Genomic DNA, 71,807 nt, shown 5'->3' with positions numbered 1-71,807 from the left:
CAACTTCACTGGCATAATGTATGTGATGAGTATAGTGAAGCACAAAACCGCGACTCTGGTCAGCTGGGAGAACAGAGGAATGAAATGAGAGCAGTCACTACAAAGTGCATTAAAAAAAAGCAAACACGCGCCCGTGGCAGGGCATGTTTAAAGAAATCAATCGCTGAAACGATTCACTAGTCACTAATTAAGCTTGAGAAACACTTTTAACATGTCAATACGCATTAAAGAGCCCATCACAGCAAATCCCTTCCTCGTTAATGGAAACACCATTGAGATTGAGCAGGAAGGTCTTGAATCGGTCATGTGAATCGTTGAAGAGCAAAAAGCCGATCCCACGTGTCCCACACTGGGCCCTCTGTGGTGCGGTCCCATCACCTCACCTCTGCACATGCTCAGATTAGCCTAATTGGGGAATAACAGGAAGTGGTCTTTTGCATGATGACATTGCATGGGAACTCAAAACAAAAAACAAACAGCTGTCAAAATCAGTGTTCGACAATTTCCTTGCAGCAGTTCTCTTGATAATTCTAAAACAAAAACGCATTTGGCAAAATGCTGTGTGGTTTCATGATTGCTTGCCAGGTTTTGACAGCTATCTATTCTCCTTGAGCTGCCAAACCACTGCTGAATATGACATCACACTGGTCGGATGAATTGGTTGGTCGGCTGTGGACCAGATCTGGGCCAGATCACGCCCAGCCTCCGTAGCTGTCAGAGAGGGACAGAGTCCTATTGGTTGACATGTTGAGGGGCATTAGCATTCCCTCCTGTAAAAACATTAAAGTCATGCTAAGCCAGATGCTTCAAATCCACAGCTAATCCCCATAGATCCTGTTTAGCATTGACTTTGAAACTTCTACCTCTTCAAAGACATCCTGGGTTGTTACTTAAGCTTCCCCCATACAATGTCCCAGTCCTTAACACTACCCAAATATCACCAGGAAACACAAATACTCCCCTAAACAATTCAATTTTGAGTACAAAGAAGTGGATTCAGTATTCTCATGTATCAGCATACAGTAAGTAAACAGGCAAATCACATTCACTGTCATGGCAATTTCATCCCATAAATCCAGGTGAAGACTGTTTGTAGCTAAGGCCAAATACCCAGATAAACCGCTGTTACAGGGTTTTAGTACTTTGAACTCATAGTGCTTACAGACAACAGACCAAAAAGTGCATGTCATTGGCAAGTGTCATGGAAATTGCATTTACACCATAATCTAATAAACAAAAGGACAGTCATCATCTCAGAACAACCTTCCCACTTGAGGTTTGAAACAGAATGGTTGTAGCAATTTTCTTGAAACGGTGACAGCCAGTACTCTAGCGGATAAAACTAAATTCCAATCTGTTGACAGCTATGAAGAAAACACGCTGATAACATCGAGAGTCAATCTCACTTTGAATCCCATCTCTTATTACATGGCCACGTGAACTTGGGCATTTTCTGCTGAGAGGCTACAGGGAAATCTGACAGACCTCCACTCTGCTGTGGAAAAACCATCATTAAGTCATAGACCTCAACACCAGTGATGCATGACTCCACCAGTACCCTGCATTAGACCCCATAATTAGAGCGAGACTGGGAGGCAGAGGTAGGATTACTGATGTATGGAGAAGCAGTGAACACAAAACACACACACACACACACACACACACACAAATATACACACAGTGATTCACCGGTGTGTATACAGTACACAGTGTGTGTGTGTGTGTGTGTGTGTGTGTGTGTGTGTGTGTGTGTGTGTGTGTGTGTGTGCGTATATTCATGAAAGTGTATGGGTGTACCATTAATTCCCTGTGCTTGTGTGTATTCATTCATGACAGTATGTGAGGATACCATTCATTCTGTGTTCTGTGTGTGTGTGTGTGTGTGTGTGTGTGTGTGTGTGTGTCCATCAGCAATCACAAGAATAGGATCTGTGGTGTGATCTGCTCTCTGGCTGTGATTCGGGTTATTCTGCGTCTGAATGGATGACCAAAAGGGGCTGATGAGTAGGCAGCATAATGGCAGCTCTACAGATGCCCAAGCAGGACCTGAGCCTCCTCTTTTCAGCACACACACGCACACGCACACGTACACGCACGCACACACACACACACACACACACACACACACACACACACACACACACACACACACACACACACACACACACACACACACACACACACACACACACACACACACACACACACACACACACACACACACACACACACACACACACACACACACACACACACACACACTGACAGCATATCCAGCCCTGAGCCTGAGCCAGACAGCGTAATGTGGCAAAGAGTGGGAGTCTCTGTCAGCACATTCTCTGAAGAATATGTGTGTGTGTGTGTGTGTGTGTGTGTGTGTGTGTGTGTGTTTCCAAAGAGAGAGAAAAGGACAGACAGAACATGGCCAAAGGAGTATGAATCTCAGAGGAAGAAGAAAGGACAGAGAGAGAGATGAAGAAGGTGGTGGAAGGGGACATGGGTTACAGAGACAGAGAGAGAGAGAGAGTTCTGCACACAACTGAACTATACCAAGAGCCTAACCAAGTCCTGTGTGTTTGTGTGTGTGTTTGTGTGTGTGTGTGTGTGTGTGTGTGTGTGTGTGTGAGAGAGAGAGAGAGAGAGAGAGAGAGAGAGAGAGAGAGCTTGGGGGCACACGTCTACTAGCGTGGACATAATTACATTATTTTCAACCAGATCGCCTGCGCTCCAACACAGTGAAAAGGTGATACATCGGGTATACATTGCAGCAGTATAGCTTTTTTTCCCTCCCCACCATCTACAGCTTTGTCTATATAACGGGTGTGTGGTAAATGGTATTAAGAGTGATTTTTCTTTTTTCTTATCTCAGGATTACTATGGCTGTCCCAAACCAGGTCAGGAGCTTTCCATCCTTACGTGGTGTCTTTTGGGGTCATGCCCCCTACAGTCTGTGAGAATGGCTAGATGAAGGATTCTCAGTTGTGATTGGCCATATGGGATTCCAGGGGATTTCTTTTAAAATTCTCGAAGCATTTGAAGCATTTATTCTCTTGGCAGACAGATCCTTTAGAGCTGGCATCAGGTCTATTACAAAACTACATTTGGATTTAACTCAAGTAACCTTGAAACTGAGCTACATAAGAAAATAAGCTTCCATGATGACACATTTATTTATTACTCCTTAGGGTCATAACCACTCCATATAAGGCCATAGTCAAAACAGAAACGTCAATTTATGACAAAACTTACATTTTCTACAAATATAAACATTGTCGACAGGTCCACTCGATGCCAACTCATGCATGAACTAAAAATATAAGGGATTCTAAGGGATTACTTTACCATTCTCTAGGGCTGACATCAGGTCTCTGTCAAAACCACACTCAGACTTAATACTTATTTTAACTTTGAGAAAGTTAAAATAAGTATGGCATCATCCCCATTATTATCTCTATTATGGCACCACACATACTATTATCGAAGGTTACCTTCTAAATTAACTTGGGGCAAAAACAATGCAATGGCACTAGCAGCCCCACAATAGCCCAGTCATTGCTAAATCACACATAAGCTAAAGAAAACCATTCCTAACAGCCCCCCGGTGTTTAGCTCAGGCCTGAAGACCATCTGCGTGAGTTGTGTCAGACAGAGCCAACCCTGAACCTGTCATCTCAGTCCCCGCCACTGACCTCCGCTAAAACGAGACACTCACCGAACACAAAGCCACCGCTCACCGCTGACAGCTCCCAGCATGCACAGGGAGCAGGGGTGAGACAGCGGAAACGTGTCGTGAACCATAAGACAGCGCTCAGAGATCGGACACAAGCCACAGGAGGACAAGACTGCCTGTCATAACACTGCGCTGTCTGGTGGAGCATTTATACTTAATATCAAGAGTGAGTCCAGGTATCAGTCCCTCAAGTACAAAGGGGATATGTAGAAACATGTCACACTTAAGAAAGAGAACCTATTTACAGAAAAAAAAGTCCTACAAACTTAACCTTGACCTTGGCGAACACTCCATGCCATGTCTTAAATGGTTCGCTAATACATAAATATTGATAAAAGAAAATATTGCCAAAACATTCCTGAGATGACTAGGCTAATACCAGCAACGAAGGTATGACATCATTTATGTTAGTGGTAAATACATGATGTCATATATTTCCAATGGTTCAATGATAAACAAGTATTAATTAAGTAAAGAAATATTGTCAAAACAGTCCAAGTCTTATGAGGAGATGAATGACATCCTTCATATGGATAATCCTCGAGAGATTATCCCTGAGTGTATACAGTGTGTTTATGTGGTGACGGTCTACTGTAAACAAAGCTATACGGCCATATGAGAGGAAGGAGTGGGGGGAGTTGGCGTGGGGTGGCGTGGGGTGGCGTGGGTCTGCGCGGACAGTGGTGGAGTCCGCGCATGTGTCTTTAAGGCTGTCGCAAACAGCAGGAGTGTTGGGAAAGTCGCCCACTGGTTTTCTCATGACCCCTGGCCAGCTCGGAGTGAGCTTCTCTGGGGACAGAGGGAGCGAGAGAGAGAGAGGAAGAGAGAGAGAGAGGAAGAGAGAGAGAGGAAGAGAGATAGTTGGAGAGAGAGAGGGATATAGATAGTGGAAGAGAGAGAGAGTGTGTGTGTGTGTGTGTGTGCATGTGTGTGTGTGTGTGTGTGTGTGTGTGTTGCTCTGTGTGTGTGTGTGTGTGTGTGTGTGTGTGTGTAAGAGAGAGAAAAAGAGAGAGATGGAAATGATGAGGAGTCAGTCACAGATGAGCGAGAGTGACGTCTCAGATGCCTGCATGTGGGCTTTCCCTCGGAGCAAGTGACTCTGGGACACATGCCTGCTCTGCTCTGCTCTTCTCCTCTGACGGAGCCCCATTAACCGAGCAACTCCGTCTCGGATCTGGCCCTGACCTGGCCCTGACACGGCCCTGATGCGATGCCAACCTGGACCTGATGAGGTGCGGATCTGCCCTGTTAAGGGTCAGATCTGGACCAGACCAAAAAAAACACAGGCGTGCAGTTCAGGGGGTGGCCAGAGGCCGGGTACACCTGCTGCCTGAGACCATTTGAGTCCACTTAGGGATGAGCAGTAGTGACATCTGTGACCTTGTGTGCACCGTAGATTCAGATCTCGCCAGGAGGGACGCTCGAGTCATTTTGCACCGCGTCTGACGACTCAAAATACCAGGCCAACACCTGAGAAGAGAGCTGTGCTTCCTGCTCTCATCTCTAGAGATCTCCACAGCACAAGAACACATTTTTTGTTGACTGAACTCTTCTTCGTCTATTCCCTTGTGGATCTTTAAAATTGGTCTGTTCTGACTTAGCTATGGTTATATTTAGACATTGTCAATTGAAGATAATGACAGTTATTCTATTTGTGACATTGTGACAATGTGACATTCAAACTGTTGAAAAGCCTTTTTTAAAGGATGTGGGATTGAGATGAGGACAATAAGGGGAACACAACCCAACGGGCAGAAGCCGGCTAAAAAAGGAAATGGGGCCTGGACTACGGGCAGGAGGGAGGAAGCGTGAGCGGCATTTTTCGAGACCAACACAGTACTTCCTGAGTGGGTCTTCCACTGGCCAGTTTCTACTACAACCATCATATCATTCCTAGTGTGATGATTTGAAAATTCATAAGCATGAAACACAGAATTGTCCGTTGCTTGCTGCTTGCTAGTTGCCGTTCAAGAGTTCTTTGAACGAAGAGTGAGTGACTTTTTCTCAGTGGCTCTCCCTCCCTGACATATAAACAATGAATAGAGATGTTCTTTTCCAAATTGCATGCCAAGGACAGAGATTAATTTGGGGGCGCGTTTGCCGATAAGGAGTCTTCACCACTTTGGTCATGAACAACACATGCGATAACAGGGATAGACCTGTCTGTCCTTATCAGCGTCTCCCAGACCGTAAACCTATCGTCTCCACCAGCGTCGCCCAGCGCACACACTCAACTTAGTCTTCTGCTTGGAAATGAGGAATGCCCTTTCAAAAACACTGCGCTGATATACTCAAGGCAATTTCTATAACACAAAGAAAGCACACCTATGAATACTCTCACTATTATTTTTGAACTACAATGTAAACACATTACGCCACCTGTGCACACTTTCTATTTAATGTCACATCCTGTCGAGCCACTTCATTTATACTAGCATTTCACTTTTTTAAAAATGGAACAAATCCTGTGTTATAAGCACCTTTTTAATACATTGTTGTCATAGACAGAGGCACACATATGTAATCATAATTTACATACAGTCATCACTACCACAAAGCATCCCATCTGTGGCACTGCTTCAACTATGTTGTCCATTTTGTTAAAAGTACATAATAAAAACATTTGTATGCCAACACAAATGTGTACAATGGTAGGCATTAGCGTCCTCGATACAACACACACACACACACACACACACACACACGGACACCCACGCACGCACCCACGCATGCACGCACGCACACAAACACACACACACACACACACACACACACACACACTGTAAAAACCCAGTCACAGAGGAATTGTGAACAAACAACTTAAATAAACAAAAACTATGCCATGTGAATCATTGCCCAGAGGGACCAAACAAGTGCGGTGTACTGTATGTCTGAGTGTGTGTGTGTGTGTACACCCACGCACAATCATGAGTGAGTGTACACACACACGCACACACACACACACACAAAAAGAGAGAGAGAGAGAGAGAGAGGGAGGGAGAGAGAGAGAGAAAAAGAGAGAGAAAGAGACAGACAGACAGACACGGTCAAACCAACACAACCCTGCTAGCACAGGTGGGACAGATGGGGCTGTGCACAGAAACACCGGTGCATATAAACACGACCCCCCTGCTCCGTCAGACACACTCGCACAGTAATCCACTCAAGCTGTTGATGACTGACACACACATCTGACTGTGTTTTAATACACACAGCACTACACACGTGAGCTTTAATATGCAGAGAGGGGGCATTCTCCTACACAGGCACGGTGAACAGGCCATCTTTTAATAGGGGACACCATGTTCCTACACAAGCCTTAATTGGGAGAATTGGGAGTTTCAACATAACACATGTGTACTAATTATATGTTGAAACAGCATGAGCTTGTGAATTATGAAGATGCTAATTATGACCTAAGCCGCGTTTAAACAGAAACATGATAACCTAACTGTGCATCTCATTGATGTGTTGTGGAGACAGCTAGTCCTCTATGGCAGGTTGTCTTCATTCAATGACTGCTTGAGAGGGGGACTGCAGTGAGGTTAACATCATCAAGGTACTTTTACTGGTCTTAGAATAGGTCACTGCTTTCCTTAGTTCTTCAGGAAAGAAGGTAAGCAAGATATTAACGTAACGTAAGACAGTAAGATTTTAATCTTAAGGATAGCTGTTCTCATTTTAACCATTTAATTAAACCTCTTATTTTTTCTATTTTTGGCTTGCCTGCTGGCTTAAGTACATCTCCTAAGTCTAAGACCTGTAATTTCAAACATGGCTTTTTCATCAGTTTCTATCAGGTGAATTAGTAGCATGTTGTTACAAATGATTAGGCCAAGGGAGCACTTGCGTCCAACTCTGTTGTGGTCTTTGTATTGGTATTGAGCATCTCTCTTCTCTGGCAGGTAACTTTTGAGGCAGGTAACTAAGAGTAAGGCGCTTAACCCCACGTTGCGGAAACTGGTCTCTGTAAGTCACAAAGGATAGAATAGGATAGAAGCATAGGATGTAAAGGCACACATATTCATACCGAAGCATTTAGGCTCAACACAGATGTGTACCAAATCTTAGTCTTAAACAGTAAAGTAATCAACAGTGGTCTATTTTTGCGTGTGGACCATGTTTCACATCCAAAGGCAGACCATATCAGCTGAAAGAGTACCATCAGGAGAGATTCATGAATTTGATTAAACACAAATTGATTGAATTGGAATTGCAGACCGCCTCATTATAGTGGAATGACATCATATGGCTAGTGTCTGTGTCTGTGGCTCTCACTATCACAAAGCACATGGTGACACTAGCCTACTCACTGTCAAGTCTCACAGAAGACAGATGTGTGCTACACATGATGTGGAAGCATCCAGAAACTGAACTGAACTGAACGTTGCAAAGCCAATCCCACGCTTCTTCATATAATGTAGCATAAAGTAAGGCGATGGTGATGCAGTGGTGGTCTTGTCAAGACTGACGTTAAACGTGTGGGTGTTTAGTCTTGTCAGTAATGATTTAGCATCCACTGGTCTACCAAGCCGTCAACAAGTAGTCTGCTCATGAGTGCGCTTGTGATGAAGTGACATCATCTGGCCCCAGGAGACTGTCCTGCTCCTTGCATCAACACCCATAAATCAACTGTACAAAGTTTAGGACCATGTGAAACCAGCCCATATCATGCTGTATTATTAGTGGCCATCTACTGAGCCACACCACTGGACTGTTCCTGGGTCAGCAGATGAGGTAGTTGTGGGATGAGAAAAGGCTTCTACTCGGGTTCACATCCCACATTCCTGCTTTGCACATTGATAACGTTGCCTAGCCTCCTTACCTGGCCTGGTTTGGTTATCGGTGCTTTGCCTGTTCTTAACTGCTTCTATTTGGCCTGGTCTAGATGGCCTCACCCATAGCTGCTTTTGCCTAATCGCTTTGTCTGTTTATAACAGTTACTCCTCTCATTTCTTTATTTGCCTACTAGCTATCTCTGCCAGATGCTGACCGTTATTTGTCCATTGTGGTGTGGTGACCTTAACAAAATGTGTGGTGTGTGTTAATTCACTTTGCGTTTTTTTTGTGTGATACTCTTGTTTCTGTCTATTCTTTTTTTTTTTTTTTTTTTCACAGGCACTAGGCCATTTTCTAAGCAGGTGGCTTTTTCTTGGGATACCTGTGTATGTGTGTGTGTGTGTGTGTGTGTGTGTGTGTGTGTGTGTGTGTGTGTGTGTGTGTGTGTGTGTGTGTGTGTGTGTGTGTGTGTGTGTGTGTGTCCGTGTGTGTGTGTGTGTGTGTGTGTGTGTGTGTTTGGGTCTTTGTGTGTGTGCTACAGAGAGAGAGAGAGAGAGAGAGAGAGAGAGAGAGAGAGAGAGAGTTGAGAGTTGCACCACTGTTCCCTGATTAAATATGGTCAGTTTGGTAAGCCTGTGTGCTATGCATAACTGATATTATGAATATGGTCATTTCTCATAGTTTGAATCAACTGAAGATTGGCCGTGTAAAGCTTTTTTTTTCTGGGTGGGCAGTGCCCTGACTCAACCATAGACACTCCTGTGGATACCTCCCTTCCCTTCAGCAGCCTCTCTTTAAGCCTTGCCTCTGACCATTACCTCACCATGTCCTTCGCTCATTTATATGTGTGAACTGGTGATTGATCACTCTCTGGATTCTTTTACTATTGGTATTAAAGCTCTTGGATGGGTGCATGGATGGAATCCATTCCATTCCCTGCATCTTAGTATAATGAACCCAAATGAATTTGGGTTGTCTGGGCTGGTTGAGGTAAATATTTTCCTGGGAGGAATTCCCAGGATGGTGTAGTGCTGTAGTCAGATCTTTCATATATATTGATGTTCTATCCCTCGTCACAAGCTACCATAGTTAGCAAGACATACAGTAGGCTACAGTACTTTCTGAAAGGAGAGGTGTGTGTTCGCTCACTATTGTTCTGTATACCTGCTCTGCAGCTGTAAAGTTTTCCTTCATCAAAATCCGTTGGTAGTTATGAAAGAGGAATGCCAAGAATTGAGGGATCTAGTCACACACATAAAGCTGATAATGAGAGACTGTAGGACCAGGACACTTCACCATACCTGGCCACACACTGTGCCCTACCTCTTTGGCGGCACAGCCTTAAGATTCCATGGACTGTTTTGGAAATATAGGGCTCATGAGGGCTGCGGTGTAGTTCACACAGAGCTGCTGGAAAACTTGCTGATTAAAATGAATGTGTTTACAAGTGGTTTGTAAGAATGTTATTGCACTCTGCCACTGACCCATTAATGGTGTGTGAGATCTTCTGGGTTTTTTTCTGAATCCTTTCGACATTTGATAGAAAACGATGCGCGCACGTCTAAATTACAAAGCAAGTACATTGTGGTGGTTTATTAGCCTACGCTCCCGAAATCGTTTTTCAAACCTAAAAGTTTTTGACTGTTCAAAACAGCGTCCCGTTACACCTGAGTATTGCAGTAGGAATGGTTCAGTTTTCCCTCTTTTGACCTGAAGAGCGCTTTTTTAAAAGGAGGGAAATGCGAAAAAAGAACAGGTGTTTCAACTTTAAATCCCCATGTTAAAGCCGCTGTAACTAATCTTGTACAGGACAATTGTAACATTTGCATTGCCTTTAGAGAAAAATCATTTTGCCCTCAAAGTACTACCTCTTTTATGTAAGCTAAAGGATTGGAACTGAACAACAGACTCACGTGAACCATCGCATATTAAACCATTCAGCCTATAGGCTTGCTAAATAACCAAGCTACGGTGCACACACAAAACAAGTAAATGTACTGTTCAACGACAGAGGTGGACTTACCTGAGAGAAAGCACAGAAAGGACAATGAGATCAAGGTGCCAAGTTTCCTGGAAGTCTCCATCGCACAGTTGGCGTCAAGAGTGCGGCGCACTCGCTTCACACAACCTTATTACTGAAAGCGGTCGTCTGAAGTATTCCCAGTTATCACCGGAGACCAATTTGCCTTGGGCGAAGCAGTTTAGATCTTTCAAGTATTTCCTACAATCGCGACAGCGAAAGACACACGATGAGGTTGTCAGCATGGGGCTAAGCCGTGAAGTCCGAGTGCAAAAATCATCTGGCACAGTTATCATCCAGTTCTCAAACACCCACAAGCAATAAACGTGAGTTAAATGAACGGACTCAAATAAAACGGACTGCTCATTCAAACTGATGCATTCCCAGCCGTTTCCTTCACAGTGTCCGACAGCCTACCACTGAGCTTCCCTCAGGAACAGCTCGCTGCCTCAGTCAAAATCGGCAAAGATGTCATTATGAGCCATATCCGTACACAGAGAGCGCACTGTCTCCAGAGTGTCTCCGGAGCTCGGAGGTTCACCTGTCCTGTTGGGATACGCCCCCTGTGCTTATTTCGACGTGTCAGTGAACTGGGTTTCTGTATAGTGAAACAATCCCCCCTCTTCGTAGAGGCACGTTGTTATTCCACAATTCAACACAATCAAGTAGCCTAAATGGCCATCCTGGACAATAATCTAAACAGATGATTCTGCTACTGCAATAGGCTATGAAATAGCCACACAGCTGAGCTGCAGGCTGTCCACTATTCTATCACTTTTCCTCAAACTTTAAACCAAAGCCAACTTATTTCATTGCAACGGTTTTTTTACTGCAACATAATCAGTGAATTGATGGCCTTTCACTATTAAGGTCTGGAAATCCAAAAGGACACCTTAAATGTATAAAGGCAGCAAGCCAAATGATTTGTATGTAGGGCTTATCACTGAACTTATCTGAAGTGATTGTGATCTTTATTCAAAGCTATCACGAAAGCTACATGTTGCCTGTCAATGTTATTGCAGTCAATACTGTGCTGTTTAGAAGGACCAAGATAAAAATGAGAACTGAAATCAATGTTTCTCAATGGTAAAGGTGTCTGTTAAATGGAAATATCTTATGCCTAGATGTGTGAGGCAGCTGTCCAGCTTCATGGGCGAGTGAGTCTCAGCTGTACCGATGTGGTTCTTCAGGTACCAGGTTTTGATTAAAAAAGCTCCTTGTTTGGCCACCAACAACTGTTGTCTATGGCCTACTAACTATTCTCGGCCTGTACCCTATATTGTTTTGTTTTTGTCTTGTGATCAAAACTGGGTGGACAGTTACAGACAGTGGATTCCCATAACATAAATTCTGCATACATTTGTCTGTGAAGATCTTTGAATTTCGTTGATTGATTCTTTTTTTTCACTGTCAAGTCAGACAGACAGGCAGAGCACCCTAGAGCCGTGTAGGGGTCGAGTATAGGGAGGGTAGTTTCACCAAGCTTTGCATTTGCATGGGTGGATAAGCCCTCATATTTTATTGCATGTCTGAATGTCTTCTATGGTTAATGCAAGGGAACAGGCAGGGGCGCCTGGTAGTAGGCCAGAGTGCTTCAGGACACACAGCAACTCAAGCGGGGGCCAGGTTGGTGAATCCGGACAGGACAGCACCCCCACCCTCCATCCCCCCACCCACCCTGTGCCCCCCCCCCACCCCTCTGTCCCCCCAGAGCTGAACACCTCCCCTGCTCCTGTTTCCCCAGCGCTGGGCGGGTTACCATGGCAATGTGGTTGAAGGAGATGCGGCAGGACTGCTCGATTATAAGAGGTGCATGGGACTTACGTCTGTGATTACACCCTTGGCTCCTGTATTAGTGTGCATTTGCACAACAAAATCGTGGATTACGCCAACACTGAATCCATAACAGCACAGATCACGCTAGGCTCTGTCTTCGAAAGAGCTTTGTAGAATTTAGAAACTGGGGGGAAAAGAGCTTTTATCTATGGAAGCCTTTGAGCTTCACTGCTCAGAAATATCCTGCTGAGCACAGGTAGACCTAAATCGTATTTACTCAGCAAATGAGAAATGAAGTCAAAAACCTCATCTCTTCTATTGCATAATGCACAATGAATACTGTTAACTACTTTAATAAATCCCAAACCATGGATCTTCACTTGTAAACAACATTGAAAACAGCACAGTCTATGACCAGAATGCCATTAGTTTTAGGCTATACCCTATGTCACAATCTTTAGAAATGTTTTTGAAATGGTAACAAAATAAATAGGCCCTACATGAAGTCCTCCTGAACAGCATGTTACATGCAGTCAGTCATTACTGAGAGAGCTTTAAGCTGCAGAGGACTGAGCCTGAAACTTGCCTGGGCCAACACAGAGGCACTCACCTCATATGTCACAGTTAGTAAGAAATTAGACGCGAGATCTAAATAATTTATCTCTCTCGGTGGATGTTCAAAATAACACGAGGCACGATCAGCAGTTCTTGCTTTCTGGTCAGAGAGGGTAGATTTATCCACCTAAACCTGCGAAAAAACATTTCTAGAGCTATAAGAGTAAAATTAAGTAATTGTTTTTAAGCATAATAATGATCAATGATAAATACAAGTATACTTATAAAACTGTCTGAAAAACATTAGTATTGAATTTAGGCCTATAGCATGTATAGAAGTGGGATTGTGGCTTTGCAATTACACTTTTGTATTGTATGTATTGAGAGCCTACCAAATTGCCATAATCCAACAGCTGAAGATTTCTCTCACTGAGTGGAACCAAATACTATGTACATCTCTGGAAAAACCTGCACACATTTCTGATATCATCCTACAGTTGCTGAGTGACATTCGTATGAGTTGACAGTCACATTCAAATTTGCAGTGGTCTCTTAATTTTGAAGATGACTGTCAACTCATTCGAATGTCAATCAGCAATCGTAGGATGACATCAGAAAAATGTGCAGTGGTCTCTCATTTGTTTCCAGAGCTGTATATATATATTTTACATAATTCAATATTGTCAATTAAAAAATGACCATTATCAATCAAAATGTATGAAAAAAGGAATAACATTTTAACCTTACTCTGACATCATAGCTCTTTAGCGACATCTGCTGGTTCACCACATCGTCCACAATGTAATTCACAACAGGAAATTTAAGTCTATACTCTCTTTTTGCTCAATTAACAATAGCATGAGCTTCTTTAGGTGGCAGTTCAGTTTTCATATGTTTTGCTATTTCTTTTGGCATTAACATTTATATATGTATACAGATGTTTTCAGATCAGAAAATACAGTAAATTCTCATTTTCTGTATTGTTGCATTTTTGTTTTGTTCTGTCGACAGTGTTTTTTGTTACTTAAGGTTACACATTTTCCCCTTTTCCCACAATGCTCAATGGTTTCTTGAGGTCTTCATAATAAACACCAAAAGGAAGAACCACAACCAATGATCAACTCTGTCTGAGGAGCCCATTTTGGGGCACCCCATCGTTTGCACATCGTTCTTCGGTCGTGAGTAGAGATTTGGTCCGCACGGGTGAAACTGAGAAAGCTCCCCTTTTTGAGGCCAATGGCTCATTCGCGTCTCACGGATTGATACTTCCAGACCGAGGCAGCCCATAAACAACCAACTGGGTTTTGTTCTTTTGGTGTTTTTGCATTGATAGCCCCAGATAACCAAATACATAAGAAAGCGAAATTTTCATAATGGGTGACGTGAAATGTGTCAACTACTTTTTGTGTTCACCTTATATTTTGCTCACTTTGTTCCGCTTTATTTAATCTTTAAGCGGACCATCAGGTGTTATAACGTCTTAGTTACAGGTCCACTCAAAAGCACTCTATTCATTTGTGATGACATTCTGTGTCTGATCATAAAACCGCTCTGGACTCCTTTGGATGGCCTAAAGTGAAGGGATAGATGTAAAAGCATAGTGCATTGATAGAACTGGTCTTTCCTTCAGCTCGGTTTAACCGCAACAGTACCACCACTACAGTACACATGCGTAGACCAATTACCTCCATAGTGGTAAAATTCTACACTGTAGGTGCATATTCATTTGTAGTGAGAAATAAGAACATTTATTTGACATGTTGAAACAATACTGACAAGTTCGTTGTACCCGTTCAGAATACTTATATCAAGGGCAAAAATAACCCGTGTCATCATGTCAGATAAACTTTCACTGTCCCATTTATGGACCGCCAGCAACCCCCAACCCCTCCCCAAAGAAAAATGTAAACATACAGGACTGTGACCTGGGAACAATACACAAAGACACTGTCTGTTAACAATTATCAAAAACAGTTTTTTGTGTATATACCATACACACACCCAACAAACAAACACTCTTGGGTTCACATTCTCTCTCACTCACACACACACACTTCATGATTCATTATTCATTTCATGACAACGCAAATGTAAAAAATGTATGTCATGTTTTGGAAATGCTGGAATGCTTACACTGAACAACATTAATATATAGTCTTAAATATATATTCAATAGAATTCCTTTTTATATTTAATGTATATTAATTTATACTCTCTCCATGTCCTCAGTGGTGAATAGGTGTTTCTCTCTGTCTTAAATGAAAAGAAAACAAAGGCAAACTGTGTTTCCCTCTAGCCACACTAACAGAAAAAAGGCAAAGTGTTTCGATCAGCATAGGCCACAATTAAAATGAACAAAAACAAATGACAACAAAAGAAAATAATAAATAAACAAAAATAAAACAAATATACAAGGAAAGAGAGAGGACACCAGCTCTGTCGAAATTACATTTCATACTTCTTGCCCTTGTCAAGTACATCCTTGAGTCAGTTGAAAAAAATATACCTACAGTACTGCACAAAAGTTTTAGGTCCAATGAAATATATGTATAAAGGCATTTCTGAGCACTGGGTGTTTTTCTTTTGTAAGCTTTTTTACAAATGCATGTCACACAAAAACAAGCACAAACATTGAACAATAAACCGTTACTAGACGTTTAATTGTTGAATATTTGTGTGTGTTCATTCTCATATTCTGCATTATGAGGGGGGGAAAAAAACACTCAGTGGCCAGATGGCACTCTTTAAACACAACGTTCATGTGTTCCGTAGAATGTGTTTCTTAAGTTACAATGTCTCCTTTTTGTTATACTTTAAGCGGTAGCCAACAGCTATCTCTAAACATTCCACCAAAGAGCCTGCAGAGAGAAAGTCCAGCTCCACCTCAATGAATTTGATGTAGATACCGGAGCTCGGCGCCCCCTCTGGCTTGGAGGTGCTGCCGCCGGAGTTGGCCTGTAGGAAGCGGTTGATGGCAGAGGGCTCTGCCCTGCTGTGGTGCTTCCCGGCAGTCTGAAAGTGCTGATAGAGGCACTGCTGGAGGGTCTTCTCCTCCGCAATGCCGAGGTAGCAGTACGTGATTTTGGACTCGGTCCTTTCCTCGGGCTCCTCCGCCTGAGACTGACTCATCTCGTCCGTGGCCCCTCCGCTCTCCTGAGACAGGGACATGCCATCGCCGCCGTCTCCCACGCAAGAAGACGCCAGCGGGCCGACAACCTCCTCGTAGCCGATGGCGTAGAGTCCGTAGGTTTTCGGGATGCCCCCGGGCAGTAGGTACTGGGAGCCGTTGCTGCAGCCGGCCGCCCTGGACTGTGCAATGGGGATCCAGTCCACCTCCATGTGCAGCTCCAGGCAACGAGCCTCGCTGATGGTGATGTCCAGGAACTTGTAGTAGACGTTCTTCCAGTTCATCTTCTGCACCTTGGTCATGATGACGCGGCCCTCGGCCTTCTCGGGGTTGAAGTACTCGCGCAGGCGTTTGCCCAGGGGCACCTGCGAGCTGATCTCGGCGTAGTGGTAGCGGATGTCCTCGCGCCAGCGCGTGTTGTAGCCCACGCCGAAGATGGCCAGCTTGTTGGACAGGTGCAGCCGCGAGAAGTCCGTCCACGTCTGGAAGTGCTCCCACTTGATGTCCACCGACTCCAGGATGCGCACCACGTTCTGCATCACCTCCTGACGCCTGCCAAAGCCACGGAGAGAAGAGATGTTTAAAGACCCTCCAACCAGACCTCCATCTCTCACACGATCTGATTCTGGGGTCTTGCCATTTCATCTTTTTGAAGATACTAGAAAATGTAAGGAGGCTTACCATCACTCTTCTAACTTGAATGTGTTTTATAGTTTTTAAGGAGACGCCACCAGATGATTGTTATTTCTCAGGGAGGGGATCACTTCTCTACAGCACCCCTTACTGGTCAAATGCAACATTTGACAACTAGATTCATGGATTCAGATGCTAAACCATAGACTGTATACATTTGAACTGAAACAGCTCTGTCTGCTCCATGAGTGGTCAAGTTGAATACATCTGTCAAGTTGCTAATAGCTTTGTCTATTAATCTGGCCTGATATTTTCTTTGATTTTCTGTATTTATTTGGCATCAGATTTATTATTGTGTGGCATTTTACCTTTAGCAACATTTAGCAACAACACAACCCATTTCTAAATAGCCTGTCTCTTACCTACTCATCTGTAATTAAATTCACCTTTTCCTTCCTTGACCATATGATACCACAGTGGGCCAGATTCTCCAACATGTGCATGCACAACCCACTCCACTGTGTGCTAGCTATTATTTATTTATCACCATGTGCAATGGGATCAAACATCACTTCTGCATGAAATACTATTTTCACACTTTCTCTAGGAAACAACAATGTCATCACATACAAAGAATACTGCACTAAAACATTTCGCTGTTCACCTCAGAGTTATAAATGACCTCTGCGATAAAACAGATAATGAATAACTCTAAGTTCTAAAAAATCAACACGCCTGAAACGAATCCTGTTATAAGAAGTGAGCAAAACGATGGTGGGAGACAAACGACGCCAGTGTATGTGATACTCACTGCATCTGTACCGTAGGCTCTGGCCGTGGCTGTAACACTCTGGGCTTTGGCACTGGGACTTCCTCTGGAAAAGCAAACAATGGTTTTCAAGTCTCCTCTGAAGAGAACATTTGGTGGCGGCAACAATGGATACACTGGCCCCTTTCCACTGCTCCCACCACTGCTATATGTGTGTTCTTGATGCCAGTAATAAAGATATTCTATTCACAGCTGGCAATACTTATGACACTAATATGTTATCTTTCCATTACCTAACTGGTTAGAGGGTTAAAATAAACATCTAACAAACTACTGTAGTATTATGCATAACAAGTGTAAACTGCAAGTGTAAAAGCAAAAAAAAACAACAACATTTAAATCACATTCTTTCCTGAAACATATGGATGTGGATGACTGACAGGCTACATGTTTCTGCAGTAAACCAGCATATAAGGTCAAGCATGAGCAGTGTGAATGATTAAACAGATGTCATCTGAGATGGCTTGTTATTTTTGAGTGACATGTTAGAGCTTTGGAGACAAGCGCTTACTGTGTTTATGATTTGTGCACATCAAACCTGATTCATATCAGAAGTAACCTATTCTATAGCTTACTAACATTCCAGTTTTATTCCACTGAGCTTTCTGTGGGCCCAGACTAAGATAAATATTACTGAAACATAGGCCTACTCCCACGGGCAAACATCAGAAATACAAAACAATATGAGCTCTGAATAGTGCATAATTCCATGGTTCTTGTGTCTGAAACGTCAGAAAACTTTGCATCGCATCCATGATTTCTTAATGTTGTATATTTTCATGCTAACCATGTTAAATTCCCTTATAAAAATGAATTGAAGCCTTTGTGTTGAGTGTGACACCCCCACAAGCAACAATCTGATTAATGTATGCCATTTTGTCCTCTATTCAATGGGCCTGTCCTACCTCATTCCACTGTGTTGTGTCTACATTTCTAAATAGCTGGAAATCACCTCCATTACAAAAAGGCAGTCCTACTGTAACAATAGGACTTCCTGTTTTAAATCAATCAATTATTATCGAAGTATAATAATATATTATATTCAGGATATAAAACCAATCTTCTTTACTACATAATTACATAAATACTAATGAATTCATGCAATTATAGCAACACAAGAAGGGGGGAACTACATTTATAAAACTATAAAGACTCTACTAAAAGCAAAGACCATCCAACAGCTGTAGGCTTAATGTTAAACCCCACTCCTTACCTGCCTCCACCTCTCCCTCCTGGAAAGCCGAGGACAGCTCCTGCTCCTGGTTGCACCAGTCTTCCTGAGAGTAGTCCTCCATGGTGCTGCCGTCCGACTCCATCTCCTGGTACAGGCCGCTGCTGTTGATCAGCACCGGCTGGCACGTCTGGGAGTCCCAGCCACCCTGACCGAACACTTTCTCCAGCTGCTCGATGGAGTAGCTGCTCTTCCTCTTCCCAATGCCGTGCTCCTTCACGCGGCTGTAGCAGCGACGCAGCGTCTGCTCAGGCACAAACAGTTAAGTCTTGTTAAATAAAACGACTTGCTTTATTTAGGTCATTTACTTTTCAATCGCCAATTTATGAAAGGTGTGGGTGAGAGATGACTCATGAGAATTTCAATTAAGGTGTTTCTCTTTTCCCATTCATCAAATGCAAACGCTTGAATTAGTATACATTGAGCTACGCAACAGAAACCGTCTACCTTGACCCATTTGTTAGGCTAGTCCCAATATTTGACAAAAGATGTGAACTGTGACAAACTAGCTAGGGCCTTATGTCTGCTATGTTTGGGAAGCCAAGAGAGATTTTTTGAATATGCACACTGAACAGCTGAAGGCTTATGAGGTGCAATTTAATGTTTGACAAAAAGAATTTCGTTTTGCACCTTATACTATCAGGTGGAGATATTTTAAGGTCCTATGACTGGTTTGGCCTAAATGTTTTCATATTTGTGACCAGCTGATACAGTGCCTCTGCTTTGATCTCAAGCACACTATTTAAAGACAACACAAGCAGAGGTATGCCTATTCTCACTCATGTCAGGTGGTCAGTACTAAATTTGCAGTTTCCTTTTTTCAGTACTAAATTTGCACCACACTTCACCAGATACTCATCCACAAGACATTCATCCACAGGTGTCTCAGATGAGGCTGGGACATCCATCCAGAACAACAGGCTAAATCACCTCTGGATAACCCATCACGGTGGTGATAAAAAATCTCCCAATCTGATGATGTGAGTAGGGCCTACTGTACAAAACGGAGACCACCTTTGGCAGTGAAATGCCTATTTAGACCACTGTACGCTAGCCCTCCTATCCTATGGTCTGATACCGATGCATTGTCCATGTTATGTGTTAACATCACTTTCACGTGGGGTAACAGTAACATGTCTTACTTGAAATAATGGTAGGCTACAGTAAATGGACAATGCTGCAGACCTGCTATTCAAGCAGACTAGTATAATCGTTAAGTTTTACCTTCATCCTCTCTCTACATTGCGAGGGAGTCCTTTCGTAGCCGAGCTCTGACAGAGCTCTTGATACCCGTTCGTACATTGCTGGTCCTGGTGCTTTGCCAGAGAAAACAGTCCCTGCAACTTCAAGCTGTTGCATCCGTGCCTCCGTTAACCGTTCATTTCCCCATACAGCGATGAGGGCATTTGTTTCCGAAGGGGTCCAGGACATACCCCGGCAGGCGGTGAAGCTGTTTGAGGCAGAGGCCGATCCACTCCGGCCTGCACCCCCCGAAATCGTGCTGCCAACATTGAGAGGGGAAAATCTGTTGGGCGTGGAGGGGTTGGAATGGTATTGATTGCCGTCACTCAAGTCCTCCGATTCTGGAGATGGAACTTCAGTTTTGGGGATCTTTAATGGTATCGTTACTTCGGGAGACTGATCTGCGTTACTGGGCGCCGCCATCTTGCCTCTGTTGCTAGGGGGAGGGGATGGGAACTGACGTTTGTGCGCTGAGCGTCAAGTGCATTTTGGGATATTTTGTTGTGACAGGTGATCTTACATCTTACAAGTATTTTGCAGACCATTTTAAAGCTAGGCCTAAATGATTTAATTTGTGTTTATGACAAAATACTGTCAAATTACAACAGCAGCAGGTTTGTGTTTTATAAAGCTGTTGCATTTTCAGTGGCCAGAACCAAAGACCAACCAAATGTCTGGTTGGTCTTTATTGTAAAAAATTGGCAGAATTCTTCTTTAATATTAATCTCCCTTTGTGAGAAAAAAAAAGATTTTTTTTTTAATTATTATTAAAAAAAAACATGTGTTTATTAGTCTGGCTATCTTAATTCAATCTCTTAATTGAACGTCTGGGGAGTCAGCGATTTATTTCTAGCCTACTGCACAAGAGGCGTGATCATGCATCATACGCATTTGGATAGTCAACCAATCAGACCAACGATCCAGGCACGCCTTCTGGATAAGTTTGTGATTGGACCCAGCAAAAGTGGACAGGAAGCAGGAGAGTAGATGTGCAGGTTAGATGTACGAAATCCAATCGCCAACAGATCAGTGGGTTTACCCATGAGTTTATCTCAGCAGAAAGTAGGCCTACATTTCAACATCAACTCTTATCACCCACCTAGGCCTACTCCACACCATCTACAGGCCGATGGGTGCAGTCACAAAATGTGCACATAAATAGCCTACATTTATTGTAAGACCCCCTATGGACAGACATCCACTAAACTTGGCATAGCCTACTCCAGAGGAAGTCAGGTTACGCATCCACAGTTCAAAATATCTCAACTGAAGGGGCAGTATAAAGCAGTATAATTTTGCATTTTATTTTTTTTACCGGGGGTGCAAATCACAAACGAGAGTGTTTATGGGCTATGTTTATGCGGGCCCTTGAGACCAACACAACATAAACATTTTTATCATCCTTGGTGCCATGGTACAGGTAGTCATTTAGGAAAAAACTTTTTTTTTTTGGATTTTGGTGGGCCCAGCCAGGGACCAAACGATTTTTAAAAGACTAGTGGGGCTACATGCCTACCAAGTTCATGTGTGCCAGTGTTTTAGTGTCCCGGGAATCGTTGACCAAAAATTCTGGAAGTTGATGATGCTAGCTATGCTAGGGGCAATGTGTAGAAGAAGAAAGAAGACAACTGATGAGTCAATATAGATTTATTGACTTATTGGCTGATCTTTAAACATCTTTAAACAACTTGCTCAGACTCTTCTCCGATTTCCTCATCAAGCTCTGAAAGACCTCCTCAGCCACCCTCAGAGACAAATAATGTTGTTCATCCTAGAGTTTTTCAAAACATCGACCATTCACCTTTTTCCTTTCAATATAATATTATAAAGTAGAAACAATAAAGATAAAATCATATCCAGTGTTCTTTTTTTTATTTCATTACATCAACCATACTTACTAAATGTTCCTGAATCTTTTGATTTTGCTTATTATTCTTATGCAGTCCACACAGCTTTAAGACGTGCTTGATGATTTTGTCCTTGCATCTGTTAGACCCTGTCTGACTTCGAGCAGACTGTAATTCTGGCTTTGGATAAACCCTCTGAAGCGTTTCCCATGTAAAATTAAAGACATGCTAAATAAAAAAAAAGAAAGTATGGTCATCACCAATATATGTTTAGGTAAGTTGTTTTTGTTTTTGAAAGGCTCACAGACAGTTGCCTTACCTTGAGATAGTCATATTTATATCTGGTGTTAAGATGCTGTCCATGGATTTCCAAATAATGTTCAGAGGGGCTGGGGGCTGGTAGTTTAGCCAGATCCTTTGGACTCTGTCCAAGTTCACAGGCCTTCCAGATCTCCAGAACAGCAGAGACAACCATCTTTCCTTTTTCATATGGATGATGAGGAGAATCCGTGGTGGCTTTTCCCTTTTGCAGTGGCTTTTGGCTAGGTTGCTTGTTGAAGGTTAAAGCCTTCCCCTGCCTCTCATCTCTTTCCATAGCATCATGTTCTTGTTTCATGGAGCTCTTCATGAAGGTGGGTTCAATTGCATGACTATCCCAAGACTGCTTGTGGAGCCTTAGGAGAGGCTTTTCCACAGCAGGCACTTTGGTCTTGTCAGTATTTAGCAATGGTGGAAAACATGTTTCATGAAAAAAAAAAAAAAAAAAAAATAAGATAGGAAAATAAAGACCTTGATCAACATCTGAGGCGTTGCCTTCTCAACTGCTACAACTGCTATAGTTCCCATCCATTAATTGAGATTGTTAAACAAGTTAAGTCAGTGCTTCTTCTTGTTCTTTTTGGTTGACAGCACTACTGTGTAACCATTTTAATTATTGTTCACATAGGCAGCAATAGTGCTGATTCTAACACTGTATGTCAGGTTTCCCACCAACATGCAAATCTGATAAATGTGGACACTATAACTGAGAGGTCATTGTTATAACTAAATAACAGTGAAATATGAATAACTTTATCTAATTTTACCTCAGCAGTTGAGTTTTTAAAAATAAAAGGGTTGGGTGATCTGTTGATGTCCTCACCTCCATTCTTCCACTGAAGTATAATCTTCCTTTTGTTCCTGGACAACTGAAGACCCCCTAAACACACCTCAATTTCATCCTAAAACAAACAAACAGACAAACCAAAACATATACAGGGCCCAATGGGCAAAGTGCACAATGAGCAAGTGTCTTGTGCATAAACTAAATGGGAGGACTGTTGATCCTCCATTGTTTGTCAGTGTTTGCACTTGTTACAATGGATTCTGCCTAAAGAGGTCACCATTTAAATTAGGACCCTTAGAGATGTCCAGTCTAGTTACAAATGTCAATTAATTCTCATGGCCTGGTCATTTGTAACTTCAGTATAAAAACATTTGCTAACATAGTATAACTAAAGATGTGCGGCAAAACGTAGTGGGGGATAAAAAGGTTAGGGATGTGATAGTCACCTGCTCCAACTTGCATTTGGCCTTAAGTTCATCAGCCTCCATTTGGATGAGTGATGCTTTATGTGTCTCCCCTCTCAGCTCATATTCTCTAAAGCCAGAAAAGGCCATCAGTGGTTGTAAGGAATAATTAATGCTCCTAGTGGATTTAATAGGCTATAGTATTGCAAGAGAACACCAACGTTTTCAGGTCAGCCAGCTCTTTGAGTTTGGCCTGAGTCTCCTCTGACAGAGTTTTTGCTCTTCCACGGAGGTTGTTTTCACAGAGCTCATCGTACATATCATGTGTGTGCATGATGTACTGCATTATAGAATTCGTTGACATATCGGTCTCTGCAGAAGAGGGAACTGCTGCCACTTCACCCTGGAGAATCAGGAGTTGAGTTATTATGGTAAATGTTGTTGATGTTAACTTCCCAGTTGTATTAGGCCAACTGTGGCACTCATAAATGATCAGAATAAAAAATTAAACATTATGAGTAATTTTCCCTCTGTATTCATATGGTCTCACCTTGTGTGCCATCTGAACGTGTGGCTGCCTATATGCTTAAAATCCTGGGTATTCTTTGTGTAAGTGAACTATCATGTGGCTCACCTGGAAACAGACATGAATGATGAATAGATTAACAAAAAAAAGTAGCTGCATTAGATTTTTTTTTATCCTTTACTTTTACAACAGTTGTTGTAAGTAGGCCTAATCATATTTATTTTGTCTCACAGGGTTTGTCATGATAACATACCTGCCCATCCTGATCAGACTGTAAAACTGTCAACTGGAACATTTAGGCCTACTTTCATTCTGAATAAGTCATAATCATTGATGTTCTTAGAACAGAGTTCTCAACTAGAGCCATCTCTGAAAACTTGGAAAATTAAAATAAAAATAATGCCTAAACATTGATTGTTATTCTATAGAGAAATATAGGCTAGTTGTTCTAAAATATAAGATTATACTGAATTCAATTTCCATACAATTATTATTAATAAAGAAGAAAGACTTTTGCCGAGTCGTGATTACGTAATGTTGGTACGTATCAGCTTCCGGTTCAACGTACTTCCGTGGCGAGTGTCAATGACGCGCTCTTTAAGATAGTCCATGCGACTTTATGGACAAGTTACCTTCCTCTAAACACAGATATCCTATACATTTTATTCGCGCAGATTACAAAGGGAACAATGGGAGGGAAGAATAAGCAGAGGACAAAAGGAAACGTCCGGGTAAGATCGGTGGATATATGTTGCCTCAAGGGACTGCTCTGTTGTATAATAACAAACTCAGCTAAGCTAACGTGAGCAACGTTAACTAACGTTAGCAGTGTATCGGCTCACCAGAAGTTGCTAGCTCGCTAGGTAGTTAAATAACTTGTGTGGTCTTTCAGTTTCCCCCTGTTAATCTATCTAGTAGGTTGTCCTGGGAGTGACACCCTATAATGTCTTGTCTTGTCATGTTACATGTGAAAAATAACCATAAGGTTATGCCAGTTTGGCAAAGCTTTCCTTTGACATCCCCAGACTCCTCTTTTTCACAGCTCCTCCAGTTTAAACTTTATTTATCTAACTTTGGTGATCGCTGACCTCACTTACTGAGGTTGTGTTCATGTTGTAATTGGAACTGATTCATTGTGGGGACTGTGGGAAAGATCTTAAATTGGTGTAGGGCTTGCCACCTAGCACAATCATCGACATGACTCCCTGTCCACTGATTACTGAACATTTTCCTCCCCTTGCAGCCGTCCAGTAGTGGCCGCGCCGCTGAACTCCTGGCGCGGGAGGGCGGGCTAGTTCCAGGATTTGTTGGTTTCGGAGTCTCAACATCGAACGACCCTGGTTATGTTCCAGCTGTCCATGGTGCTGAGGACATAGACAGCCTTGTTGATGGAGACTTCCGTTTGGTTTTACGAAAGCTGTCAAAAAGAGATGTTGTCACAAAGTTAAAGGTAAGCACCGACTTATGCACAGGCTAGTTTTGAGTCTTAAAACAGCATGAGTACTTCATAACTATAATAACTGCTTTGTAACATATTTAATACCCTCTTAACTAGAGCAATTTGTTCTTTTTAAGGCTGTACAGGAATTTGGCGCCATGTGTCAAGAAAGAGAAGCAGATGTGGTCAAAGGAGTGCTTCCGTACTGGCCACGAATATACTGCAAGATATCAGTGGTAAGCAGTCCAGCCTTCTCCTGGCTGTAGCCACACTTTCAGCCACACTGCTGGGAGACAGTCATTAGGTTGTGAACATGCCCTGGGTTGTTAAAACAAAATGTCCTCCTTCCACTCCCAGGACCATGACAGACGTGTGCGTGAGGCCACGCAGCTGGCGTTCGAGCAGCTCATTCTCAAGGTGAAGAGGAACCTCGCCCCGTACCTGAAGAGCATCATGGGTCACTGGCTGATCGCCCAGTGTGACACGTACACCCCGGCCTCCTCGGCCGCCAGCGTGGCGTTCCAGGCGGCGTTCCCCCTCAACAAGCAGCCCGAGGCCCTCAGCTTCTGCAAGGACGAAGTTCTCTCCGTAAGTCCGCGCTCTTTTGCTTCGGATGAGAAGTAGAAACACTTCTGATGTGCTTCCTTTTACGTGACGCTTTGCCATTTATTCTGTGTTGATGCGTAGGTACTTCAGGAAAACCTGTTGAAAGAAACGGCAGACACTCTAAGCGATCCACAGTAAGTTGTTCACTGTCCACACTCTTGCTCTCCATCAATACAAGTCACTGATGTAATATAGCATAAACTAAAAATAAAAATATATAAATTTTTTGATAATGTTATAACAATGCATCATCATCATCATCTCCTCACTGGTTTGAGGAACAGTTGGCGGTGGTAGGGTCCATGTAACCGTTCTGGGGGGGGTTTGCTCAGGAACGTGCCTGAGGAGGAGCGGGAGGCCAAGTACATGCGCCTGCTGACCAGCTCGCTGCTGGCGCTGAAGAGGCTCCTCACACAGCTGTCCCAGGAGGACCGCGACGCCCTCGGGGAGCGGCTCACCCAGCTCCTGGCCCAGGGGAAGTTCTGGAAGTACAGCAAACACAAGACCCCTCAGGTGAGCCACTGAGTGTAACCAATGAAAGCAGACTAGACACATACACAGACATATAGACATTAAGCCATATAAACTGTGCTCTTCTGGTATCTTCCGCTTTTTGTATAGACACACTGGCATTCTAACTGAAGAGTGATGCTTAGTTCTGTGTTAAAAAAGGAAGAAGTAAATTAAGCATTTCAGGATCTCCTTCTTTAGCATCTATAATGGCGTTTTTCTTAAATAGTCAGCCAGTCTATATATCATTGGTATTGGGATTGCCATAACAAAGCAAGACTTTTTGAACGTGATGGAACAAGGCCTATTTCCATTCTTCTCTTCTTAAGTAACTAAGAAAGGAACCAATTAAGCTTTGGTGTGTGTGTGTGTGTGTGTGTGTGTGTGTGTGTGTGTGTGTGTGTGTGTGTGTCTAGGTGCGAGGGGCATTCTTTGAGGTGGTGGCGTGCCTGTGTGAGCTGGTCCCCCAGCTGGTCCAGACGGAGAGCCCGCGCGTCTGCTCCTCCGTGCTCCTGAGCATCGACGACACTGACCCCGTGGTGCTGCCCGCTCTCTGGGCCGCCGTGCTGCACGTGGTGTCCGGCATCACCGTAAGTGTGCCTGTGTCTATCGGTCAGTCAGTCTGTCTGTCTATCTGTGGAGTGAGCCTAGACTTAATATGCTAACACAGCGGGCCCTAATTTGAACAAAGTGCATGGACCAAAATATTATTCTCACTTCTGATTAAACATTGATTTGCATGATAGTGAGATCATTGTTTGGACAGAGAGAAAGTCTGGGACTCGAGGCTCGTCTCAGTGGAATATTTCCAGACTATATCCCTCAGCAAACTCAGCTGCTGCCTTTTGCTAGTGCCAGACTGCAGTGCTGTGGTATTATTTGTAGCTTCTCCCTGGCTGTGTCAGGCCAATGCTGGGAAACAGTATTGTTGCTGCATCAGACTAGTTCTGTGGATTTATGTGATGGATTTCCTGGCTTTTTGTCTGGGCTTTTAAAGGTCTCAGGCACCGTGCCGGAATTTCAGGCTTGTACCAGGCCGCGTAGGAAGAAAAAAAAAAAAAAGAAAGAAGATTGTCATATTGGCTTCAAAATGTTAGGAATTCAAGCCCCCCAAAATGTTGCTTTGCTTTGAGCCCTGCTCTCTGGCTGTTACAGGACTGCTGGAGCCACGTGAATGCCAGGAAAGGGGTGCTGCCCAAGCTGTGGGCGCTGCTGAAGGAGGGGGGCAAAGGCCTGGCCACCGCCCTGCACCCCAACCTGCTGCCCTTCATCAGCAAGCTGCCCGAGGAGATCACCACCCCCGCCCTGGACTTCTACACCACCCTCTTCACAAACATCATCCTTGGGTAGGCGTGGGCGGCCAGAGTAGACAATTAATCATCATTCTGCGGTGTGACCTGACTTAGAAGTGTCAGCTATGCAAAGGGACTTCCTTTGGGAAGATATTCATCTCCTTATTCTAAATTCCACGATTAAGTTGGACAAGGAGAAAGGTAACAAGACCTAAGTCAAGGATACATTTCCTGACAAACTCCTATCTGTCAACAGTTCACAAACAAAGCTAAAGCAAATGTATGACGGTTGTTTTTTACATTGAAATGTGTGAACATTATATGCATTGGTAGAAAACCATAGTCCAGTGTGCAGTGTGTAACGCTGCATCTGCGTCTATGTCTGTCTCAGCCTCTCTAGCGAGCGTGCCCTGTCCAGTCCGTCGGAGAGCGCGGCCATCATTGTGGCCACGGTGGAGTGCCTGCGCTACTGCCTGGTGCAGCACGCCGGGGAGGAGCAGGAGCAGAAGCGCGTCCAGAGCATGGTCATCGCCGACCAGGTCAGAGCACGCGCAGCACACGGCCCAAACTTTCTGATTACTTTCACATTACTTGATCACTTGACATTCAGTATGCTTTTAATATGGGTTGATGATGTTGGGATGATCATATGGATGGATGATATGGAAAAGGGAGCAGTTAGGTCTCCTTGCTTTCTTTTCTTTTCTCGTCTTTCTTTCTTTCTTTCTCTCTCTCTCTTTCCCTCCCTCTCTCTGTCACACACACACACACACAGTTAGTCAGTCAGGTAGAGCTTGCTTTGACAGTTGCCTGTGTTCTGGGTGCAGCTGCTGCCACTGATGGACAGGGCCCTGGAGAGCAGGTCCCTCCAGACCGGCCCCCTGTTCCCTCTGGCGGCCGACATGCTGCTTTCCTGGGAGAAGAGGGCCGCGCCCGCGTGCGCCACCGACGACCCGGCAGCAGGCACCGAGGCCACCTTCCGGCGGGCACTGTCGGACTACTGGGACGGCGTGGGGCGCCTGTGCCTGCGGCACGTGGACAGCGAGGAGCCCGACCGCGAGGCGCTGGAGGGCATCGCCGCCCTGCTCCGGGTCACCCAGAACCCCGAGTCCGGCTCCTGGAGGCAGGTCAAGCGGAAGAAGAAGTCCGTCAAGATCTCCTTCGCCGGCCTGGACGCCAAAGAGCCCGGTGAGGGAGGAGAGGCGGATGAGGTCCCCCACGAGGCTCAGCCCCAGGAGCCCCAGCCGAAGGAGGCCGCAGGCGGGCAGGAGTCGTCCGGGCCGCCCCCGCAGAGGACCAGCGGGCACCTGGTGGAGCTGGTGTGCCAGCTGGCGGAGGTGAACATGGTGCACGTGACGGAGCGCGGCTCCGAGCGCCACCTCCACTTCCTGTCCATGCTGCTGGGCGCCTTCCCCACGCGGCAGGTCTTCCAGGTGCTGCTGCTGCAGCCGGGCGAGGCGGCCGAGGCGGACGAGGCCGAGGGGAAGGACCTGGGGCTGGGGGACGCGGAGCTGGCCGGCAACCCCGCCGTGCGCTTCCTCCTGCTCAGGGTGGTGGACTGGCTGAAGCAGGAGGGCAGGAAGGACACGGACTTCCTGGTGGACATGGTGTTCAGCGCCCTGCACTGCTGCAGCTCCAGAGAGGAGAAGACGCGCATCCTCAACCACATCACCACGGTACTGACCGGGACCTTTTATGACAGTCATGGGCTTGTCTTGGGTTATATTGATATCATATGATTTTTGGTGTTATTCTGCACTCTCATTTCCTGCATTCGTATTTGTGTTTGCAGATGAACCTGGAGTGGGGAGTCCTCCTACAGATCATCCAGAAGGTGGAGAAGGCTTATAATCAAATCACGCTCTCATTTATTCTGAATAAAATAGGTTTTTGGAAAACTTTGATTTTGAGTAGAGTCTCGTCATCTGATAGATTAAAAGGGATAAAAAATATAACATCTGCCCCTTCCTCCTATTTATATTTCTCGCTCTCTTTCTCTCTCCCACTCTCGCTCTCGTCTCCCATGTCCAGGCGTCTGCCGATGCTGCGTGTATTGAGGAGCACCGCGGCTGGCTGAAGGGCTCGGTGCTGGGCGAGTGTCTGATGGGTCTGGCCGCAGTGCTGTGTGCGCGGGGTCTGCGTGGATCCTCCTCTTCCTTCTCCTCCTCTTCCTCCTCCTCACATACTCACAGCTGGGCCCTCATCAGCCTGGTGCTGTCTCATCAGCACAACAACGGTAGGTGCCAGAGCTGGTCCAGATGTCATCCAGATGTTGTTTTGCAGTCAGTGTTTTCAGGGGTGTTTTTTTTTTTTCTTAAAGAGATATAGCATTTCCCTGATTTTCTCACACTATTTGTTATCCTTCCAAGTACCTTCATTCACATTCTTTTTGTTAATTTATCATAGAGTATTGGGGAATTACTCTTGACATCAAGTCAATGTCTTTGTGTTGATTGATTTGCTGGTTTGTCAACAGAGACGCTCATAGGGAAGGAGTACGTCGAGAAGATCATCGATAAGCTCCATGCCACGCTGTCCGAGGCCAAAGGCATGTCGGACGCGGGCAACATGGAGCCGCTGGTGTCGTTCATCTCGGACGTGGCGGCCAACTTCTTCTCGTCGGTGAAGGGCTGCCTCCTGCTGGCCTCGGCCGAGGAGCTCCTGCTCACCGTCTTCCAGCTGTGCGCCCAGGACCAGAGCATCACCTGTCTCTCAGGTAGACATATTAGGCAGCGCACTACGCAGAGCTCGGATTAGCATGACCTAATGCGAGCACTGTTCATTTCATTAGCCACATTTAAGCATTTTAGCACAGATATGTGCCATCTATTAACTCTTTACCCTGAGCATATATTTATGTGATATTACCATGAACAGCGGTCATACAGGTTTAATCAGAGTTTTTTTTTTTTTTTTTCCCCGGATGTTTTTTTTTTCCCCCGGTGAATTTGATGAGTAAAATCATCATGACACCCTCTGAATTCATGCCAAGTTCTGTGGATTTCTGTTCATGGGGGTCAGACATTAAATAAGTTAATACATGTGTACATTTAGTGACTGTACACCAATCGGCCTGTAGATGGCCAGACACAGTTTTCTGTGAATATCTCGAGAACTGTAGGGCCCAGGATGTCTGTATTATGTTTGTATGTTGGGCTCCAGCGGCCATGTCAACACATCACATAACAACTCATTTGAGGTATAGCGCCACCTAGTTACAAATGTAAAGGCAAAAATGAGGCATTTTAATCGCAGGGATTTTTGGCTGACAGGTTCAAGGTAACATTTTTAGTGATTAGTGTTAATATATAATATGATACATATTTTATATTAAACTCATTGTCAATATGTCTAATTCTCTTTGTTGATTTGTGATCCTCAGACACCCTTCTCCAGAAGCTGAAGCATGCTTGCTTTGCTGGCGTTGGCTCTCTGGTGAACCTGCTGGAGTCGAAGGTGGTGGAGGGCTCCTTCCTGCAGAGTGTGGCCCTGTGGGTGAAGACCCAACTCATCAGCTCCTCGCTGGGGGTCAAAAGGTCAGGATTTGCCTCAGCTGGTGTTTCTGTGGATGTTGTGTCCTCCCCTGTGGAATGTCCAGTCCTATCGTTGTGAACTCTTTGGACATTGTTCCCCACGGCTACATCATGGGTGTCCAGCAAAGCGTGTATCAGAGAATGAACCCCTCTAGAACCCCTCAGGTTCCTTAAGGCCTTGTGTGTGTTCTCTCTGTTCTCCAGTCTCCAGGTTCTGGTGCAGGCGGTCCAGAGTCTGGTGCAGAGCCTGTGTTCGGCCCAGCAGAGTGGACGCCGGCTGCTGTCCCAGTTCATCCACAGCCTGAGCCTGTCTGAGGAGGAGTGGAGGAAGACCAGGCAGGCCCTGCCTCCACAGGTGTGTAGCCTTGCCTTGCGCCCTCACCTGTTTCACTTTCTGACGCCAACTTGTAACCAAACTTGACATAACTGCACTAATAACAGAGGTGGAAAAGTCCAGCTTCAGAAAGTTAAAGTCCTACCACATATCTGTGCCAACCATTCAAACAGGTTGAGCAGCTAATTGATGAGATCACCTGTGTCAAGTGCACAGGTAGAACCAATGCATGATTGGATCTTTATTTTCTGAAGCTGGAGTTTTCCATCTCTGACTAATGAGCTTGAAACGTTTACATTTTAAGATACATTTTGCAATGTGCAGCTTATAAAATATCACACAAATGATATGCTAACGAATGAGCTGCTGTTGATGAGACCCAAACACAGCCTTATGTATCTGTTCCCATGTGATCCTGTCTCCCTTCCTCAGTGGGTGAAGAGTCCTCTCCTCTCTGGGAGGCTGCGGGCGTCGTGCGCCTACCCCTGCATGGACGCCTGGAAGTTCCGCACGTCCGCCCGCCTCCCCGCGCACCTCTGCGCCTCCGCCCTGCTGGGACAGGTCATCTGCACGGCCGCCGAGGCCACCGGCGAGGAGGGCGACGATGCCCAGGACCCCGCCAGCGCTCTGGAACTGCCGCTGCTCAAACACACGGGTGAGTCATGGCATCAATGCATACAGACAGACAGAGCAGCACTCCTATCATGCTTTTAGTTATGGTCTCTCAGGAGAAGCCTTTACCCAAAGTGACCTAGAACATAGAATAATAGTACAATTAAAAATCAAAACAAAAAAAACAACAGAAATAAATATTTATGACTATTAGATAGATGCACTTTTAAAAGGTGAGGTTTTTAAACCATTAGCCTCTAGCCGTGTGAAGCTTGTACTGCTTAATCTCCGAATTGATTCCTCCTAAATCGGTTGGTGGTATTCAGTGCATTACTTCTCTTGGTAATGCCACTGAATTCTGAGTAGCTGTGTGCTTGTGTATTCATTTGTATTATTTTCATCTCTCACTCTGTGCTTAGGGCTATTAGGGACCTTCAGACAGATGCATGATAATTCTGCAATGATCTGAGTCATCTGTTTACTTGGAGTGAGATGAAATGAGACAAGGGGCTCTTAGCGATCTTAGCGATCAGAAACGGATGGTCAGAGGCTCAAAGTTTATAGACATTGAAGGTGTGCCCAGTCCATATTCACTAACTTAATGTCATGATTTTGTGACCAAACACTGGACACCGGGTACAAAACAGGGTTGTTCTTATGTTTCTTAATTAGTCATGGGTGTGTTTTGGGCGTAACATCCTTTAAACCAATGAGAATGACATCTGTCACTCCCTTTAGCAGCAGGCTGCGCAAGAAACCGCGCATTGGTATTTTGGTAGTCAGCGGTGCATTTTAAGGAATCTGCTTGCGCACAAGACCTAAGAATTCGCTTTGCGCCGGTTGCACGATAGGGCACAAGGTGTCTCTTTCGGCTGCATGTTGAGTTTGTTCATTTCTCAGAAACCGCATCTCTGCTGTGTCTTGTCACCAGTTGCCGAAATCCTGTATGCCTTCCAGTGGTGTTCCGAGATGGAATACTCTCCTTCCGTTGTTTCGGACTTCCACAAAATGCTCCAAGAGTGGGACCTCATCACTAGAGTACACAAAATAAGCCCTCATCTATTACAGACACTGTTCACAAGGTAAACTCATTACTGTTTGTTCATTTGCTTAAGTTTTGTGACTGTTGCCTAGTTAACTATCATTTCTGTCTTTGATAAAGATGAGTCTGATAGTACACCATTTGGATTAGATTATGGGGCGTGTTGCAGACTAAATTTACCCCACCCCCACATTTTGAGGATGTAAAATGCCTTAATTGCACTGTCAATATCTTGTGTAGGACACAATAGATCTAAACAGGATATATCTACTCCTCTTTCTTCTCCAACTGCAGTAATTTAGTTGTAAACGAAACCAACTCAAGTCCATTCAGGTGGTGTGGATGACTGCCTCACTGTAGCTCATCTGTCCATCATCTAGAGCCCACCCAAATGATTTGATTGGCCCGAAACGCACCCTAACCAGACATATAGACCTCTCAATGGAGCGACAACAGACCAAATGTTCTGGGTGGGGTAAACTCAGGCTGACTTTCAGGCTAATTTTGCCTATGCCTCTTGATGTCAAGATACCCATACCCTTGGGAATATGTGTAGAGCTTTATTGCATTTATCGCATTTGGATATGCTGTGTAAACCATGATTTTCAGTCAGCCCTGGCTGTTGTAGCAGAGGCTTGAGAAGGCCTCTTGGAGGGGCATACCCCATAGGGAAACACCTCAATTAAATTCTTGAAATAGAATCCAATTCCAATCCCAAATCTATCATCCCAAATCGCTAGTTTAAAATATCTCATTTGTGTCATTACTACATGTCTTTTATCCACAAGATGTATTAGAGTATGTCAGACAGTGACCCAAAACCCTTCTCCTTTCTCTTCTTTTGTCTTTCCTCCTCTTCCTCTTCCTCTTCCTTTCATCTGCTCTTCTCTGCTCTCCTCTCCTCTGCCCTCCTCTCCTCTCCTCTCCTCTCCTCTCCTCTCCTCCAGGTCTCTGACTGAAGGTTCCCTGTGGGCTTTGACTCTCTCTAGCTACATACAGACTGGAGATGCGACTCCTGCTGACATCCGGAGCCTCTATGGGAATGTGGAGTGGTAAATGAGCACTCATTACGAGTGAATAAAAACATAAATAGACTAATTAAACAAAGTCTCAGCATTTGGGTGTTTGATTTGTTTGATAAGCATCATTACAGCTAATTACATTGGATTAGACTCTTGTTCTAAATATGCTGAATATGCCTTGTTTATCTTGCATCCTCGCACAAGAATCATTACTGTACACTTGGATCGTGCACGCTGAAGAGCAGGCTTCTGTGTCTGTGTTTTTGCAGCTTTTTCCCTCTCACAGAGAAGAGCGTGAACACGCTGCAGGTCTTGTGTCCATCCCTGTCCAGGGACGAGAGAGAGTCTCTGACCGCTCTGTCCATCGCTGAACTGCTCAATTGGCAGGACAGCAGCCACAGTAAGCATTTCTTTATTATAGAGCTTACGAACACAAACCCGTAGGTACAGTTATGCAACTGAAAATGATGAAATAAAATGATGGAATCTCATTTGAATTCCAATAAATGTGAGTATCACTGGAGCTGTACTGGTAGAGTTTGTTGCTAACAATGCCAAACGCCTGGGTTTGAACTCTGGAGGGACCGCGCATATTAATGACCAGTATCCTGTCCAATTAGAATAATAACAGCATCTGTTCAGCGATGAAACATTAATGTTGTTCCGGTTCCTCCAGATGTGTCGGCGAGCATCGCAGTCCTGCACTGCTGCCTCAGGGCGGACACCCCTGTGGAGAACGAGGTGCTGCAGGCCGCCCTGGCCACCATGATGGAGTGGCGCAACGCTAAAGAGGACTGGTTCCTCTTCAACAGGTCAGTAAAGACGACTGGTTCCTCTTCAACAGGTCAGTACAGAGGACTGGTTCCTCTTCAACAGGTCAGTAAAGACGACTGGTTCCTCTTCAACAGGTCAGTAAAGAGGACTGGTTCCTCTTCAACAGGTCAGAGCAGCACCACAGCTGTGTACAATGGCTGCTTGCAGGGGTAGAAATTAGCACCAGGCACAAGCAAATGTCTGGTAAATTATGAATTTGGCAGATAGATTTCAGACACAAAGTTATCATTTAGTACATGTTTAGCAAACATCTGTGACACTGTCACATTTTAATTTCGAGCTCTGCTTGTATGAACATCTGGATAAGAGGCATTTTCATCCCAACTATACCTGATGCGTGCATATGTTCTGTGCACTGTTTCTTTGCATTCTGCATTCATTGCAGTCTAATCTCATTTTGTGAAATATGTAAACGTTCATATGGAATGCTGTTGATCTAACAAGTCTGACGGTTCTCTTAGTGACCTGGGCAAAGTGTCTGCTGAAGATCTGTCTTTGACGGTGGAGATGATGCATTTTCTCTCCTGGCTGATGAGTCATTCCCCCACCATCCTCCGGGAGGCGCAGTGGGACTTCCTGCTCTGCTCCGTGCTCGCCTGGTTAGAGGTACGCAGTCATCTTAGGTCACAGCAATGATCTGTGTGTGTGTGTTTGTGTGTGTCTGTGTGTGTGTCTCTGTGTGTGTGTGTGTGTGTGTGTGTGTGGCCTTGTAGATTCAGACTAGTTGGGCAGAGTATATGCTTTGAAGTGGTCTTGTTGATTTAATGGTGTGTTATGAGTGCAGTTCCTAATGTCATAAAATGATAGGAAGGGATATAAGGATATTACGCTCACATCTAGGTGAGACTGACATCTGTTGTCTGTCATTTTCCTAAACATATTAAATCTGCTTGTATTATGAATAACTACTCACCAAGACTGTGGTACAAAACTTCAGGATTTGTTCAAAGAGTCTCATGCAGAAGTCAGCAGTCAGTCAGAATTCTCAGAGAGCTTTATTCTCGGTACCGGAGACCTACGTCGTGTGGCTAACAGACACAGTCTACCAATACAATGTTACACTTCTTATGTAGTTTTGACAGATAACCTCTCCATTTGTGGTAGGTCACTCACTCCACAAACACATCAGCCAGCATTATACCGCACAAGGTTGTATCCCAAATGCCTTCTGGTCTGATCTGAACCCTCTCAATTATTGAGGAGGCGCCAGCCTTCTCCAGCGAGAATGACAGCTCCTTCTCGGGCCCGCGCGCACTAGCTCAACAGAAACAGCTTGAATCTCCAAACTCCTCATAGAAAGACATCTCACAGATGCTAGATGCAAATCATCATCTCAATATCTGTCTATTCGTACATTTCCACGAATATCTTGCTCACAAACAAGACCACTTGTTCACAGTCAGGACCAAAAGAGTAAATGAGCAAATATAAATATCACACATATATGGTTCTGAACACACACACACTCCAAGACTTTCTCCAAGACTTTCTACAAGACTTACAACTAATACACAACATGACTGCATCTTGTTTCTGCCATTAAAAAGGACTGCAAAGTAACCGGAATCATCTCACTGGGTGCCTCTCATTTGGGCTTTTATACGTCCTCCCTCGCTCCTCGGGCCTCGATCCTCACTGATCGACATAAAGAATGATGGGGCAAAAACAATGGGATAGTCTATCCAGTGTTAGTTATAGATCAGTGGGAACGCCCCTCGAGGATCGAGGAGGCTTGTTGAGAAGCACCTATTGACTTTTAGTCCCGCCTAGATACTTGAAAGATTGTGTGTCTGTCTGAAATGTTGATATTAGTATTTGGAGGACATAGAGAAGATCGATGGTCATTGCCTTGCCTTGTGCTTCATGTGTCCCCCCCTCAGACAGCCAGTGAGAACACCGCTGTGTTCTGGAACCCCTGGGTCCAGCTGTTTGTATGCGAGACGTGTGAGCTGATCGTGCGACTCACTGAGTTCTTCACAGCGCCCCCTCCTGGTGTGGAGGAGGAGCTGCCCCCAGAGCTGTGTACTGAGTGGCAGGAGTTCTTCTCCGTGGGCATCAACAGCCTGCTCCTGCCCCTGCTCGTCAAAATCCCAGGTGGGGCTATAGCACGTTTTACGCTGGCCTCCAGCAAAAACCAACAGATTCATTACACAACAATGTGGTTTTGAAGAGTAACTTGCTTAGTTATGTGAAGACACACATCTTGTGCTGGTATAACACTTGGCTTAGGGATTTGAGTTGGTGTTGGTGTAAGTTGTAACAGTGAGTATAAGTGGTGTGCTTCACTGGCATTAATTATGCAGTAATTATTTAACAAGAGTTATTGAGATAGTCTTATCTGAGCCTCTTATTTAAGCAAAAGCTTTTGTCCAAGTTGCATGTTTTGTTTAAACTACATGTTTCATTATCTTGGTGTTTATAGATTATTCTTAAACAACAGTGAAGTGATTCATTTGTCTATTTCTCGGAATGACTCCCAGTAACTGTCTTTAGAAACTATCAGTAAAAGAAAACTATTAGTAACACCACCCTGTTGTGTCTGCTGTGTCCTGTCTGTCCTGTCCTCTCCGCGTGTTCCGCGGCAGACGTGTTCCGGGAGCCGGACGACCCGCTGTTCCCGCTGGCGGCGGTGCGAGCGGTGGGCGAGGCGCTCACCCACGTCCCCGCGCAGCAGCTGCTGGACAACAAGCTGCCGGCGCGGCTGGTGGCCGGCCAGCGCAGCAACCTGCCCGACGTCCAGCAGACGCTGCTCAACACGCTCACGCCGCTGCTGCTGTTCAAGGCGCGGCCGCTGCAGCTCAGCGTCTACCACATGCTCAACAAGTGAGGGAGGCGCTCACAGCTCGTCTGATATAATAGGGGGGGGGGGTGGCCATCTTGGGCACAAAGCAGTTTTCCCATTGACGTTTCTTCAGAGTTAACCAGCTTTAGCGTGGGTCACGGGTGTCACTCTTAGCTTAAATGACTCTCATTCACTTACATGGAGAAGAACTATTACTTGTCTCTCTCTCTCGCACACTCACTCACTCACTCACTCACTCACTCACTCACTCTCTCTCTCTCTCAGACACACACACACAAACTCTATTTCTTTCTCTTTTGCACTCTTTCTCTCTCACTCACACTCACACACACACACACACACACACACACACACACACACACACACACACACACACACACACACACACACACACACACAGACACCCACGTAAACTTCTGTGTGTACATATGTAGTGAAGTGACGTCTTCCATCTCCTCCCTCCAGAGTGATGCCCCAGCTTCCTGAGAGTGACACTGAAACTGACACCAGCAAGTCAGAAGAGGATGACGGGGAGGAGCCAAGCCTGTAAGTGTGCTACTCCATACACTGCCCATAGTGCAGCTGACCATGAGACACACCTGATTCAGAGACACACCTGTACAGGGCTCTGCCTGTTCCAGTTTCTATCAAGGTGTATTTGTACCTTTCCGTTCCAACCAACGTTTTATGAACAACATAGTCATGTAACATTGTTTGTAGTGCAATATATTGTCCAAAAATGTCCAGCGAAAATTGACCATTGTTTTTCTGAATGAAAATACAGTACATTATATTACAAGTGTTTGCAATCTTGGCCTCTAGCCTATGCCGGTACTAGCTCTGTAGTGCTTGATCAACGGAAAATTCTGTCTCTACGGCTTATTTGATGTATTTTCATTCAGAAAAAGTCCATTTTCACCGGAGTTACTCTTAGGCGCATTAAATTATGTAGTCTTTCTGCATTAAGATCATGGGTTTCCCTCTCTGTGTGTGTCTGTGTGTGTCTGTGTGTGTGTGTGTGTGTGTGTGTGTGTGTGTGTGTGTGTGTGTGTGTGTGTGTGTGTGATAGGTCACCCCCGGCCGCTCTGATGAGCATCCTGACGGCCACGGAGGAGCTGCTGGAGAACATTCTGGCCGGCGTGCAGGTGGGCGAGTTCGCTGTGGTGCAGCCGCTCAGCGTGGAGCACTGCTGCATTCTGGGATACCTGCTGGCCTGGAAGCTCCTCCTGACCTTCTTCAAGGCCTCTCCCTCCAACGTAAGACTTTTTAGGCTGTAAAATTGTGCTTTTCATGGGGTGTTTCACTCCAGACCTCGGAATTACAGTATATACTGCATAGCCAGGATGCCTAGTTGGAATGCTAATTGCTTTTAGCCATCCTATTCATGAGCATATATCATCTAAATGAATTTGGGGTTGATGCCAAAAGTAGTTAACTTGCTCTTAAAACTACTGCATAGTGATGGTATTAAAGGAAGAGTATATTGAGTATAAGATAAGATATAAGAGTAAGTGATTTTTTTTTACTTTCATTATTCACATATACTTTCATCACTTAAATTTATATATACTTTCATCTGCTGTTATACATGACATACTGCTACTACTGATGATAATTATATAGCAACAGTGATGATGATGATGATAATGATGACTTATTTTTTATCGCACAGTGGTCTCTAAGCAGGGTTTCCACAGCCATGGAAAACCTGGAAAATTCATGAAATTGTAAAATCCCATTTTCCAGGCTTGGAAAATTCATGGAATTCAGTAAATTCTTTGAAAGTTTTGTAATAGTCGTGGGTCAGGTGCCCCAGTACTGAACTGCTGTGCCCCAATAAAATCTAAAATTCAGGTTCAACTAGTTCCTGTATTTAGCAGTGAAAATGTATTTAGATAATAACAGATAAAGAAAAGGAATGTTGTTGAATCATCAGAGTCACATTTCATCCAATCTTGTCACTTTTCATAATTGGCCCCGACATGTGTCAAATTTGTACTACATGTTGGCCGTCAAAAGTCATGGAAATTTCTTTCAAGGTCATTGAAAAGTCGTGTAAAGGTTTTTTAAATGTTGTCAGTGGAAATGGGTGGGAACCCTGTCTAGGGCTAGGCTTCAACAGTCATCGTGGCCGCTCGGAGCCGTGTCTTTTATCACAATTGTGTGCTCAGCACTTCCAGTACCTCCTGGAACAGAGCCATTGTTTGCCTGCTGGCATTGTTTGACCGCTGACGGGGAGTGTGTTCTGGATCCACAGCTGCGCGTCCAGTACTCCCAGTACCTGAAGAAGAGCCGCTCGCTACATCAGCTGCTGCTTCACCTGTTCCGTCTCATGCCCGAGAACCCGGTTCTCCCTGGACAGGGAACCGAGGCCAGCAGCAAGGAGTACAAGACCTTCTTCACTGAGCCGATATCTCTCTCAGTGAGCAGTAAGTGCTTGTGATATTTGTAATTATATTGTATTGTTATATATTATATGTATTGTAGTGCATTCTCCACTCCTTACTAATGTAATGCACACTAAAACATATGTATGTCTTTATTTTGATTTGAATTTGATTGATGTTTTTGAATAGAAATAATACTTCAAAAGCATTTACTAAATGCAACACCTTTAAATGACCTCACAGCACACGTCAAACTGTTCAACAATACGCAAATGTGCCTCTTTGTAGTACTATAGTACTATAGTAATATATAGTAGTATTTCTTAGTGGAAGTACAATACATACTAGACTGATGCCTTGACATACAGACCTGTCTGAATCTATGTATTCCGTGTGTGTGTGTGTGTGTGTGTGTGTGTGTGTGTGTGTGTGTGTGTGTGTGTGTGTGTGTGTGTGTGTGTGTGTGGCGTGTCTCAGAGGTGGAGTCCATGCAGTGGGAGGTGCCCCACCTGGCGTGCTCGGTGTACTACGGCGCGCTGAAGGACCTGCCGGCCATGGTGCGGCTGTGGTGGAACAGCCAGGAGAAGCGCGTGGTCAGCACCGTGGACCGCTTCACCAGCCGCTACGTGAGCAGCGTGCTCTCGGCCCAGGAGATCGCCTCCGTGCACGCCAGCACGCAGACCTTCGACAGCATGACGGTCAGTCATGCCCCTTTAAGGCTCTCGCTCTCTCTTTCCTTCTTTCTTTCTTTCTTTCTTTCTTTCTTTCTCTTTCTCCCTCTCTCCTCATTCTCTCGTTTTCTTTCTGTCTCTCCTCTCCTCTCTCGCTCTCCCTCCCTCTCCCTCTCCCTCTCCCTGTCTCTCTCTTCCTTTCTTTCTTCCCTTTCTCTCTTCTCTCTCTCTCTCTCTCTCTCTTTCCTCTCCTCTCCTCTTCTCTCCTCTCAGCAGGGACTACTCAGGTCTCATGTCACTGCATCTCCAGCATGAATTAGGGAGTCGGGAGTGTCTGTGTGAGTGTGTGCGGGGACATTGTGTAGAACTAAGCGACGCCATTACCTGCATTTAGGTGCGCTATTATCTAGATTAGTATCGAGTGGATCCGTAGCTTGCAAATTCATCATCGATCCCATCATTATTTGGATTAACTCTGATTCTTTTAGCTTTCTTGTCTCTTGTCAAATGTGTGTGTGTGTGTGTGTGTGTGTGTGTGTCTGTGTGTGTGTGTCTGTGTGTGTCTGTGTGAGAAAAAGAGACTCTGTATATCCTAAGGCTGACCTGATTTTTGCCTTTGTAGTTGTGAGCCAGAACCCTCTGATCTGACTCTTGTGTTCTCCCCCCCGCCGCTCCCCCAGGTGAAGGCCCGCACCACCACCCGGGAGGTGATCGCCACCTACTCGGTGGACGACATCTTCATCGAGCTGGTCATCCAGCTGCCCCAGAACTACCCGCTGGGCTCCATCTCCGTGGAGAGCGGCCGTCGCGTCGGGGTCGCCGTGCAACAGTGGAGGAACTGGATGCTCCAGCTCAGTACCTACCTAACGCACCAGGTGAGATGCCCATACACCTTTGTCCTCCTATCCACCTTATTCCTTAAAGCTGCCGTTGGCAGCATTTTTTTAGCCATATTAGCTTGAACTGTCATGGGATTCCGGAAGTAGACTATTAAATAGGCTGTTTAGGAAAAATCGCGAATTCTCTAGCTCCCTCTCAAGCCTGTAATCGTGCTCGGAAAAATCGAGCGCTCCCGGTTTTGTTTAAGCAATCACGTTAGGGGGGAGGAATCGCTACCTATCAGTCACCGCTTGTGCACGCTGCTATCCAACCGCTGCTACTCTGCTGCTCACGTAAACAATCTCGTCTACAGAGAGGGAGGGGTTTGGGGGGCAGTTTGGAGCTTGGAGAGGTTGGGGGAGGGATCTGAAAGTTGTATCAGTTTGAATTTTCCGACTTTAAACTCGGAATTTTGAAGGCTTGCCGACGGCAGCTTTAACCCGGAAATATGTATCGTTGCGATGGTTACGATACTGTTTTCAACTTCCGTTCATTTTGTTAACATGTGCGTTCTCCGTAGCTAACTAGATTATGCCTCAACTTAGATTTCTTTCGAAATGTTGACAATTCTGCCCTCAGCATGTATATACTACATCATATATAACCGATATAGAATAGAAAAGTTTACTTTTATATGCGTTATGATATGTTAAGCGCCGTCAACCGTCACGTAAAAATAGATACAATGCAGCTTCGCCGGCAAAAGAAAACCGTTTTCGGTGTCATGGCGACCCCCATTGTTGGCTGCGGAATATCGTGGATACCTACCTAACGCACCAGGTGAGATTCCCATACACCTTTGTCCTCCTATACCTACCTAACGCACCAGGTGAGATGCCCATACACCTTTGTCCTCCTATACCTACCTAACGCACCAGGTGAGATGCCCATACACCTTTGTCCTCCTATACCTACCTACCGCATCAGGTGAGATGCAACACCAGGTGAAACACTAGTCTCCTTGCACAGGCATCAGACACTTAGCAAGAATAGTGATACACAGCTATAGGAAAATGCACAATAAATAGCTAAAACCAATCAACATATGTAAAAATAAAATGCTCCACACTTCACTAACATGGTCTCCTAGACTATCTACAAACAACAATTTATGGTTACAGATCGGGTTAGGTCCTGGGTTTTGTCAAGGTAATGTTCAGTAATTGGTCAGTTCTAACAGTTAACAGTTCTTAAACGAATACAAGAAAACATCTACAAAGTCTCCGTAGGTGGACTATCCAAGTAGAGTTCCTCTTAAAAACAGTATGGTGTAAACATCGATCATGGTAATCATTGACTGACGTGGTGCTCTTTTCTCTCTGGCGCGTGTTGTAGAACGGGAGCATCATGGAGGGCCTGGCGCTGTGGAAGAACAACGTGGACAAGCGCTTCGAGGGCGTGGAGGACTGCATGATCTGCTTCTCCGTCATCCACGGCTCCAACTACTCGCTGCCAAAGAAAGCCTGCCGCACCTGCAAGAAGAAGTTCCACTCTGCCTGCCTGGTGAGTCATACACAGTGGTGCACTGCTGATGTTTGGAAATACTGTATGCCTGTTTTATGTGTGTGTTTGTGTGTTTGGATGAGTGGAAATATATGTTTAAGTTGGCAGACAACTGTGTATTAGCAGAAGATTTTATTAAAAAAGGAATGCATAAAATGAGAAATTAAGCACTATGCTACTATTATTATTAGTGTGTGTGTGTGTGTGTGTGTGTGTGTGTGTGTGTGTGTGTGTGTGTGTGTGTGTGTGTGTGTGTGTGTGTGTGTGTGTGTGTGTGTGTGTGTGTGTGTGTGTGTGTGTGTGTGTGTGTGTGTGTGTGTGTGTGTGTGTGTGTGTGTGTGTGTGTGTGTGTGTGTGTGTGTGTGTGTGTGTGTGTGTGTTTACACTTTGAGTTCCTGAATTCTTTGGCTACCATACTTGAAAGGCAGTTTGATGGGGTCTACTCAGAGACAAGTGTATCTGTGAGCTTCTGCCAGCTGTTAACCTTCATTCAGGCTTCACGTTCATACAGTAATTGTGTTCTCATATGTTCTCCACTTCTCTCCTTTCTACAGTACAAATGGTTCACCTCCAGCAACAAATCCACATGCCCACTGTGCCGAGAGACCTTCTTCTAGTCCTTGCGCCAGCTGTACCAAGAGACATTCTTCTAGTCCGTATGCCAGCTGTACCAAGGAGACCCTCTGGTCTTCGTGTCAGCTGTGCCGAGAGATCTTTGTCTAGTCCTTGTCATGGTGAAGACCCTGAAGGAGAACTGTATGCCTTTTGAACAGAGATTGACAGAACGAGAAGAAAGAATTGACTTGAGGTACCAGAGAACATTGGCCCTCACGGGGTCTTCACAAGGTCGCCCATCTATTTCCCTCTCTTCAGGAGGAACCAGGGATCACGGCTGGCTCTGTTCCTTGTCAGCTAGTTCTAAGCAGAGCTGCGCAGAACCGACTCTGTCAACTTGTTCAGATGTCGTCATGGCAACAGTTTTGCATTCACAAGCGATTCTAAGAAAGGACGGTGCCGACATGATGCTGACTTGAACAAAGAAAATGTAAAAAAAACCCAAAAAGATTTGAAAAGGTTTTGTTTCATAGCCAGATGCTGAATGGACAAATTGAGGTGTGTATAGTTGCGTAACCGGTTATCGTTTTTAATTCAATCATGAATCCAAATAAAAGTGATTATCATCATAATGCAAACTTGCTTTATCTCAAAGATGTATAGTGCCACTCACTTCCATGTCTCACTGTTCAGTGTTATTTTTTATTTCTTTTCCCATAAGCTCCATGACTACAGAGACATGTCAGAAAGTCTTGCTGTCTCACATTTTTTTTTTTTTTTATTACCAGAGGCAATTTCCTAAAAACCTAGAATTTCACACAAAGAGCAAAGAGCTTTTGGGAGACTATGGGATCAGATCCCAGTTTTTACCATTTAATGTTTTATTGTTCTTTTTTTTGTTGTTAATTGTTTCTGGACACGTGGCATTATTAAATGGAAACATGCTATCTGTTTATTAGTGTGTCTCTCTGTCTCTCTCTCTCTCTTTCTCTCTCTCTCTCTCCCCCTCTCTCTCCCTCTCTTCTGGGCTTATTTTTCTTTCTGAGGGGATTACTGCCAGACGTGCTCAAGAGACTCGATGAGGTTTATTTACTAATATATTTACTGTGCTCTCCGACTTGGACTCAATGTAGCATCCAAGCGGAGGAGGAGGAGGAGGGATTGGCGGAGATTAAAAGTTCTCTTAGAGATTTGGCCCTCTTATCGGTGATGGAAATCAATACTAGTTAAGACCACAATGAGCCACAAGTGGACTGAATTGTCAGCAAGAGGGGATGATACATCTCGCGGAGGAAATGTATCCATAACCTGCCACCAACACCATCATCCTCTCACTTAATGCGGCGAGAAAGTCGACAGAAAAAAAAAAAGAAAGCGCTGGCTGTCAAGGATGAGCTGAGCTGACTTCCGCAGGAGGGGTGTAGGAGGGGACTGTGCGATGTTTTTTGCTCTTCTCCAAACTGCCAGTTCACGGTAGTCGGGAAAAAAAAAACTTTCTCCTGGAACTTTTCCCCCCACCTCTCTCCTCCCCTTCACGAGGCACTTTCAGGTTTATTTACGACTCAAAATGTCAGTATTAATTAATGGGTTCACAAAAACTGTCCTCATTCTTACTAACGTCCTAATTAGATTGCTGTGATTAGAGCCAAATGCTCATGTTTATCGGGTCTGGTCTGTCTCCTTTCTGTTTGAATAATTGATTTGCCTAATGGCCTCTTTGCGATCATTAGAGATGCTTGTTTTGGAATCATTATAAAAATGAATACATTATCTCAGGGCTTTGGCGCAATCATTGAGAGACTCTGTAATATCCGCTGATTGATCTTTCATCCATGCTATATACCGGCCCTTTAAGCTAACGAGGATTTTAACCTTTAGTGACTAAATTCCACTGATGTAAAGAGCAATTTGCACCTTGGGGAAATGACAAATTGTGCATCTCTGACACTAGATGGCAGTATTATTTCTTAGAAATCGTTAAATGTTGTAGGCGTGTGTGCGTATGTGTGTTTGCAAGCGAGTTTGAGGTTAAAAGTGGTTCACTGCGTTAACGAATCAAAGTCTGATGCTGTTTTAATTCCTTCTCCAAAGGACTTGTCACACTATAAATTAGGCCTTCATAATGACCTGCTCTTAGGGAGGGAGAAACTCCTCCTTGAGATTTGGAACTAAGCCATACCATCATTCATATGGAAGTCCTTCATATCATTATATCAAATCAGTGCATGAACACACTCACAAAGAAAAGTGTGCTCCACTGCACTATCAAAACGCACTGAATTTTCTAGACCCTTCATTGTGGGATGACAAAGATCAATTGTACAGCTTTCATGAAACTAACATCCCTCCTCATCAGGCCATGGCATTATCATCCAACATGACCACATCCCATGTATAAATTCTGCATTTCCAGACACTGCTCATCAAGCTACTGTCAAGTTATTTTGCACTGGTATTTAAAATGAGCTTTTACTGACTATGGTTTATTCACGTCTGTGGAACATCTGCAGTCACTGTTTACTGATTGAGTTTGATAGATTTGTAATGTACTCCAAGTCATTAGCTGAGCTTTCACTGGCTCTCACTCATTCACTTGAGCAGTAGGCTCAAACCTCATTAACACAGAGTCTTCTGTTCCACAATATTGTGAATCTTAGCCATAGCTCTCTTTTTCCTCTGTTTATACATCGGAATATAAACACAACATGGGAAAAACTAGAAAGAGTTTTAGTTCTTGAGTTCTAGTTAGAAAAATGAGTCAATGCATTACTGCGAACTGGATATTCAATTTTTATTGAATTTCATTATATGTTCTTTTGTGAGCATAGAAAAGTATGTTTTTCTTTTTTTATTTCAGTTCACAAAACGGGACAAGAAGTTGTAAATGTAAAATTTTTATTTCAAATTTGAAATGCTAGCCTGATATGCCCTAACAAACGTACCTTCAAATCTATTTGTATTGTGTGTGTTCATGTGTATTTGTGTGTGCGTGTGTGTGTATTTGTGTGTGCGTGTGCCTGTGTGTGTGTGTGTGTGTGAGTGTGTGTATTAGTGTGTGCCTGTGTGTGTGCGTGTGTGCCTGTGTGTGTGTGTGTGTGTGTGTGTGTGTGTGCATCCTCATGTTGACAGAAGCACACTGAGAGCTAGAGGGAGCCGTGAGAGGCATGTAGAGGATGGTGTGCATGTGTGAGTGAGAGGATGAGGCTTCGTGGCCAATTGAGTGCACGCGCTGGCTGGCGCTCGGCTGCTGAGGGAACTTGGCGTGGGTCCAGTGGCGATTCTAGAGTCTGTGGGGGCCCTAAGCAAAAAATCCTAGGGGGCCCTACTTACACAACCCCCCCCCCCCCCACACACACCCCCCACCCCCCCCCCCCCAAAAAAAAACTTGTTTTTAACATGTTGCTAGCCCTATGCCAAGCATTTATCATTCATTGCAAGTGCCATTCACACATGCTACATTCTGGTTTTTTTTTCAGAACAGTCTAGGCTACCCAGATCTGCCACAATATCATGCATAAATACTTGCATTGATTTATTTTAGATTTTTAAATAATACAAATTCAAAAAGCAGGCTACTATACAAATTCTTACATTTTGACGTGTATCTCACCACAGCAAGCAGCTCGACATGACTTGGTTGTATAGGCCTGACTGCTCTGTAAATGGCAAGAACCATGATGGAGGGATACGGGTAGCAATTTACAGAAATATATGGTGTGTAGGCCTACCTTCCAGAAATAAGCTGATCTGACCTGACTTGTTTGCGTTGTAGCACACATGACGTGCATACATGATGATTCTCATAATATTTATTTTACTGCATTGCAATGAACAAAGTAAAGGCAAAAAAAGTGTTTATTTGTCAAACAAATTTGGATGCAATATGAGTCTTGAATTGGATACCATACAGGAGTTTGCTATAGCCTATAGGATCTCAAAACCGTATGCTATTATGAACGTGCCTTGCCATAGAGAAACACATGATAACGTTGGATTATGAACAGCTATTATCGCACACAAAAACATAGGGTAAGTGGAGCTAAATGAAGTTATTATTTTGCTGTCACTTGGTCTGTTTTATAACTTAAAAGGTTGTATTTGGTATCTGTGTGGATAGCTCTAGCTCTCCTCTTTCATCTGACATGCGTGTCATCTTTCTGATCGCGATTTCACGAGTAAATCAAACGAGAGCTATAGTATATGACATTATTATTTGTTTGTCACTTCGTCTGGTTTTATAACACAAAAGGATCGATGTATTTGGTATCAATGGAAAGCTCTGTTTCCCCTCTTTCATCTGATATGCGTAGCATCTCTGTGCGATGCCGAGTTTGCCAGTAATTCAAGCGAGACTGGATGTGCGGGTGTATGCAGAGCAATATAGACTGTAAATATGATATACTTTGATTTAACTTCATGACTTTCATACTTGATCGTACAGACAAGTGCCTGGTCTCGTTGGAAAGCCCCGCTTCTGCTCTTTCGTGCAATACAGGTCTCATCTCGCTGCGACTAATAATTGCGGAGCAATGTAACAGTGAAGAATGGGTGTGGTTTTTTGATGCACTTTGCGCTAGTCGGGCTCAATATGTGTGGATTGTTTGCACTCTTTTGGACACAGATCCACTGTTTCTAAGCCGATAGCATACATGTAGGCTACTATTTGTAAGACAGGACAGGACAGGAGCACACAAAATCACGTAACCCACCATTCAATCTCTATTGACGAAATTCTCGCTTGTCGCACCAATAAACGCTCTGAGGTCTCGGGGCCCCCTAACGGCTCGGGGCTCCAAGCAGTTGCTTGCCATGCCTGTCGGCAAGGTGCGCCCCTGCGTGGGTCTAGTTAATATTCCGTCTATCTTGACCCATTTGAGGTGCGCTGTCACTGGCGGAGTCGCTAGGCAGTAGGCACGCATAGCTCCGGGCTCTTCTGCCGCCCTGCTCCCGCTCCTGCTCCGCTCTCGAAATAGCAGACTTGTCAGTCCCATTCCAGAGGCACAATGAAACCAGGACAAGTCTTCCTCCTCATCATCCTCTTCTCTCTCTCTCTGTCTCCCTCTCTCTCTCTCTCTCTCTCTGTCTCCCTCTCTCTCTACCTCACCTTTCTTTCCCTGTCTGTTTCTCTCTTTCTCTATCTCTCTCGACCTCCTCTCGGTCTGTCTCTCTCTTTCTCTATCTCTCTCTCTCTACCTCCTCTCTGTCTGTTTCTCTCTCCCTTCTCTTTACCTCTCCTTCCCTCTCTCTCTCTCCCTTCCTTTTTCACTTCCTTTTTTTTTCTATTATCACCGTTAATGGAACCAATTTACTTGACCACCATCTTAGCGGAACCTTTCCAGAGGCCCCGGCTAGCAGCTCTCATTTTGTCCATTAAAATTTTCGCTTGTGGCATTTTTGTTCCCTCCCCTCCTGACAGAAATTCTCGTTTGACTTCAGCTGGTCACCTGTGTCCTCTGCGCTGCCTCTCCTTCCCTCTGTTCGGGGTGTGATTGGGCGGTCGAGAATAACATAACTGAAGGAGCTGCCCGGCACAATTTGATGGAGATGATTAGGTGGTTTGCACTCTGCCAGATCTGTGTGTTGCCTCCAGGCCAACCAACACTGAGGGAATGTTAAACTTCAAGTCATATGGAGTGTTATAGATGGAATATTGTGTTCCAACTGCAATTGAATTTTTGTGTGTAGAAACTAACAAACTGAATGTGTGTGGAGAGTTAATTTCCTTGAAGACCTTCAGATTGACAGAATAAATGGGCAGACAACTAGGCTGGGTGAAACCTGCCTGAACTTCCAGCTTAGTATGGTGAAAACCAGACTAGCAAACAACAATAATGAACGCGTGTGATCTAATATAGGCATTGTTCACATTCCATGTGTCTTGCTCAAAGCAAGCAAGCAAAGCAAAGAGCCGCTGACTATTCTTTTATACTCTGAAAGTTGCTTGTGTTGCAAAAAGGCAATTGCAAAACAAATCACATATTTAAAAAAGAGTAATGAATTGACTTCAAGTGTTTTTTTTTAAGGTTACATTTTACAGCATTAAGCAAATCCTAATTGCCAATTACTTAGACACGTAATCCAAAATAATCCAAAAATCCTAAATGAGCTTTAAAAGACTTCATTTGATGGCGCTTTGGAGCATGAAGCTCATTTAAGTGTTAGTATCATCTCGATAAGGGACTTTTAACAACTTTCTTGTTTCCTGTTTAGACTGTTTCTTACAGGTATTGAAGCAAGTCACTGCAAAGTGAAATGTTTGTTATGTGTCATACATTTCTGTAATGCTGAGCTCAAAGGTAGGTTGATTTATCTTTTATGTGCATCTACTTTCAAGGGTAAAGCCACTGGAAGAGAAGAAAAAAAAATCTCATAAGGTCTGCCGCTTTATGACTTCAAAGCAGACGTCTCTTTTTCGCATTCTAACAAGGTCACAACTGTCAACAAGCGTTCTGTCGGGCCAAGATGAACTGTGGCTGAGAGAAACACAATTTCTCATTGCTGGTTTGGAATTCTGCTGAGAAGAGAGAGAGAGAGAGAGAGAGAGAGAGAGAGAGAGAGAGAGAGAGAGAGAGAGAGAGAGAGAGAGAGAGAGATGGTGAATTCAGGGTCCTGCTGCAGACTTAATATTGTGGTGATTGTGGTGGTGATGGCAGTGGGGAGGGAGAGTGGGGTGGGACGGTGCAGGAAGACCTGTCAGGGAACAATTTCACAGATAAATGTCTGTCCTGCAACAGCCTTCAGAAGTGTGTTGTGTTCATTTCTCTGTGTTTATTTCTTCTGGGAACTTTGGCCGATCAAGTCGCCCAGTTGTCTTCAGGTGCTGTGAATGAGCTCGGACACCATGCTATCCCACAGTAGGGGTCTCAGGGAGAAGCACACTACAGTATGTAAGTAGGCATCTTTGCCAACGTCTGACGAGAGGACCTGGAGGTTTTGGTTTTCACCTATGAATAAGTGGCCACCAAAAACTATTAGACATTCTCTAATTACTTCTCATCCTCTCTTCTTCTGCTTCCTCTTTCTTTCTCCCTTTTTTCTTCCTCTTTTGCTTCATTCCTTTATTCTTCCTTGTCCTTCATCATAGTTTTATTCCCTATTTCTTCATCAGCTTTCTTTTATAATCTAAAATTACAATAGGCTGTAGCTCCTTTGGGGTCTTATACCTTGATAATTATACCAAAAAGCCATCAAGGACAAAAGGTATCAGAAGCATCACACGAGGGGCTAAAGTGACCCAGAAATCCTCTTCAGGAGACAATGTTGGCTCCAGGCTCCGATGACAGGATCTGGGCAGTTTTTTTTTTCTTTTCTTTTCTTTTTTTTTCAGCCGATGCCCAAGTACACCTTTCTCCGCAGGACATAATTACTGTTAACAGAGAGCCATTATATTACAGGAAAAAACAGACTCACCTGCAGGTGGAGGAAATAAAGGACTAATTGAAAAACAGTAATTAAAACGGCAGGAAGCTGGGCTCAGAGGCCCCGGAGGCGTAAAAGCCCTGTGGAGACGGCGGTTCAACCGGAGGTTACCGGCTCAGTCTCGCTCGCCTCGCCTCCTCTCCGCTGATGGCCGGTGTCATGAGGCATCTCATTCACTTGTTGCTGGACTGAGACAAGAAGAGCAGGACGTTTACAATCCCTGTCTGTCTAAAATTCCAATTTCTTGGATGATAATTGTCTACTGTTGCCTAAAGCAAGCTGAAGGTTGCGGAACACTAGCCAAAGCAAATCTTCTCTTCACAAAAAATGAAAGATGCCATGTGTTCTTCTTTGTCTTGGTAGTGAAACAACAAAATCTTGGATTATGGTGGATAACGTCACAGGCCTATTTTCATGTAGCCTAAGTGACAACAAGCATAACGAAACAACTTTGACAGACACTGAATTTTAGGTTTTCTTTGACAACATGACAAATGAAAAAGAAAGAAAACATGAAAAGAAAAAAGAAAAAAGACATTTTGTTATTAGCAACTTTTGGTAAGGCGCAATAAGTTTCAACGAGTACAACAGTTCTTTTTCATTTCAACCAAACAACCATCTAAGCAGAAAACTAGGCCACGACTGCCAACTTTCAACATCTCACGTCTCTCCAAATCTGTCACCTCCACTACATCAGACACCGAGTCCAGTCCGACTGTTCTGCAAAGGGGTGTCCGTCAACTCCACGCTCATTTCACTCACAGTCTGCCCAGAGTACAGAGTAGAGAGAGTAAAACTGGGCCACTCCTTCTAGGTGTTATGTGCAATGCTTTCTCATACACACACACACACACACACACATACACACACACACACACACACACACACACTCACACACACACACACACACACACACACTCTTCTTTTCAGATCAGCCCTGTCGCTCTGCAGGAGGCCCTGTCAAACTGCCCGCTCCTATTGAAAATAGAAACTTCAGCCTTTTCTCTTTTTTTTCTGTCAGGCCATTCAGGGTCCACCATCTGCAGTGCTAGATTGAAAGCAGACAGTGTATCAGTGCACGTTGTGACACTTACCTGTTCTATGAGAAAGTTGAGAAAGATGTTAACTTTTGGTTTGAATGTTTGTAAAATTGTACAAAAACACATTGTATGAACACAATTGCAGCTGTCCTTAAACAGAATTATGCTATAGAGACAAATTTGACATATACCCACTCAGAGTTGTGTAATGTGCAGTATACAGTACAGATATATTTATACAGTACCTCTTCATTCAATTTAATTTATTCAATTCAATTCATTGGATATTTGATTCTTTTTCAGTCTTTTCAATTCAGTTTAATTTTATTCATATTTATTCACCTCTAATGCAAAACAGTGAATGGAATGTAAATCAAATCAAAGACCAGGGGAACATTTTGGAATGATATACCCAAAACCTTCTTTGTAAGATTTGCATGTAACAATTTCACACTTCCAATGTCATTTAACAGCCGACAGCCTTGTGCATCTATTTTGAAGTTGTTGAGGCAACTTTGACTGTTCCAACATTTCAGAATGGTGATGGTGCTTTGCTTTGTACAATGGTATACAGTACGTGTGTGTGTGTGTGTGTGTGTGTGTGTGTGTGTGTGTGTGTGTGTGTGTGTGTGTGTGTCTGTGTCCCATTCCACACACGTCAAATGAAAGAGACTGTGTAATCAGGGAGAGTTGGGATTTAAATAAAGTAATGTTGTTACTTTATTGTTACTATATCCTCCTATTAAGAGTCATTTATCAAGATTCAGTGTGAAATATTAATTAGTGTGGCAACAGTCAATGTCAACCACTGAAAAAATACTAATTCAGTGTGACAACTTCTGCACACAAAAGCCACTACTGAAACACTTACCATTCCTCGCAAGCAGATGGAATATGCGTGTGTGTGTATATATATATATATATATATATATATATATATATATATATATTTAAATATTGCAGTGCTGTCACCTAGTCTCCACATCTGACACATTAGACCCCCTTCACACCCAACCTCTCCTCCACCCACCCATCCCCCCCCCCACTCACCAGCCCTACTCCTCCACCACTCTGCTTCCCAGGACCAGCTGCACCTGAGCCAGCCTGTGCCTCAGGAGCCTTCATCCTCCCTCCACCCAGGAGGAGGAGGAGGAGGAGAAGAAGAGAGAAAGAGAGTAAGAATGGGGGGTAAAAAAAAGTGTTTTAATTGAGTCCCGACTGAGTCGCCAAGATGCGTTTCAGTCTGGCTTCTCTTAACAGATGGCACACTATTTTTACCTGCGCTGCACCTCCCAGGCTGGTCGAGCGAGCGAGCGAGCGAGGGAGCGAGGGAGCGGGGGAGCGAAAGAGAGTGGGGGAACGAGTGAGTGAGCCTCTGCCTGTCACGCAGGAGGAGGGAAGGACAGTGGGCTGCTAGTTAATAGGCTCCCGTGAGCCTCACGCGTTTGACATTCTCCGTGGCAGCCTCACCTGGATGGAGGGACACAGTAAGCGGTGTGGAAAGCGTAGAAAGAAGAGAGGAATAATGAATCGGACTGCAGGGTTTTTATTAAGACCCTAATGGCTCAGGGGTAGAGCACTAAAGGTGCCAATGAGAAAGATTTGGTTTGAAGCACGGGCGGCGGTGGAGAACTGAACTTACAACCGCTAACTTTATTTGAGACGTTGAGGGGAAATGAAAGAGAACATCCCAATGTGACAAATCTAACAGATAAAAACATTACAACAGTATTACTCTATTCATGTGTCTTGTTTTTTCAAACGTCAACTATGCAAAAATAATAAATAAATAAATATGAAATTGGCCCAACAGCCAAACACTGTTCACAGGCATGCAGGACTTTTTCACAGGCGTGCAGGATTCCTACAATACTTGTCTTGAGTCAAGACTTAAGGCAAAAACAAATGTTTGCTGATTGTCTGGAAAGAGATCCCCAGGAAGAGTTCTTTGGGACACGTCTTTGATAAATATTTGCTCAACATGTTGCAATCTCTCAAGGTTATTGAAAGAAAAGGTTGCGCCAAAACCTCTCTGTGTCTTTTGAATCCCACTGAATAGGACATTTGTGTGGAGCAGGATGTGTTTTCATAGAGAAACAGGATGTGGCCATTACAGTGTATTGCTGGGGCAGGCTGAGATTTGTGTGGATTCTGTGATGTTAGTCAAGGCTATGCAGGTGACAATAGCTGTCATTAATAGACCAATTATTCATTGTCCCCTGCAGACGTTCCTTATGGCACCCTCCTCAATTCACTGAGAGTGACTCCAAAGAAATACTAAGGGAAAAAAAACAAGAGGAAAAAAGCTCTACAAGATTTCACAAAACAGCTTTCATAGTTTTTTGAATTGTTGAGACGAGACACAGACATGACTTGAGAGCATTCACTGTACATTGTGGACTGCTCTACACAGCAGTACAACGCCCCCCTGAAGAATGTACAGTATACCTTATTACCATGTTATGTCATGTGTGTGTGCATGTGTATGTGTGTGTGTGTGTGTGTGTGTGTGTGTGTGTGTGTGTGTGTGTGTGTGTGTGTGTGTGTGTGTGTGTGTGTGTGTGTGTGTGTGTGTGTGTGTTTATTTGTCTGTAGTTAGGGCTATCTCCTAATCAATACATCATCATTCAGGCCCATGTACCGCAAAACCTTGATTAAAAGCCAAGTCCCATTGGCCTAGTTTACGGGTGTAGTGTGCCTACCAGTTTGAAGAACTCAATTAGAAGCCTGTTCTGGTTTGGATGGAAGTTTTTGGCTGTATAAAACCTCTAACATATCCAGATGACCCACTCAAGGTAGTTATACTGTATGCTGCCTAAATTGTGCACACATGCCATATTCATCATTACATTGGTTAGATTCTCCATGATTCAATTGTTCAGTTCATAAACCATGAGCATCAAAGTAGGCTATGGTGAAATGCATTCAGATTTACCAGCATGATACATAGAGATGATAGAAAATAGTAGTCTACAACTATGTTTAGTCTGTGAGAGCTCTCTGATGAAAAGGATCAAATTGTTTTTCATAGAAAATTAATCCAAGTTGTGAATATTGCCATGTGAAGTCTGCTTACTTCATTCCTCAAACAAAGACACTGTCTCTTGGAGCTATATCAAAGGAATTATTCATAATTGATTGGAAAGTAGAACAAATATCCATACTGTTATAAATAATCAATGTGATAGTATATGTCTTTGCTGAGGAAAAGTTTTGTGTGCACTATGCAGTCATTGATAAGTTATTTGCTATGAAAATGAGCCAAGGCCAATGAGTTAGAAGAAATAATAAATAACGTGATTTTTCTCTTAGCGAACATTGAAAATGGGTCCCACAGGCTTGGACGCCTTACAAGGGTTAATCCCGATTTGAATTTTAATTAATTTTAAACATATATCACAGTGCTGGGAATGGGTTGCAAAACCTTCATGATAGGCTAACAACAGTACTACAGCACTCAGTGAGGCAAAAAACTATCATGTGATGCATGCTCAATCTGATACCATATAGGCCTATTTATTCACTCAATCACTATTTGATCCATTTGTTGGAATTTGAATTGATTTGAAAACATGATGCTGTTCTACAAACCTGGGACATCAAGCAAGGATAGGCATTAGGATCTAATTACCTATAATTATGTAAATAGTTTTTTCCTATAATTATGCAAATGTTTTTTTTTCCTCTCTGTTTTTGACTTAGATCATCTTTAAATGGGTGGCTACATGTGTACAACCTAAAATAAATACATCACTCAGAACAGGTAACGAGTGAGTTTCAATTGCACTTTTCCTGAGACAAAAATGAGGTAGCGACATTCGAATGCAATGAATGGACCTAGTGCAATCCCAGTGATCTGTCTCGGGCTCTCATGAAAAGACACTTGTGTCTAACCACCGCCTAGCAGGGACTAATAAAAAAGACCCCAATCTCAGTGGCTCTCCTGAAAAATGATCCATCTGAAGGGACGGTCCCATCCCGCTTCCCCTTTCAGTGGATGCGCCCCCACCCCACCCTGCCATTAATCAGACCGTATCAACGAAACCTTAGAGAAGTTTGGCCAGATTAAATTTGGCCAATCCATCACAACGCTGGAATGTTTCATAATGAAAAGATTCATGCATTTGTCTTCTGTTCACCCTGTCACTGACTGACAGGATCTCTTTGTAGAGTTAAGTTATACCCTAATTGATTAGCTGGCGGAGTTCTCCAGACAGCTTGTGCCATCTGCAATCAGATAGCATCTGGCTTTGATTGACACCTCAATTTTCCCAAGTTGCCTCGGTATTAAAGACACAGTGGCAGTTGAGTGCTTACCATTCTAGCACATTCCAGAAGTTTTTCACAATGCCTTGGCGTTGTATGTATCATAAAGAGACACACAATCAACGTGCTGACATTCATTCATCAAGAAAACAAACCCATACAAATTACTGCATGCTGCAAATCACCCATTATGCCCACTTTGATGGCACATCATGCCTCAAATATCAAGAAATGAAACTTTGTTACATCTTAACAGTGAGAAACTGGCTAGAGTGCTTTTTTATTCCAGGTGTACTCTTTGCTATTTTGAACTTTGGACCTTCTGCACGGGGAGAAATTCTCAGATAGATTTTCAGTGTTTTCAAGAGGTTTTGTGCAGTGTGTGTCCATCAGAGCTTAGAGGAGCATTATCTAAATGCTAGAATTTATTCTGGTTTAAGTGGTCAGAGAGCCAAGGCTGGGTGAACTCTGCCCGACCTGCTGGCAAATTTTGGATTTCGCCCGGCAGCTCAGACTGGAAACCTGCAGATCTATCTCCCCTGCTTCCTGTCCACGACCTTTGGGTCCAATCACAAACTTGCTTATCCAAAAGACGCAGGTCTGATTGGTCCAAGCATACGGAGTCATTTGAACGATGCCCATTGATCACACCTCTTGTGCAGTAGAAATAAAGTGCAGACTCCCCATACTAATGTTCAATCTTAAAAAAACTGAGCTTGGTATGGTGATAGCCAAACATATCTGATTCTTGTGTGCAGTTCATAAATAGGTGAACTGAGAAAACTTGAAATCTCTCGACTTTTCAGACCTTTGTAACAACTGAACAACTAAAAACTGTTGAAAAGATAGACCCCCCCCCCCCCCCCCCCACCATGTCTGCATGGAATTGACAAGCAATGATAGGCTAACACTACAGAATGTTTCATTTTAAAAGATCAAAGATCATAATTCACAAAGCACTGTGATTGATAAAAGATTAAATCATGAAAAAATTTGTAAAAGAAAAGCATGTGTATAAAGAGAATCAATCACTGTCATGTTATAGTCTCACAAGATGTAATCCCATAAAGACTGGCAACAACCCCAACCTCAACCCTCCACACACTCTAAAAATCTCATTAAACTGTTAAAAAAAACTTAAGTCATTCTAGTCACTTGAGTATTATACATGTGGGAAAACTTGACAAAGGGGTTGACTTCATTGATTTAAAAAAAAAATCACATCCTTTCTTGCTGTGCCCTAGTTATATTCTAACTCTATTAAGTACAGCAGACCCTACATAAGTTTAAGACTTGTTTTGGGGTATTTGACACACAAAGAATCTTACTGTGTTACTGCATACTGTGTCTCCTTACTGTAAAACAGCACATGTTAATCTTAGTGATATAAATGACATGATTTTTTTTTAATTTGATTTGATTTTGAGCTGTAAGCCGTAATCATCAACACTTAAACAAAAATGGCTTGACATATTACACTCTATATGTAATGAATCTATGAAACATTTACTTTTTAAAATCTTGGGTGCTTTAAAGAACCATGCAGGCTTTAAAGAACTCTTAGGGGTTTGCTTGATGAAATCTTCAAAATGGTTTAAGCGGTGCCATATATGAAGCATGCAATAGAACCAGTTTTGGTTATTTCCACAATAATATTCAAATTTTGAGATCCACTTGTATATTTCTCCAATTAAGGGGTCGCAATAAACACATCTCCAAAATAAGACTAGCTAACGTCATAACTTCACTTTAACTGAAGATGATGCCTCATCTGACTGGTTCTCAAGATTAAGCATGAGTAGTCTGTGGTGAGCACACCACATCTAATCACATGCTCCAATTACTCAAAGATATGTATATCAATGCACATTTAGACTAGAACTGGACCTAAAAAAAAAAAGTAAGTACAGTAACTGTAAATTGTTTAGGGTTGGATGTCCTGGGATATCTTCATTCATGAATCATGATGGCTAATGGAACGCCGTTCACAAATTTATAGTTGGACCGGCCCTAACTGTGTAATTCTAAATAAGCAATAAACCCCAAGAGGCAGAAAGTCTCAGTGATTTCAGAACCGCTAACGGCTAAACTGAATAACTTCACATAATGTTGTTAAGGTCTTAGTGTGCCTGAGGAGAAGAGTTGACATTTCTGAATCATCCATGGACTTCCAGAAGAGTTCCACATTAAATAAATAATGACTTTGGAGAAGTTTCAGTGCAGTACACAAGTTTTCCCTTCTTAATGACCTGTGCCTAAAGTACAGGTGAAAGCAAATGATTCACTTTCTCTACGTTAATTACGGAGATTTTACCACTATAAGCTGTAAGCAGTTTGATGGATCATCACCAGAGTATAATGAGATCATTCACACATCCTGTTAATTAGATTAATTTGGGCACCGAGACAAGAAAATATGAAGAACATGACCTCGTCCCTCTGGCAGCCAGTCAGGGTTATAGGCCTGCAGTGTATGAAGCACTGTCTAGAGTATACAGTGAGCAAAAAAGAGAGCTTTGTCTGGCCTTGTATGTGTTTCTGTCTTCATGTCTCGAGGATTTTTAGAAGGCAGAGAAAGAATGAATGGAAGAAGGAAGAAAGAGAGAAGAGAGAGAGTGAATACCCTCCATCTGTCAGTCAATATTAGCCTTGCTGGCACCAGACCTTTCTTAATTGAGAGTGGGTCTGAAAAAGGTTCATTGACCTAGCAGGGGCGTAACTAGTAGTGAAATTACATTTAAATTGGTGTAATTAAACTCTTATCAAATTGTTTCATAAGTGTAGCAATCTTGTAAACAAATTATTTAAAAGCGGCTGATTGCTCAGTTCCAAATAAATACACGTCCATGCCGGATTAACCTTTGTATTTGGATGCTCCTGTTTCAGGGACATTGGTAATGGGCTTCAACGGCCTCTTAGCCAGATGGACCTGCAGAGCAAAACATTTGCCAAACGTGGGTATCGGTTTTACCTGCCTACAGTATGTCAATATTCATGTTAACCAGAAATGCAGAATTTATGCATGTATGTGATGTTTCCAGTATAGGGCCTATGATACATAGCACTTGCAGTCTCTCTCTCATCCTTGTATAAGAGATCTAGAATACACACTGCCAGGTCAAATCAGTCCAAAGGTAAAATCGTTTCTCTTCTCTGGATCTCTACTGTTGCCCGCATTGCCAATCTTGCACACTGCATCTCTGTCATTTTAATGGGCTTATATAACTGCACGACAAGAAGTCTTGGACTCATTTCTTTCTCTATATACTTGGCCCTGTGTCATTTCTTATCTGCCTGAACTGCCTCCGAACGACTGTTTAACAGTCCACAGTGATAACACCTCTGAGGCTTGGATAGCACACTTTCTGTGATGTGACGATGACCCTTCACCTCAGACCCTAACCGCAGCACGCATGTCTTTCTCTTCTGGTGCTCTCTTGAACTTGTGCCCTGTCTCCGTCTGGTTGATATGCACTTTCCTCAGCTCCAACTCCTCACACTTTGGCACTTACGTTTGGAGTAACTGGAGCATGAAGTGGAGGCAGCAGCTGCAGGCAGCGACAGCAATCCCCATACTGTACCTTATTACCAGTGTGTTTCAATGGGAAAGTGTAAGTAAAAGTCTGTGCAACCAGAAAATGTTAAATGTATTTTTTTGTTGTTCAATGCAAAATACTGATTATCATCTCTGATACTCAACCTCATACGGATAGCTATAGTACATCGCCTTTTTAATAAATGGCATAAAACAAATGATATTTGACATGGATGAGGCATGATATAGGACTATTAAGACATGACTTGCAACATGGCTGTGCGGTCAGTCTTAAGACAAAGTGTTTGCACAAAAGGTTATCTGATGAACATGTTGCCATTTTCAGCATTTCTGTAATTTTTGTAGTAATTAAAAATAATCAGGCACTTGCAGGTCATTTTCTCATTTATTTATTCAACAATTCCATTCCATACATTTGAATTATTCTTAAAACTGAATTCAAAACCCCATTAAATACACTGTGAAAGAACAAAATAAAAGAACAAACAAAAAAAAAATTCAAAAGGTGTTCAAATGAGGCATTTTCAATTCAGCTTGCTACAAGAAGCACTGATCTCATCATCTTCTGAAGCCACTAGCATTGTCAAAAGCTAGAGAAACTGCGTGGCCTAAAAAACCTCTACCAATGTACAAGAAACACTACTCGTTAGTGGTGACTCCCCTAAGAAATTTGTCCAGGGCAGTTTTGCTGGGTGCATTATCATCGAACTAATGCCCTATTTACCCATCTCTATTTGTTTGCCATTAATACCCATTCTACTTTTACTATTAAGTCATGGTCCTAAGTGATTTTTTTTGGAGCCATATGTCTCATCTCCTAAGTAAGTTATGCTCTGTAGTTGGAAAGATTGGTAACTTCCTGCAAAGATTTGTAAAGGTTTGAGGCAGTGATGATAGCTACAGAGATTGTTTGTGAATGAAGTTGGTAAGAGTAATATTTCTAGAAACTGTTTTGAGGCAGTGACAACAATTAAAACAGCCAATGTAGAATTGAACAGCATATGCTAAAAATGCTTGATGAGCTGTATCAAGTGTGCGTAACAAAGTTTCGCATAATAGCAATTAATTTCTACACATTTCTTTTGCCAACACCATATTTAGACCACCATTTTAGCTGTAATAACTGGATTACGTTTGCGACAAATGTATTTTCTCTCTTGTTCCTACATTGCGGATTTAATATTCATTGAGGATGCTTTTAAGACACTTCCAAAAAACCAAAGCCTGAATGCTGACATCACAATGTAAATACAGCTGAAATGGAAATAATAAGAAAGTCTTAGAATGATTCACACGATAAATATACTATTTGGTACTGTAATGATCTGAAAATAGACTTGATTTGGCCAAAGACTGAATTGGTGTACTGACCCCCCAGACCTGACTGGCCAACACTTGTGTCAGTCTGGGGCCTGTCCTAGAGATACCTGTTGTTTGCCACCGAGTCTCAGCTACTGGAGACAGACAGGTTGTTCTGTAGTGGTGCAGAGAGCAGGTACAGTAGTGGTGTGTAACGTGTAAGCCTCCCTCCCTGATGCCTTAGTGACAGATGCTAGCACCCATGGTTTTTAGCACCCTCATCTCAATGTACTCTTGCCCGGCTTGTGAGTTTGAGTCCAACTCAGGACTATGTACTGTATGTCTACGCAACGCAGCTTACAATTGCAACTGTGGCAAATGTGACATGTTTTTAGGGATGTGAAAAAAAGTCACGAGAGTGACAAAAGAGTGTAAACTCACGTGTGATACATATGGCATGTTATTTTTGAATTTTCCTCAAAGCAAGCACACACAAATACTGCCTGTGGCATAGATGCGAACAAAACAACACCAAAAGTCAACGTAGCTATATATACAAGTGCCATACTATTTCACTGAAATAGTACATGTCGCATTCACAACTTAATGTTTAAGGATCAGGTGACAAGTAGGGGATTGAGTGTTAATGCTATCCCACCAGGATGGTGACAAAAAGCAGCCATGGTGTTTGACAGTTTAATCAATATGCTAGTACGGTGTATGATTTTATGACAAAAATGTCTCAAATGTGCCAAAGATGGTTGATAGATTTCAGTGAGGTGCGTGTAGGCTGAACAACAAGCTCCTGTTTTAACGTCACATTCCAGTTGATACATATGCAACAGCTGGCACTTACTTCCTCAGCTTGCCTGAAAAGCTCATCAATTTTCAGTCTGAAATGAGCGATGACTGTTTGCTTTGCTGGACTCACAAAGTTTGACAGCACATGCAAAAGCCACTCTCAGCAGATAGCTGACATATTGACATAATGATATACTCTATGTGGTTTCACCAGTGCTTACTAAGCTTCCGGTTAGCCTTAGGCTGTGTGTCTCAGATACATTTGTGTGAAGTTAGGATGAGACACACCAGGCGATTCAGTTTCTTACACACAGCATACAAGACACAAGACTGGGCTGTTCATTTTCTGACTTGCTGCAATCGCTGTTGAAAGGCAACAATTTTTGTGTGAGAAACCAACAGGTGGACAAAGTTGCCTTTGACACCGTGTTCTTTTATCTTATCGATTAAATATGAGCATGATATGGACACTTGCACATACACAGACACACACAATAACACACACACCCGTACACTCACTCACTCACACACACACCTACACATACACACCCACACACACACTAAAAGGCTAAAAACAACCACAACACAGAAATACTGACATTATGACAAACATAAGATGAGTAAAAGTACCAAAATGCAAAACTGCGGGAGATGCAAGAGACAAAACAATGAAAGAGAAAAGAAAAGAAACAGCACCCTCGTAATATACTCTACAACCTAGAACAATCCCTCAATCAATCAAGATCTACAACAAGGAAACAAAGACAAAGGCAGTATTGGTGACCGTAAGCAAATGGACATGTAGAGTTGGAGTACAAATCAGTTCAGTAATATCTGATGAGCCAGGTAGTGGAGGGAGGAGAGGGAGAAGCTATACCAATGTGAACTGTGAAAGTGTGGTTATACAGTGTATATATATATATATATATATATATATATATAATATATATATATATATAAACATACTATGAATCAGAAATGGAAGGTTATCACAAAACCTATTGTACATAATATGGATAAGTAATCAGAATCACAGAGGATTCTTTTGTGTCCTTAGCATGTGAATTAGTGTCTGAATGGTAGGCCTAGCTGCTGTAAGGCTTTTACCAGCATGTTTTGCTTTTGTTTTGTCTTTTCCACTTATCAAGTGTACTGTTTTTGTCCAGAAAATGATTGACTGTAAAAGGATTGATAGTGAAGAATGGAACAGGAATGGCTGCCTAAAGTTTCATTTGAACGGAAATCAAAGCTTGTACTATCTAACAGAGATGCGGGCATGAAATGCATGAAAGAAAATGAGGGCAGATGACTATTTCAGGGAATATACTTCGTTCTCAGACATTTTTGATAAGATCAGATTGGTTTAGGTTTAATTCCTTGTATCCCCATGCAAGTCTCTGATGAACACATCACAAGGCTGTCTGAACCTCTGTCTGAGTCCCAGACATCAACATGTTTATTTCAGCTGCTGTCAATCAAATGGAATTAAATAAATGAGAGAAGAAAACAAATCAAACAAACAAAAACAGTTCATACTTACATAATTACTTATATACATGCCTTGTGCAAAAACAAAAAACAAAACAAAAAAAAAAAAACAGAATGTATTCTCAGTGAAAAAAAAATAGAAAAAAGAACTAGATAGATAAACTTGCATTATCACAATTTTCTAAAAGGGATTCCAAGATTTATCAACAATTTTTACGTTTCACTACATTTAGAGGATATGTGACTTAGGGTCTATTTATTTCTAATTATTTCTCATATCAGTAGAATGCATCAAATGGCCTCATATAACACTCACAAACTTCAACACTTGTTATTTACTCCTTTAATTTCAATGGACCGGTGTTCCTCCAACTTTACACTAAACTTGGTGTTCTACAGCGTCCAATCGACCGACAGAGGAATCGTCTCTTGTGCTTGTGCGTCAATAGGAAACAATGGTCAAACGGCAGCCACTGGGGATATGTCAGAGCCATTCAAACACACAACCACTCATATACAAGAGATGCCTTTGAACTCTGGCAACGAAATGAAGTCGTGTGTGTTGCCACAAGATGACCTTTTGGAATGATGACATTAAGAGAACCTATTTACAGAGATTGGGTCATGTCAGTGCTCGAATATACAGACTTTTTTTTTTTCAAAAATTGTTGTGAACAAAAGAAATAGTGATGGTGATATGTCAACTCGTTTGTGCTCACTTATGTAACAATTAAACAGTTGATCTACTTGATTATTTTCTGTATTTCATATCTGGTGAACATCTCTTTGCCTCTCCTTTTTGTACTACAGCTACTAAAATGGGCATACAAAACTCTTTAATGTACTATACTTGCATGAAAAGCTCTACATTAAAACAAGAATGGCTCAATACAATCTATCAATGAATCAAATCATACATACTACTAAACAGTGAAGAAGATGCAAGCAACTCAAGACAGAAGACGTTATGCTGTAATCGAATGGGGACGTTGAGATGAGAGGGAGGTCTGTATATTTAGGCACTGTGTCAATGTGGATGTGCTGAGGTTGTATGAGGAAAGGGGTCGACATGTTTGAAACAATAATGTATAGGCAGCTCTAGAAATGTCTGATTTCATTCTCTTACAATTGTTACAGAAACGTGAATAAAAAAAGGCGACATTTTCCGCAGCTACAGGTGCCCATACAAAGTTACCAGTGAAGCAGTTGCAGTTAAGAGCCCAAACAAACAAACGAAACGAACGAACAGACAAACCCAATGCCGTGGTAAAACATGTCATCAAATGAAAACAGACCGAAGGCAAATGGTAAAATTACTAGAAGAAGAAGAAGAAGAAGGAGAAGAAGAAGAAGAAGAAGAAGAAGAAGAAGAAGAAGAAGAAGAAGAAGAAGAAGAAGAAGAAGAAGAAGAAGAATAAGAATAAGAAGAAGAAGTAGCAGAAGAGGAAGCAGAAGCAGAAAAGAAAAGAGACAGAAATAATGAAAGACCAAGTAGTTCACTGGTACGTGGTAGTCCCCCCGCCCCCCCACCCCTACCCCCCCACCCCCCCCCCCCCCCCCCCCATCATGTTGCATGGTGTGTAGCTCTGTGCGGCCGGCCTCCGCTCCGCGCCTGTGCTCTAGATGAAGTACTCTTTCTTCTCCTCGGACGCGTGGTTGCCCTCCGCGTTGATGATGGCGGTGTCGGCGTCCGGAGCGTCGTCGGCGCCTTTCGCCTCGTTTGTCAGATATGTTCCTGTTGCAGGAAATACATTACACACCCTCACGTTTATCACGGGTTACACGGCACGGGCGCACGCTCACACTTACATTTGCAGGTGTCAAAAATGTGCCCTACTTTAGTCTGACGCTTGCAATTACAGCGTTTAGTACGTGCACTTATTATTAAATGTTATTATTAGATATTTATGACCTTAAACCCAATGCAAAGTACATAATAGTAACAGTATAAATTATTGTAACCGTATAAATATACAGTATTAAATGCACTAAATACCCCATACCACAGACACTGGAGCAATGTTATGCTCATGGTAAACTAAAACTTACTGTTGTTAACTAAACATAATGGCTTTTATTCTAATAATATTGTAAGTTGCTTTGAAAAAAGTCTAATAAAGACTGTAAACATAACCATTACCATAAAAGGGCATGCAGAAGGATGTGTGTGTAATGTGTGTGTGTGTGTGTGTGTGTGTGTGTGTGTGTGTGTGTGTGTGTGTGTGTGTGTGTGTGTGTGTGTGTGTGTGTGTGTGTGTGTGTGTGTGCGTGTGTGTTTGAGTAATCACCTTTATGCCTGGCCAGGTATCGCCCCAGTACGATAATTAAACAGAGTGTCACAAAGACCACCACGGCTACCACTCCACCAATCAGAGCATGGTCCGTGCTGTGCTGCCCCAGTGCATTCGGATCTGTGGAGGGAACGGGAGAGGAAGACGGTGAGAATGTGTGTGTGTGTGTGTGTGTGTGTGTTAGAGTGTGAGTGTTTGAGAGAGAATGTGCGTGCGTGTGTGGTGAGTGAGTGTGTGTGTGTGCTTCTGAGTGGTGTGTGTGTGTGTGTGTGTGTGTGTGTGTGTGTGTGTGTGTGTGTGTGATTGTGTGTGAGAGAAGAGAGAGAGAGAGGAGAAAGAAAGAGAGAGAGAAACGGAACTGAGGGATAGAGAGAAAACTGAGGGATAAGGAGTCCAATGATTGGACATGCCAGAGAAGAGGAACACAAGTGCACATTCACTACTCTCTGTCAGGAGAGCCACTAAACACTAAACACTACGGCTGGTTAAATTGCCAAAATGCAACATGTACAGTAGGTGAAGTTTCACCACATTCCTTGTAAACTTCCCTATGGTTGGATGGCATGGATGGATAGATGAATGGATGCATAGCATACAGTAGCCTATACATATAGATATAGATTTAGATATAGAGCTGTTATAGATACCAGTAGACAGATAGATAGATACTGTAGATAGATAGAGAGATAGATAGATAGATAGATAGATAGATAGATAGATAGATAGAGAGATAGATAGATAGATAGATAGATAGATAGATAGATAATGACTCTGCCCCTAATGACTATGTCTTAACCTGATCTATGAGTACTTAACCAAGGCAATCTCATTTCAGGGGCAATAGTGTGCATTGACTTTTTCATGTTGACTGATACATTCATACCGGCATCTTTATCACACTCTCAACACTTGCATAAAGACAACGTCTGGAAATGAAATGCCCCACATAACAGTAGACGGTTATGCTGGTAGTCTTATCATAAAAAAGACTGGTTTCAGGCATATTGGCAATCACTTGGATGAACTTGAAAAGCAGGGAAGCGAGTGGACTTTTGGCCCTGTCTTGTCTGATGTCAGAGAGTGAGTGAGAGAGGAGGGGAGAGGGAAAGAGAGGAGAACAGTTCGAGAGAATGAGAGGGGTAACGATACATGGCGTAACCTTTAGAGCAGTATTGCTGGATAATCACATCTCTAGTTTTAAGCATTCTGACCGGATGATAATGAAAACTGGTGATCTAAATTTTGCAGATAAAAATCTACTTCTCAGAATCTTTGGTTCGCTATCACTTAGTTGCCCTAGGCTATAATGTATGTCTTCACCCTTAGACATCAGTCCAAATGTCTCAATTCCATAAAAATGATAAGTATGTGCAGCATATTGCTACTGTTTTATTATTATTTTTGGTTAATCTTGTCTTAGCTTTTTATTTCTTTTTAACTAACTTTTCTTCTGCCTGCCTTATTTTGGGTCTTCCCTTTGTGATATGTTACGTTTGATCCACAGGAACTCAGGAAATGTTGAGCACTAGCTAGACTCCAGATTTTGGAATAATCATTACGCCCAACCTTAATTGTTTTCTAGCAATACATTCTTCCACAGCTTCAGTCAGGCACATTGCCAGTGCCATGTACTCTCTATCACTTTGTAGCTATTTATACTATCCCTTATTATTGAGACATGTGGGGAGACCTTTTGTTACTACGGAGACATCCAGGCACCTTTTATCATCTCCAGCCCTGGATAGCACAACATCATAATGCAAAGACGGAAAAGCACAGAGAATAACATTTGTGTACAGTGAAAAAAAACATTCTAATGTAAATGCGCCGAGCTCATATATTATGCAACGGCAACACCATTCCCCTGACAACCACCTCAGTGCTCTTACATTTGGACATTGTATGCCTTGAACGTATACATTGTATGGGGAATATGATGATAGACTACTGGATCTTATGACACTGGTAGCCATTTTCAGAGCACCGAGTCGACGATAACAACATGAAAAGGTGAAATATTCTGTTCCTGGAGATTTATATGAATAATACAAGCCATTTCATTACTGTCTGCCTCCATTCTGGGCTACAGATCTCTCTTCCCCTCTTCTGGGGAATAAACTTGGCTTGATCTATGAGGGATTCAATGGCCTCTCGCACAGTATAGATTGACAGAATCCATCAGGGGCCGGTTTCCCGATAACGTTCACTCTTAGCGAGCTACGAAGACTCCAAAGGTATAACTTACCAAAGTTGTTTACCTTTCTAGTCGTGGTTCCCGAACTATCACTTAGGAGTCTTCTTACGAAAAGCTCCTTACGTCCGACGTATAAGGCACTGTCCACCATGAAGGTGCTGAATTAGGTGACATCGATTGCTCAGAAATCGATTTTTTATTTCACGCGGAGGCTTGACAGACTTATGAAAGCGTTCTTTGCACCAAAACCATTGCTTATAATAGCCTATCGCCCCCACACCATTCACGCAACTTCAACGTGGATGAACTTATTAGCACACAATGATAAATAACGTAGTGTAGAAATTAAATGATCTACGTAGGTAAGTAGGCTATGTTTTCATCTGGGTTTGTTTGTTGGTCTGTTAGTTTGTGTCCTGCATGGATAAAAAGATTCGAACGCTTCATGTTTGAAAGCAGAAGTCTGCGCTCTCTGAGTGCTTTTCTAGTTTGTTTGTTTGTCCGTTTGTTTGCAAGATAGGCTAACTCTAAAAGTTAAAGATGGATTTCGATTAAATTTCCAGGGAAGATCTGAAATTACCCAAGGAAGAAACTATTTAATTTAGTGAGTGATTCGTATCACCGTCTGGATGCAGGAGGCGTAGGCTACATGTGTTTGCTTGGGGGAGGTTTGTGCTTTTCTAGTTGAAATAGGCTATGTAGACTTTTTTTAATCACAGCTGATTGACCAACATCCTCATTCAGTATTGTGTGCCTTTGGTTAACATTAAACATGACAGCAAGCCCGCACATTAGGCCTAAACATTGTAGGACGGTGGGGGGAAGCAAAGAATACAGCGCTTTGAACTATTTTCAAATGCGTGCACGTTTCATATTTGCATGAAAACATTTCCAGAAACTATTTTCTAAATTAGCATACTTACATTAAATCATTGGTGAACCAAAATAGTGATTTTGTATCATATGAGTTGCATGCGTAACGGAAATTGCTGTAGGGTACAGTGGCGGCGACTAGCGTCGCGAGTCGAAACATTGCTAAGGTGCAGCTAAGAGAGGTCTGAGAGTGCTCCAGACCACTCTTACCAACGAACGACGTGCGAAAGACATTCGTAGCAAAGAAGGTTTCGGGAAATGCGTGAGGTACTTAAGGTAGAGCTTAAGATAGAGGTTACGAACTACGTAGCGTTAAGAAGGCTTCGGGAAACCGGCCCCAGCACCGCAGTCCACAGACACAGTGCCAAGGATGAGCAAAAGAGAGGGAAAAAAATTAAATAAAAGGATGATACGTTTCTTGTGTTACCAATCACATTACATTTTAATAAGACCAGATATATATTCCTGTCGGGGAGATTTTTAATATGGGTGCAGATGCAAATCCCCTTTTTTTAATATTTATAATCCCTCCCGTCTTTGTCCGTCATATTGCGACTCTCGCCTGTTCAAATGAAATGACTTCCAACTGTCCTCCCCCAGCCCCCGGGTGCTACCAGCCCACTTGTCACCGGGTCAGGCGCCCAATACAACATCTTCATCTCCATTTCTCTCTCTCTCTTGCTCTCTCTCGCTCTCTCTTGCTCTCTCGCTCTCCTCTTCTCTCTGTCTCTCTCTCTCTCGCCCTAAAGGGCACTGAAAACGGCGATCGCTTTGAAAAACCGGAGAGGTGGTTGACAGTGTTTGAGAGAGTCTCACGTCGACATCCACACGCTGTTTTTTTTCTCAAACCTTCACCTAGGGCAGGCAGACAGAGAAGGAAGGCAGGAAGGCAGGAAGGGAGGTATAGGGAGGTAGGAAGGAGGGGAAAAAGAGAGGGAAGAAGGAAGGTGGCTCGTGATAGACTGGCTCCCTGCGTGGAGTCTGGCTGATAGCAGACAGGACTCGGGGCGTGTTCTGTTTGGAACAGCCTTTTGTGTTTGCACTCTTTCTCCTTGTAGGGGTGTGTGTGGTGGGTGGGGGGGACGGACACATTCAAGGTGAGGGCTGGTATTCCAGCCACAGCTTCTCTCTCTGAGAACCCCAGGAGCACTGCTATGCTGAGGGGATTAGAGGCTCCCTAATCACACACAAGTATTTTTTAATGAACGCCTCTGAGAAACAACAGCGGAAAATGAGAAAAATCAGTGACAGCGGTCAAGCTGTGTGCACAGTTCCCTCTGAAGCTCTCCCTCTCTCTCTCTCTCTCTTTCTCTCTGAAGCTCTCCCTCTCTCTCTCTCTCTCTTTCTCTCTGAAGCTCTCCCTCTCTCTCTTTCTCTCCGAAATTAGAACTGAGAACAGTGGCTAACCTTGACTAATTACACTTAAAAAATAACAAGTATATCACCAGCTATGTCAAACTGACATCTGACAAAACTCACAAACTGGGAATAAACACACAACATGTATTGCAGAAACAACACACGTACACACATGTATTGCAGAAACAATTTGATATGAAAACACGCTTTGAGTAGTTCACATTGGGAGAACATAACACTAATACGGCTGTGCGATGCGAGGCAGAGTTGTAGTGATTCGGGCATCTTCCTAAGCAGGTTTTAAGTGAGCACTCATTTGAATATAATTACTAACTCAGCTGTGAGGAGGCCAGCCAGCCAGGCTCAGCTCACCCACACAGACAGTGACAACCAGCGCGCAGGGTTGTCTAATGGCGCCGAGTAAACTTATGGGTTGGCACACATGCAAAATAACAGAACTAATTTTCACACTGAGAGGCCACTGTTTTAATAAACACATCGTGTCCAAAGTTGTTTTTTTTTTACCGCTTGCTTTGCTGTTCCCAGCAAAACTAATAAAGTTTTAGCACGGCTTTCTGGGGAGAAAATACATATCAGTATAGCCTACTTTTCATTGAAAGCTTTACAGGTCATTTAAACTGAACTGTGCGAAAAACTGATGGGCGCATTACAGGATGGGGAAGTTTATTTAAAACAGATCCGCACATCAGGGAGTTGAGTTTTTGGGTCAGTGCCTAACAAGACGCAAGACGAGAGTTTCGATATGCTGCTGTTTAATTGGATTTATCCAAACAAAAACAGAAGGCCTGGAATAATAATGTCTGGCCTGATTCTCTCCTTGTAATCACAACAGAGGCTGACTTGTGTGGGCACATGCAGTTCTTATCTATAGCAGTATATGTGTATTCATTGTATTTTTTTCAACAACAACAACAACAAAATGCTCAGAATCGTATAACAGTGCAGTAGACAAAAAAAAAAACATTACAATACCGAAGAGAACAATACGAATAAAAAAGGATAGAAGTGAGTAATATGCATCTGGTCTTGCTCCAGTCCTGAGTCTTCTGCTATGGTGGGCACGGCCCTGTTGTCATTATCCTCGAGGGGTGAAGCGCTTTTCTCTGACTCACGGCACCCCTCTCACAATGAGCTCTTTTTCCCACTGTTTGAACTGAATGAAAAGAGCACCGAGGGGGCTTCATTACGGTGAACGAGACCCTCTCACTGCCTCTCCCCCTTTAAGTGTCTCCTCCGTCCCCTTCCGCTTTTAATGAATGGCAGGACAGTTACTCACAATTACTGTTTCAATGGCTAAATTAAAAGGACTTTTGTCTGGGATTGCATTCGTTTTAATCGCTCGGCTGCTAATTAGGTTTTTAAATCTCCCTGTGGT

At 43.3% G+C, this 71,807-nt stretch overlaps 4 protein-coding genes across 6 annotated transcripts in view; 1 reads left to right on the top strand and 3 right to left on the bottom strand.

Annotated features, from left to right (window-relative positions):
* Positions 1-11,015, bottom strand: part of esama (endothelial cell adhesion molecule a) — a 42,808-nt gene extending 31,793 nt beyond the window's left edge. Inside the window, exon 1 of the mRNA XM_062536588.1 lies at positions 10,533-11,015. Within this exon, the coding sequence (XP_062392572.1) occupies positions 10,533-10,593 (61 nt within the window). The 5' untranslated portion in view covers positions 10,594-11,015. The remainder of the gene's footprint in view (positions 1-10,532) is intronic.
* A 3,614-nt stretch (positions 11,016-14,629) lies between these two features.
* On the bottom strand, positions 14,630-20,355 carry LOC134080257 (myb/SANT-like DNA-binding domain-containing protein 2). The gene is made up of 4 exons (XM_062536586.1): positions 19,905-20,355; positions 18,663-18,924; positions 17,432-17,495; positions 14,630-16,539 (listed from the first exon to the last, which is right to left on the bottom strand). The coding sequence occupies exons 1-4, from the start codon at positions 20,343-20,345 to the stop codon at positions 15,648-15,650; spliced, it is 1,659 nt and encodes a 552-aa protein (XP_062392570.1). The 5' UTR covers positions 20,346-20,355; the 3' UTR covers positions 14,630-15,647.
* Positions 20,356-24,393: 4,038 nt separating this feature from the next.
* ltn1 (listerin E3 ubiquitin protein ligase 1) lies at positions 24,394-44,772 on the top strand. Its single transcript, XM_062536585.1, has 30 exons — positions 24,394-24,535; positions 25,048-25,254; positions 25,380-25,478; positions 25,600-25,830; positions 25,930-25,982; positions 26,181-26,361; positions 26,775-26,948; positions 27,514-27,704; positions 28,042-28,189; positions 28,478-29,326; positions 29,443-29,484; positions 29,682-29,886; positions 30,127-30,366; positions 31,033-31,186; positions 31,388-31,538; positions 31,950-32,172; positions 33,061-33,211; positions 34,119-34,223; positions 34,463-34,593; positions 34,870-35,005; positions 35,489-35,633; positions 36,908-37,121; positions 37,613-37,850; positions 38,296-38,376; positions 38,900-39,086; positions 40,088-40,259; positions 40,695-40,915; positions 41,569-41,763; positions 43,103-43,270; positions 43,825-44,772. The coding sequence occupies exons 1-30, from the start codon at positions 24,494-24,496 to the stop codon at positions 43,885-43,887; spliced, it is 5,397 nt and encodes a 1,798-aa protein (XP_062392569.1). The 5' UTR covers positions 24,394-24,493; the 3' UTR covers positions 43,888-44,772.
* A 20,496-nt stretch (positions 44,773-65,268) lies between these two features.
* Positions 65,269-71,807, bottom strand: part of cadm2a (cell adhesion molecule 2a) — a 262,700-nt gene continuing 256,161 nt past the window's right edge. For all 3 annotated transcript variants that reach the window (XM_062536582.1, XM_062536584.1, XM_062536583.1), the window contains 2 exons: positions 65,983-66,105; positions 65,269-65,429 (listed from right to left, as the gene is read on the bottom strand). In XM_062536582.1, the coding sequence (XP_062392566.1) occupies positions 65,314-65,429; positions 65,983-66,105 (239 nt within the window). In that variant the 3' untranslated portion in view covers positions 65,269-65,313. The remainder of the gene's footprint in view (positions 65,430-65,982; positions 66,106-71,807) is intronic.

The sequence above is a fragment of the Sardina pilchardus genome, chromosome 5 (assembly GCF_963854185.1).
Source record: "Sardina pilchardus chromosome 5, fSarPil1.1, whole genome shotgun sequence".
NCBI classification, from domain to species: Eukaryota; Metazoa; Chordata; class Actinopteri; order Clupeiformes; family Clupeidae; genus Sardina; species Sardina pilchardus.
The sequence above is the reverse complement of the archived record's forward strand: the minus strand, read 5'-3'. Positions and strand labels throughout refer to the sequence as shown.

Bases quoted from the DNA above. Each gene is read 5' to 3' on its own strand.
- LOC134080257 (XM_062536586.1), bottom strand. From the start codon at position 20,345: ATGGCGGCGCCCAGTAACGCAGATCAGTCTCCCGAAGTAACGATACCA. The intron at 18,925-19,904 runs GTAAAACTTAAC...GTGCCTGAGCAG, and splicing joins AATGTAGAGAGAGGATGAAG to ACGCTGCGTCGCTGCTACAG. The intron at 17,496-18,662 runs GTAAGGAGTGGG...TTGCTTTTCCAG, and splicing joins GGAGGGAGAGGTGGAGGCAG to AGGAAGTCCCAGTGCCAAAG.
- ltn1 (XM_062536585.1), top strand. From the start codon at position 24,494: ATGGGAGGGAAGAATAAGCAGAGGACAAAAGGAAACGTCCGG. The intron at 25,831-25,929 runs GTAAGTCCGCGC...GTTGATGCGTAG, and splicing joins GCAAGGACGAAGTTCTCTCC to GTACTTCAGGAAAACCTGTT. The intron at 25,983-26,180 runs GTAAGTTGTTCA...GGGTTTGCTCAG, and splicing joins GACACTCTAAGCGATCCACA to GAACGTGCCTGAGGAGGAGC.